Source organism: Papaver somniferum, chromosome 10, assembly GCF_003573695.1.
Source record: "Papaver somniferum cultivar HN1 chromosome 10, ASM357369v1, whole genome shotgun sequence".
NCBI classification, from domain to species: Eukaryota; Viridiplantae; Streptophyta; class Magnoliopsida; order Ranunculales; family Papaveraceae; genus Papaver; species Papaver somniferum.
In genome coordinates, this window is record NC_039367.1 from 53283499 (window position 1) to 53347943 (window position 64445).

At 36.4% G+C, this 64445-nt stretch overlaps 2 protein-coding genes across 2 annotated transcripts; one reads left to right on the forward strand and one right to left on the reverse strand.

The window, feature by feature from the left end:
* Window positions 1-41447: 41447 nt before the first annotated feature.
* LOC113315640 lies at window positions 41448-42326 on the reverse strand. Its single transcript, XM_026563904.1, has one exon. The coding sequence runs from the start codon at window positions 42324-42326 to the stop codon at window positions 41448-41450; it is 879 nt and encodes a 292-aa protein (XP_026419689.1).
* A 12042-nt stretch (window positions 42327-54368) lies between these two features.
* LOC113318801 (L-ascorbate oxidase homolog) lies at window positions 54369-60309 on the forward strand. Its single transcript, XM_026567050.1, has 8 exons — window positions 54369-54844; window positions 54952-55061; window positions 57971-58241; window positions 58381-58483; window positions 58612-58957; window positions 59081-59446; window positions 59548-59626; window positions 59791-60309. Exons 1-8 carry the CDS (start codon window positions 54704-54706, stop codon window positions 60001-60003), a joined length of 1629 nt encoding a protein of 542 aa, XP_026422835.1. The 5' UTR covers window positions 54369-54703; the 3' UTR covers window positions 60004-60309.
* The last annotated feature ends 4136 nt before the right edge of the window (window positions 60310-64445 follow it).

Sequence of the window (64445 nt, forward strand, 5' to 3'; positions counted from 1 at the left end):
AGCTATGATGCAGGAATGTAAGTGAACAATATGCAAATGAGTATGCAATGCAGGGAAAGATGCAAATGCAATGAACTATGATGCAAATATGAAGATGAAAGTGAATGCAACAAAACAGCAAAGAACAAATCAACACACAGCGCCAAGTCCCCGGCAGCGGCGCCAAAAACTTGGTAGGCTTCTAAAAATCCTACAAATGATAACTGCAAGTGCACGTTGTCGATTGAAGCTAATGTGCAAATACGGGTCGACCCACAGAGACTTGTGTGTGTAGTTGAAGTTTCCTAAGCTAAGCAGTGACAGTAAGTGACAGTGGCAGTGAGCCAAAGATGCAAAGATTGACAGTGGCAAAGAATCAAAGGCAATGAGCCTAAGGCAGTGAGAAATAAAGAACCAAGGAAGTAATGGCAGTGAAGCACTAGAACAAAGAAATAAAGAATTAGGGATTGAATCCACCACTAACTTAAGTTAAGTCATCCTAGTTCCATTATGTTCTTGTCCCTGGTGTAGATATCAGTGAGCTTCTAGGCTTGCTGACTATCTAGATGGCAGTGAAGGTTCAAGCCTGCTGCTCATCAAAGGGTTGTTTCAGGAGGATGGTTTAGTATCACTAAGATAATTATCTAATCCTAGTATTAGCTGTCCTCTCACAAAACAAACTAACCGCAGATCAATCACTTAGATGAGTAAGCAATCCTGAAGGATAATTTCAATCCTAGCATTCTTAGCACAACAAGACTATATCAAAACTTGAACTGAACTTAACAATGAATTAATGGTTTCATCTAACCCTAGCAGTGAACTCAGAACATAATTAACATTAAAATGGAACTAAACATGATCATGTGAAATAACATTGCATTTAAACAAATAAACAGTGAATGAAAATTGCAAATGAAGAACCCTAAAAATTAACAGTGAAATCAAATTGACATTGAGAATTAAATTAACCCAATTAGGGGGTTTCTCGGATGACCCAAGAACAGTTTTTGCATTCTCTACAGCTTCCCTTTTATAGTTTTTCAAAAATACAAAACCCTAATTCGAAACCCTAATTTTTTGGGGGAAATCAAATTCTCTCACCAATTTCCTGAATTGAGCTCGACCCATGCTTTGGGTATGTCCCCTCTGCTCTTCTGAAGCTTTTTCTGCCCTCAATTTTGTCTTCTCCTCGCTGTTGGTGAAACCCTAGCTCGAGCTTTCTTGTCAAACCCACACCCAGGGTTCAGAGATGTGAATTTGGAAAGAAGTCTAGGCTAGGGAGAGATGTCGTGGTGTTGTCGGGTGGTTGTGGTGGTGGTGTGGTTCGAGAAGAAGGTGTAGCTGGTGGAGGTGATGGAGTTGCAGAACTGTGGAGTTTTTGGGGAAGATGAGAAGAAGAACCCGATGGAGAAGAGGGGTCTGTTTGGTTGGGTAATAGGGTTCGGTGACTAGGGTGTTAGACGGACGTATCAAAGGTTGATGCTCAGCGAAGCGAAAGCGTAGGATGAAAAGATGATGGAATGATCCAACGGCGCGATAGGAACGACCGTTGGATGATGAGATACAACAAAACTGACGGCTTCAGATGGAGTTAGGTACTATAGTGTTTGACAGGAGCTTCGGATTTTGATGCACAATGATGAGGCGACCGTTGGATGACAAGATGGATCCAATCTGACGGCTCTCATGGAAATGGGTATGGATAATGGAAATGGATTTGGGTAAGGGTTTTGGGTCTTGGGTATGCCAAGCCCATATCTTCTTTAAGAACAATTCTTCCTCTTCAAGCCCACTTCTAGTTGATCCGGCTCTTGCAAACATCATTCTTCGCTTCCTCCTAGCGAGAGTCTTTGCCGTTCCTTTGCTCTTTTCGCTCCGTGAGATAACCAGGCTTTATTTAGTACCTAAAAATGCAAAATTAATTAATAAAAATATTTATTCTTGAAAACAATGAAAATACAGAATATGGGTTAAAATGGAGAATTAATGCACAAAAGATGAGTTAAATGCCAAGAAAAATATATAGAAATATGCACTTTTTAGCACTCATCAATCACCTAAGGTTCCGACGAGCATTATTTCAATAAATGATTAAGCCAGCATTTGATCATCTTTTCACCAACTGGTCTTCATGAGACTTTGATATTTTGCTCACTCGAGCATCTAGGAATTACATGGTCGACTCATCATCCCATGTAGCCGGTCCCTCCTTCACTCCGTGGTTGATTTTCAATGAATCACCAATTAATCAGCAATTGATCAAAATTAGGGTTTTGGATCCAAAGCTCTGCAAAACATAATTTGAGCAGATTCGAACACTAATAATTTTACGTTGATCCTGTGATCAACATTTTAGTTAATTATACTTGGTTCAGTTACCAGTATTTTGAATTGATATTTTAATTCATCAAACGAGCAATACTTGCTCAAATGAGCAATATTTGCTCAGACTAACGAATATTGGTTCAACTATCAATATTCAAAAATTCATCGAATGAACAATATTTTTTCACCTTAACTATTAACATTTATTCGACAATTATACCTCTGTCTCAACAGACACGTTCAATTCATGAATCCCTGAACATTTGTTCGACTCAGCAATGCAAGGACTCATCATCCCATGAAGTCAGCAACTGACTAACTAAATACACGTCTGCCTTGCAGACTCCACAATCACGAGACATCAATCGTGTCACATGGGGGATATTAACTAGGATTTTGGTCTGACGACCTACGACACGTGTGTTCACCCACGATGAGAATGTGAGCAAGTCGTGCAATCAGTTGGAGGAGTTAGCAAAGTAGTGGGTGGAAAATCAACCAAGTCTTCGCATGATGAGTAACTGGTTTTAACACGATTTCCATTTCCCCACTCTTTGACTCCAGTAACTGTCACACTTCATGGGATCAAGGTGTTTACAATTCTAGCAATAAAACAAGTCTCTAAATCATGATTGAAAAACAGACAGTTTTAACAGACAATTCTCGATAGACAATCTTTCGTCTACACGAAATCATCCTCTTAGAAATTGCTCTCAACTGAGTAAACTCAATCATTCAGAAACTATTTTCACGCAAAATACACAACACACCAACAATCCTTGATCACCATTGATCTCACATATTTCTCAGATTCCCTCCTACAGATCGACCCATCCTCTCTTGTGACCGAATTGACTCTAGAACGGTCATTGTATTGGTTTAGGCCGGAGTCCTACAGGTTGATTTCTCGAACTTAAAGCACTCCTTTCTTGCAGTGCATCTATGTGAGGTTAAACATTTCGCTCGGTTCAAGGAGTCTCCTCCTCACGGTCGTCTCCTCAATTCCGTAAAAACCAGCAAATCGTTTTTCCCCATCTACATTATCTATCACTCAAAAGTCTATCTACTCTATCTCCTATCTAGAGACAAAAGTCGTTTTGCTATATAGACTTTGATTATAAAAATTTGCTATTTCGAGCCGAGTTTATCTCGCCTATCTATTTCTCGAAATATGTGTTGTTAAGCTTTCGCTTTGGCCAAGTTCATCTTTACCTAGTGACGAAAGTCATGTTATGTTTCAATCACTTTGAAAATGGCTTTAACGAAAAATGGTTTGTGAATAACAACTATATAGCATCTTCTAAGAATGTTTCAATGATTGAAATGAGAGTTTAGATCATATAACAAATGATGGATATAAGCATTGTGTGGCAACACATATATGTATAAGTCCTTTTTTCCTTGAACTGAAGTTTGCGAACTTTATTGATCAAGAGAATCGGAACAAGAGCCGTGAACTCAGTCCGCGAACCCAATCCGCGAACTGGCGGAAGTTCTCGACCCGAGAAAATCTGCTGGAGTTTGAGAACTCCTTCCGGGAACTTAAGTCCACGAGCTAAGTCTGCGAACTTAAGTTGGTTATATCTAAAAACGATTGTTTGTGAACTTATCTATATTAACTAACGAATGCAAATTGCAAACCGTGGCTATAAAGTTCATGAACCGATTCGAGTGAATCCAATTGTTTTTTCTTAGATTGTGTCTTGTGTAGTTACATAAGATTTCCTTGCAATTGAACAACTCCCTAACTAGTTTATTTGAGTCATTTGAACTAGTTATGGTGAAGAAGAATATGGTTGATATGAAAGTGCTCATATGGATAACCATTTGGTTAACTATTGTTGAACCAACAAATGTTCATGTTTGGGTACGGTTACATAAACCCAAAATAGTACATTTCATTTGTGTGTAACAAGCTAAGTTTTCGATCCAACGGTTGAAAGATATTAGCTTGAATCTAATCAGGTTTTAATCTAACGGTGAATATTGAATGCTTTGTTACCAAGCTAACATTGATTGCAAATCCTGATTTGAAAGACTATATATGGGAGATCTCTAACAACTGGGAAACCTAATCCCCACACCTCATGTGTGATACTAGTTGTATTAGCTAGAGTCGATTCTCCTTAAACCTTTGGTTTCTTCTTAACAACCAGTTTAACGACTTAAAGACTTCATTGGGATTGTGAAGCCGGACCGATACTACTTTCTCGTAGTTGTGTGATCTGATTTTGCTGATTCTATCGTTTTGAGTACAATCGTAACGATTGGCTTGAGATTTATATCTCCGATAGGCAAGATAGAAAAGTAGTTACAAACATCTTCGTCTCATCGTTTGTGATTCCACAGAACAGTCTACAGAATAGATAAATCTGTTTCCCACAGATAAACCTACAAGTTTTGTTCCGTCCTTTGATAAATCAAGGTGAACAGGAACCAATTGATAATCCGGTCTTATATTCCCGACGAACATCCTAGATTAATCAATCACCTCTCAAAAATCCTTCTTGACTACACAAGAGGTTTGTCGAGGAATCACAAACAGTGAGACGAAGATGTTTGTGAATTCTTTATCTTGCCTATCAGAGAACTCTCACGATCTCAAGCCAATAAAATATTGTACTCGTACGATAGAAGATGCAAGATCAGATCACACAACTACGATAAAAGTAGTATCGGTATGGATTCACAATCCCAATGAAGTCTTTAAGTCGTTAACCTGGTTTTAGAGAAGAAAACCAAAGGTTAAAGGAGAATCGACTCTAGCGAGCGCACTAGTGTCACACAGACGTGTGGGGATTAGTTTTTCACAATGCTAGATGTCTCTTTTATATAGCCTTCAAATAAGGGTTTTGCCTTAGTTACAAAGCAATCCATATTCACCGTTAAATGAAAACCTGATTTAGATTCAAGATAATATTTCTCAACCGTTAGATCGAAAACTTAGCTTGTCACACACACTTGGGTATACGTTTACTGGGTTTTTGAAATCCATGCCCAAACGTGTACGTGTATGTTGGTTCAACATAGTAACCCAAAAGGTTAACCATATGAGTAATTCATATTAACCTAGTTCTTCTTCACCATAACTAGTTCAATTGACTCAAATGAACTAGTTAGAGAGTTGTTCAATTGCTATGTGATCTTATGTAACTACATAAGACACAATTGAAACAAAGATGATTTGATTCGATGAATCGTCTCATGAACTTTATAGCCACGGTTTGCATAAAGCATTCCTTAGTAATTTAAGTTTCATGTTCAGAGCACATTTTTAGATCATAACCACTTAAGCTCACAAACAAGTTCGCGGACTTAAGGAAACCGGCAGAGTTTTCCAAACTCAGCAGAAAATTCTCGCCAAAGAGACTTCCGCCAGTTCGCGGACTAAACAGGCAAACGAGTTTTTGGAAAATCCCAGCAGAAATTCTCGGCAAGAGAACTTCCGTCAGTTCTCGGACTAAGTTCGCAAACTGAGTTCGCGGACTTGGCAAAGCCAATTCCTCCAGTTTCTCTCAATCAACAAAGTTCTAAAATTTTGGATTAAGGAATACACGGTCATGTAATCTAAAATCTCATTCCAATCATTGAGACATTCTCAGAGGACATTATATAGCCGTTATTCACAGACCGTTTCACGTCAGAGCAATTCTCAAAGTAATTGAAACTTTTCATGACTTTCGTCACTAGGTGAAGATAAACTTGATCAAAGCGAAACGCTTTACCAACACATGATTTCGAGAAAAAGATAATTAGTGAATACTCAGCTCGAAATGTCAAATGTATATGATCCAGTCTATTTAGCGTACGACTTTTTGTCTCATAAGAAGTAGGAGATAGACTAGATAGACTTTTGATTGGTAGATAAGTTCAAGTCTCCACATACCTTTTTGTTGATGAAGTTCCACGGTTCCTTGAGTAGATCTTCGTCGTTGTATGATGAATTGCCATGAAGTCCTTGAGCTCAACTACACTTTTCTATCCTAGTCCGAGACTTAGCTATAATAGACTAGAAATCAAGACTCATAATTTTGATCACTAACATTTGAAAAAGCGGGGGTCTAACAACACCACCCAATATTTCGCTTAGCAATCTGTATGAACTAACTCCGAAATACTTTGCTAGAGAATCAACTAGACAGTCAGACTCAATCTAGATAAAAGTATCTCAAGGAGATAATCTCTCTCTCTTGATTTGATTTTTACTCAAGCTAAAAACAATAGCGAGTCTTTATCAAATACAAGGAATACTTGGACGGTACCAAAGACCAATGTCCAAGGATCAATCAATATCAATCAACAACCAAAGGTTGCATTTCCAATTGATGATCACGAACGCACATCCTGTATAATTTCAATTATATAAAATATAACGCGGAAAGAAATAACACAGACACCAGAAATTTTGTTAACGAGGAAACCGCAAATGCAGAAAAACCCCGGGACCTAGTCCAGATTAAATACACACTATATTAAGCCTCTACAAACACTAGCCTACTGCAAAATAACTTCAGACTGAACTATAGTTGAACCCCAATCAGTCTCCCACCGATCCAAGGTACAATTGTACTCCTACGCCTCTGATCCCAGCAAGATAAACCCTAGGTTTTGCTCCATCTTAAGATATGAAATCAAGGTGAACATGAACCAATTGATAATTCGGTCTTATATTCCCGAAGAACAACCTAGATTAATCAACCACCTCTCTATAATCCTTCCTGACTACACAAGCGGATTGTCGAGGAATCACAAACAGCGAGAAGAAGATGTTTGTGACTTCTTTATATTGCCTATCGGAGAACTCTCACGATCTCAAGCCAATCAATCGATTGTACTCGTACGATAGAAGATGCATGATCAGATCACACAACTACGATAAAGTAGTATCGGTCTGGCTTCACAATCCCAATGAAGTCTTTAAGTCGTTAACCTGATTTTAGAGAAGAAAATCAAAAGTTAATGGAGATCGACTCTAGCGGGCGTACTAGTAGCACACATACGTGTGGGGATTGATTTTTCACAATGCTAGATGTCTCCTTTATATAGCCTTCAAATCAGGGTTTTGCCTTAGGTACAAAGCAATCCTTATTCACCGTTAGATGAAAACCTGATTTAGATTCAAGCTAATATTTCTCAACCGTTAGATCGAAAACTTAGCTTGTCACACACACTTGGGTAGACGTTTACTGGTTTTGTGAAAACCATACGCAGACGTGTATGTGTATGTTGGTTCAACATAGTAACCCAGAAGGATAACCATATGAGCATTTCATACCAACCTTGTTCTTCTTCACCATAACTAGTTCAATTGACTCAAATGAACTAGTTAAGGAGTTGTTCAATTGCTATGAGATCTTATGTAACTACACAAGACACAATTGAAACAAAGATGATTCGATTCAATTGAATCGAATCCACGGTTTGCATAAAGCATTCCTTAGTAATTTAATGTTTCATTTCAGAGCACATCTTTAGATCATAACCTCTTAAGTTCACAAACAAGTTCGCGGACTTAAGTTAATAGGTTGAGTTTTCCAAACTCAGCAGAAATTCTCGGAAAGAGAACTTTCGCCAGTTCACGGATTGGGTTCGCTGACTGAGTTCGCGGACTTAGCACACAAACGAGTTTTGGAAAATCCAGCAGAAATTCTTGGTCGAGAACTTCCGACAGTTCGCGGACTGAGTCTGCGGACTGGGTTCGCGGACTTGGCAATCCAATTCCACAATCCTTACGATTTCTCTTGATCAACAAAATTCGAAAACTTCGGTTCAAGGAATACATGGTTATGTAATCAAAACTCTCATTTCAATCATTGAGACATTCTCGGAGGACACTATGTAGCCGTTATTCACAGACCGATTCACGTCAGAGCAATTCAAAGTGATTGAAACTTTTCATGACTTTCGTCACTAGGTGAAGATAAACTTGATCAAAGCGAAACGCTTTACCAACACACGATTTCGTGATAAAAGATAAGCAATGAATGCTCAGCTCGAAATGTCAAATGCGTATGATCTAGTCTATATAGCATACGACTTTTGTCTCATAAGAAGTAGGAGATAGAATAGATAGACTTTTGAGTGATAGATAAGTTCAAGTCTCCACATACCTTTTTGTTGATGAAATTCCACGGTTCCTTGTATAGATCTTCGTTGTTGTATGATGAATCGCCATGAAGTCCTTGAGCTCAACTACACTTTTCTATCCTAGTCCGAGACTTAGCTATGTAGGCTAGAAATCAAGACTTATGGTTTTGATCACTAACATTGACAAACATGCTTGAGATAGCAACGCATGCGAGGTCGACTGAGCTATGCTCTAACAACATTGACAAACATGCTTGATATAGCAACGCATGCGAGGTCGACCGAGCTATTCTCTAACAGTTTCAATGATTGAAATGTGAGTTTAGATTACATAGCCATTGGTAGGATATAAGCATTGTTGTGGAAACACATATATACATAAGTCATTATTCCTTGAACCAAAGTTTGCGAACTTTGTTGATCAAGAGAAACGGAATGTGGCGTGAGCCACGTCCGCGAACTCAGTCCGTGAATTGGCGGAAGTTCTCGCCCCGAGAATTTCTGCCGGAGTTTGTGAACTCCTTCCGTGAGCTTAAGTCCGCGAACCCAGTCCGCGAACTTGAGTAGGTTATATCTAAAATCGGTTGTTCTTGAACTCATGTTTATATAAACTAAGGAATGCTTTTGCAAACCGTGGCTATAAAGTTCATGAACCGATTCGAGTGAATCAAACCGTTTTTGCTTTGATTGTGTCTTGTGTAGTTACATAAGATCTAAGCAATTGAACAACTCTCTAACTAGTTCATTTGTGTCATTTGGACTAGTTATGGTGAAGAAAAATATGGTGGATATGAAAGTGATCATATGGCTAACAATTTGGTTAACTATTGTTGAACCAACAAATGTTAATGCTTGAGAACGGTTACATAAACCCAAAATTGGACATTTCATTTGTGTGTAACAAGCTAAGATTTCGATCCAACGTTGAGAAATATTAGCTTGAATCTAATTAGGTTCTCATCTAACGGTGAATATTGAATGCTTTGTTACCAAGCTAACATTGATTGCAAACCCTGATTTCAATGACTATATAAGGGAGAACTCTAGCAACTAGGAAACCTAATCCCCACACCTTACGTATGATACTAGTTGCATAAGCTAGAGTCGATTCTCCTTTAACCTTTGGTTTCTTCTTCTAAACCAGGTTAACGACTTAAAGACTTCATTGGGATTGTGAAGCCAGACCGATAATGCTTTTCTTGTAGTTGTGTGATATGATTTTGCATTTTATATTGTACGAGTAAAATTGTAATAATTGGATTGAGATCTCCGATAGGAAAGATAGCAAAGTAATCACAAACACTTCGTCTCATCGTTTGTGATTCCACAATATCTTTTTCCGCTGCGTCGATTAGGATTATTGTGTGGTGATTGATAATACTAGGCTGTTCTTCGGGAATATAAGTCTGGTTTATCAATTGGTTCATGTTCACCTTGATTTATCAAAAGACGGAATAAAACTCGTAGGTATATTCGTGGGAGACAGATTTATCTATTACCGCAGACTTTTCTGTGTGATACAGATTTGTTTATTAAAGTCTTCGACTTTGGGTTGTAGCAACTCTTAGTTGTGGGTGAGATCAGCTAAGGGAATCAAGTACGTAGCATCCTGCTGGGTTCAAAGACGTAGGAGCATAACTGTACCTTGGATCAGTGTGAGATTGATTGGGGTTCAACTACAGTCCAAACCGAAGTTAGTTTGGAGTAGGCTAGTATCTGTAGCGGCTTAATACGGTGTGTGTTCAATGTGGACTAGGTCCCGGGGTTTTTTGCATTTGCGGTTTCCTCGTTAACAAAATTCTGGTGTCTGTGTTATTTATTTTCCGCATTATATTTGTTTATATAATTGAAATATCACAGGTTGTGCGATGTTCAATCAATTAAAATATCCGACCTTTTGGTTGTTGATTTAAATTGATTGACACTTGTATATTGGTTTTTGGTACCATCCAAGTTATCTCTCTTTGATAAAGACTCGCAGATTTCTATTTGCTTGAGTAAAGATCAAATCGAGAGATTGAAATATAAACTCTTTGATATACTTTTTATCTAGATTGAGTCTGACTATCTAATTGATTCTCTAGAAAGTATATAGGATATCGTCCATACAGATTACTAAGCGAAATATTGGGTGTGGTTTTTGTACCCCCACTTTTTCAATTGGTATCAGAGCAGGCAAACACGTTTAAGACCTTACAAGTATGTGTTTGTAGCGATCTGACTCTATGGACAGAGGTGCTATCTCAATTAACGTACCACCAGTCTTCGATGGCTCTAATTACTTATGGTGGAAAATTGCTATGCGATATTTTCTTCAAGCACGTGATTTTAAATCATGGGTATATGTTGTTAATGTCTATAACGCTCCCGTCATGGCAGTTGGAGATGTAAACGTTCCCAGCCTATTGGTGAATACACCCCTTCCGAGATAAATGTTGCAAAGCAAAATTCCGACGGTTTGAATGCCATCATACATGTCATTACTCCATATCTTCAGCACCATGTGTCAAATTGCACGAGGTATAAAGATGCGTGGGATATCTTAGAAACCGTATTCGAAGGTAACTCCAGTGAAAAGGAAGCTAGGCTTCAAAACCTTAATTCCGATTGGTAAAACCTTCGTATGGCAGATGAAGAAACATTTGATGAGTTTAATCACAAAGTGTCTGAAATTGTTACTGCATCCTTTGCGTTGGGTAAGACTGTTCCTGAAAAGGACATTGTGATGAAAATTCTCAGATCGCTGTTGTTAGAGCATAGCTCGGTCGACCTTGCATTGCTATCTCAAGCATGTTTGTCAATGTTAGTGATCAAAACTATGAGTCTTGATTTCTAGCTTACATAGCTAAGTCTCGGACTAGGATAGAAAAGTGTAGTTGAGCTCAAGGACTTCATGGCGATTCATCATACAACAACGAAGATATATACAAGGAACCGTGGAACTTCATCAACAAAAAGGTATGTGGAGACTTGAACTTATCTATCACTCAAAAGTCTATCTCTTCTATCTCCTACTTCTTATGAGACAAAAGTCGTATGCTATATAAATTAGATAATACACATTTGACATTTCAAGATGAGCATTCATTGCTTATCTTTTATCTCTAAATCGTGTGTTGGTAAAGTGTTTCGCTTTGATCAAGTTTATCTTCATCTAGTGACGAAAGTCATGAAAAGTTTCAATCACTTTGAGAATTTCTCTGACGTAAATCGGTCTGTGAATAACGGCTACATAGCATCCTCTGAGAATATCTCAATGATTGAAATGAGAGTTTAGATTACATAACCATGTATTCCTTGAACCGAAGTTTTCGAACTTTGTTGATCAAGAGAAATCGGGAGAATTGTGGAATTGGCTTGCCAAGTCCGCGAACCCAGTCCGCAGACTCAGTCCGCGAACTGTAGGAAGTTCTCGACCGATAATTTCTGCCGGATTTCCAAAACTCGCTTGTGTGCTAAGTCCGCAAACTCAGTCCGCGAACCCAGCCGCGAACTGGCGGAAGTTCTCTTTCCGAGAATTTCGGCTAAGTTTGGAAAACTCAACCGATTAACTTAAGTCCGCGAACTTGTATGTGAACTTAAGAGGTTATGATCTAAAGATGTGCTCTGAGCATGAGACATTAAATTACTAAGGAATGCTTTATGAAAACCGTGGATATCAAGTTCGTGAGCCGATTCAATCGAATCGAATCATCTTTGTTTCAATTGTGTCTTGTGTAGTTACATAAGATCTCATAGAAATTGAACAACTCTTTAACTAGTTTATTTGAGTTAATTGAACTAGTTATGGTGAACAAGAACAAGGTTAATATGAAATGCTCATATATTTAACTTTTTTGGGATACTATGTTGAACCAATATACACGTACACGTTTGGGCATGGTTTTCACAAACCCAGTAAACGTATACCCAAGTGTGTGTGACTAGCTAAGTTTTCGATCTAACGGTTGAGAAATATTAGCTTGAATCTAAATCAGGTTTTCATCTAACGGTGAATATGGATTGCTTTGTACCAAAGGCAAAACCCTGATTTGAAGGCTATATAAAGGAGACATCTAGCATTGTGCAAAACTAATCCCCACACGTCTGTGTGCTACTGGTGCGCCCGCTAGAGTCGATCTCTATTAACCTTTGATTTTCTTCTCTAAAATCAGGTTAACGACTTAAAGACTTCATCGGGATTGTGAAGCCAGACCGATACTACTTTATCGTAGTTGTGTGATCTGATCTTGCATCTTCTATCGTACGAGTACAATCGATTGATTGACTTGAGATCGTGAGAGTTCTCCGATAGGCAAGATAAAGAAGTCACAAACATCTTCTTCTCGCTGTTTGTGATTCCTCGACAAACCGCCTGTGTAGTCAGGAAGGATTGTAGAGAGGTGATTGATTAATCTAGGCTGTACTTCGGGAATATAAGACCGGATTATCAATTGGTTCCTGTTCACCTTGATTTTATATCTTAAGACGGAACAAAACCTAGGGTTTATCTGTGGGAGACAGATTTATCCTTTGATAGACTTTTCAGTGTGAGACAGATCTGTTTATTATCAAGTCTATGATTTTGGGTTGCAACAACTCTTGGTTGTGGGTGAGATCAGCTAAGGGAATCAAGTGTGTAGTATCCAGCTGGGATCAGAGGCGTAAGAGTACAACTGTACCTTGGATCGGTAGAAGACTGATTGGGGTTCAACTATAGTCCAGTCCGAAGTTAGCTTGGAGTAGGATAGTGTCTGTAGCGGCTTAATACAGTGTGTATTCAATCTGGACTAGGTCCCGAGGTTTTTCTGCATTTGCGGTTTCCTCGTTAACAAAATTTCTGGTGTCTGTGTTATTTCTTTTCCGCATTATATTTTATATAATTGAAATAATACAGGTTGTGCGTTCGTGATCATCAATTGGAAATACAACCTTTGGTTGTTGATTGATATTGATTGATCCTTGGACATTGGTCTTCGGTACCGTCCAAGTATTCCTTGTATTTGATAAACACTCGCTATTGTTTTTAGCTTGAGTAAAAATCAAATCAATAGAGAGATATTAACTCCTTGAGATACTTTTATCTAGGTTGAGTCTGACTGTCTAGTTGATTCTCTAGCAAAGTATTTCGGAGGTAGTCCATACAGATTGGTAAGCGAAATATTGGGGGGTGTTGTTAGACCCCCGCTTTTTCAATTGGTATCAGAGCAGGAAAACACGGTAAACTTAATAAGTTCGTGTTTGTTCGTTCCATTTAAATTGCCCTATGAGAAATTTCTTTGGAAAACTTGCTCCTAGAATCTGTAACGCACGCTAGAATTCCTTAAAGATTGTTCAAAGATTGTTATGGTTAAAACCTCTGGGTTCTCATGATAATCTTACTTCATCTAAAAGGGGAGATTTAGATGTTAAGAAACAATCTGAAGAAAAAAATAAAAGGAAAGAAAAATTGGAAAAACGTTCAATACGCTCAAGGATATGGAACCTCACTAGATTAACTCTTAATCTCAATGAGGAATACTATCGTGATGGATCAATTGATAAAGATCTGTTTAAAGCGTTCGAAGGCGTTTTTAAATTCTTAGAAAAACTTAATTCTGTTAAGTCTAAGAATATTTCCGGAAAGGGTGCGGGTCGTGTTAAAACTATTAATACTGAACAACCCAGACATCGGAAATATCCTTCTTCTAGCCCGAACCAACGAAGGATAGAAAGCTCCAGCTGCCCTGACTATCATCATTATTTTGATGATACTACATGGACTGTTCACACCTATCAACCATATGTGTCGCATGATAATTCCTCTGCGCATTATGCCTCTTGGTAACAAAACTGGCTTTTCCCCATTTGTACATATCTTGATGTGGGGCAAGAAATGGCTTGAGTTGTGTACAGTTGTGCTGTTGTTTGGTTAACTTTCTATTACCTCTGTTTTCTTCCACTTTTTTGTTGGTTGTTTACCACTTATGTGGAAAGGGCTAAGATTTTTCCTTAAGTCTTGTGGATCACGGTTCGTGTACAGCCCAAGCCCATGAATGAGGGATATATATATGTTGGTGGTCCGCGAACCTTCTCATTTCTCATCTTCCGTCCGCGTACGTGAACTAGGGTTTGTGCTTCTCCACCATTAAAGCTTCTTTGAAGAAATCAAAAGGAAGGGTGTTTGAGGTTCTCTTCAAGTAAGTAATCTCCTCTTGAGTATCTCTTTATGATGATTTCTAGAAGCATGAAAAGGAGTTCTAAAAGCTCAAAATCCTCTAGCTTGAATCCTCCTTGTGATCAAAATTCTCTTAGAATTAGGTTTGTGAATGATTCTTGTGCTAGAACTTTTGATAGGATTGCTTCCAAAGGTTTTATTCTAGAAAAGAAATTGGAAACCTTTAGTGGATATCAAGAGGATTTAGCTTGCTTCAAAAAGTTCAATCTTGGGAATATCTTTAATGGCGTCGGTGAAAGTTTTGATTCTCTAACAAGGATTTTATATGCCAACATTCATGATGTTGATTTTAAGAAGATGGAATTCAAATCCATGATAAATAGAGAAAGGTTTCTTGTTAATAGAGAGTTAATTTCTAGGGTCACCAAAATACCGTTGGGCAACGTACGGTTACCTAGACCAAGTGATGAACGTCCTTCATATGATGATATCTCTATTGGACTTTGTGGAAATAAGGTTGTTTGGAGTCAAGGAAAGTTTCCTACTAATGATCTTGTATTGCTTTAATGGCGTTTGGAAAACTCGGTATCTCTAACCTTTGTCCCTCCACAATTGAGAATTCTTGGTGGAGTTATGAGTTTGCGGAATTGGCCTTCTTCCTTGCATCCGACAAACAGATCTTGATATTTGTGTCTTTATCATCTTTCAAATGATGACGACGACTTCTCACATCAAGATGTTAGGCTATCCTTGTTTGATTAGACAAATTTTCCGTGATCGTGGACTTGATTTTATTGGCAATTCTCTTGGGGTTCCCAAACTTGTTCGTCCATGTACTTTTCAGCGTATAAGGGAAAATGTTCGCAAGCGACAAAGAGTTACTCCTCTTGATGTTGAAGACACTACCACCTTGAGGCTTATTCAAAAAGTTTACAAGGGTGTATGCAAGGTAAATGCAAGAGTGAAGTACTTAAAAGATCAAGTGTCGTTAATTGGAACCAAGTGTCCCGAGCTTAAGGAAGAGTTGGATTCAATTCAAGCTACTTGGAAATTGTCCGATGATGAAGGTGATGAGTAATGCATCTTCTTATTTGCCTAGTATGTATTATCTTTGGATTAGTTGGAAGAATAACTAGTGCTTTGAATAGCGATGCTTGTGACTACACATAGCTATTTTTGTTTTCATCTTCTTATGTTATTTTTTAGATTTATTGGTTTTAAATTCTAAAAATATTTGGAGGATGATGTTATTGCAGTATTTTAATGGTTTGTGATATTGCAATATTTTTATGGGATATGTATTGTTTGCGACCGTGAACTTGAAGGTCCCATATTGCGGTCAAAAGTAAAGTCGTTCATGAATTCGTATTCGTATTGATGAAAGGACGAAAGAACTTTTGACAATTACAAAAGTTATGCCTATGCAATCATGTATTTGATGGAAAATAGGATAAAATCTTTTGTTTGACAAGGATAAAGTCTATTATAACGTTATGATGGAAAATAGAATAGATCCTTGTATGTTATCCACGGTATTGATATTCATTGATCTTGTTATGTTTTACCGTGAAGGCTCCATTGAGTGTCTTATGTTGAGCACGATACAACTAAGTCGATTATTCTTATTGGCTTGTTGGTTGTTCCATAAGATGCTATATGTCGAGCATTAGGAACTAAATTAATCAACCAGTTTGGTTATTTAGTTTGTACTCCATAAGTTTCTTTCTTATGTCGAGTACATGTACGGTTAAGGTTGTCATATTCTATGATGAACTTAGTCAGGATTCCATAAGTTCTCTTATGTTGAGCCCAAAATAATTAAATTGATTACTTAGGTGATTAGTTTGGTTATTTCTATTCCAATTAGATTAATTATAGGTTCTCTTGTAGTTAATCTAGTTGAGTTTTCATATATTCCACAAGTTCTTGTGTTGAGTATATGAAAGGCTACACTATCATGTTCTATTGGTTAATGTAGTCGTATATTCCGTAAGGTTTTCCTTATGTTGAGTATGTGAACGATTAAGTTAGTCATCTCCGTATGATTACCTTAGTCGTAGCTCTGTAAGTTTACTTATGTTGAGCACTTTCAATTAAATTGATCACTTTTGTGGTTTTATTTAGTTGTGTTTTCAATTGAATTAATCATGGGTTTACTTGTGATTAATTTGGTTGAGCTTTGGATATAGAAAATCATTCCTATGGTTTTTGGTGTCCAATTAAAAAATTCTTCTTTTCTTTCGAAATTAAGGTCGCTCTTGTTGTTCTTTCGGGAATGACATCTAATGGGGGAGAGTTCTTTTGAACTTGTGCTTAATGGTAATATCTTGCGGGGTGTGCGGCTGTGGAATTTTATAGGGGTTATCTTGTATCTAAAAACTCCTTGATGAATGCATTTATCTTCGGATTTATGATTGCATCTAAATTAAGTTGGTATGTATTTTTCTTTTAGTCTATGAAATGTCTCTTGTGGAAATTTCATTATGATCCCGTTCTTGTACCTTTGCCAATTTTATTGACAAAAAGGGGGAGAAATAATGTAGTTCACACTACAAATACATATGGTTTTCGGATCATTGTGTAAGGGGGAGTGGTTTCCATGATAGAGATGGAATATTGACTAAGGGGGAGTGATACATATCACCGTAATATTATTGTTAAAGTCGTGATAAATTAGACTTTGATATTACATAATAATACTATGACATTGTATTATAATGATTGAGAATCTCGATTTCTCTCATTGTTATAGCTACGGATCTTCAACAACGGTGATGCTAAACTTACAACCTTTGGGATCATTGGAGTACTTGGAAGGACGAAGATTTCAGGGAACGTTGAAGATTAGACTATGGAATAGGAGCCACTAAAGTTTATCTTTTTGTATTCCATATGTATTGATAGTTTTGTCACTAAAATTGACAAAGGGGGAGATTGTTAGAGCATAGATCGGTCGACCTTGGATGCGTTGCTATCTCAAGCATGTTTGTCAATGTTAGTGATCAAAACTATGAGTCTTGATTTCTAGCCTACATAGCTAAGTCTCGGACTAGGATAGAAAAGTGTAGTTGAGCTCAAGGACTTCATGGCGATTCATCATACAACGACGAAGATCTATACAAGGAACCATGGAACTTCATCAACAAAAAGGTATGTGGAGACTTGAACTTATATATCACTCAAAATTCTATCTCTTCTATCTCCTACTTCTTATGAGACAAAAGTCGTACGCTATGTAGACTAGATCATACACATTTGACATTTCGAGCTGAACATTCATTGCTTATATTTTATCTCGAAATCGTGTGTTGGTAAAGCGTTTCGCTTTGATCAAGTTTATCTTCATCTAGTGACGAAAGTCATGAAAAGTTTCAATCACCTTGAAAATTGCTCTGACGTGAATCGGTCCGTGAATAACGGCTACATAGCTTCCTCTGAGAATGTCTCAATGATTGAAATGAGAGTTTAGATTACATAACCATGTATTCCTTGAACCGAAGTTTTCTAACTTTGTTTATCAAGAGAAATCGGGAGGATTGTGGAATTGGCTTGCCAAGTCCGCGAACCCAGTCGCAGACTCAGTCCCCGAACTGTCAGAAGTTCTCGACCGAGAATTTCTACTAGATTTTCCAAAACTCGTTTGTGTGCTAAGTCCGAAAACTCAGTCCGCGAACCCAGTCCGCGAACTGGCGGAAGTTCTCTTTCCGATAATTTCGGCTAAGTTTGGAAAACTCAACCGATCAACTTAAGTCCGCGAACTTGTTTGAGAACTTAAGAGGTTATGATCTAAAGATGTGCTCTGAACATGAGACATTAAATTACTAAGGAATGTTTTATGCAAACCGTGGCTATAAAGTTCATGAGCCGATTCAATCGAATCGAATCATCTTTGTTTCAATTGTGTCTTGTGTAGTTATATAAGATCTCATAGCAATTGAAAAACTCCTTAACTAGTTCATTTGGGTCAATTGAACTAGTTATGGTGAAGAAGAACAAGGTTAATATGAAATGCTCATATGGTTAACCTTTTTGGGTTACTATGTTGAACCAACATACACGTACATGTTTGGGCATGGTTTTCACAAACCCAGTAAACGTCTACCCAAGTGTGTGTGACAAGCTAAGTTTTCGATCTAACGGTTGAGAAATATTAGGTTGAATCTAAATCAGGTTTCATCTAACGGTGAATATGGATTGCTTTGTACCTAAGGCAAAACCCTGATTTGAAGGCTACATAAAGGAGACATCTAGCATTGGGCAAAACTAATCCCCACACGTCTGTGTGCTACTGGTGCGCCCGCTAGAGTCGATCTCTATTAACCTTTGATTTTCTTCTCTAAAATCAGGTTAACGACTTAAAGACTTCATTGGGATTGTGAAGCCAGACCGATACTACTTTATCGTAGTTGTGTGATCTGATCTTGCATCTTCTATCGTACGAGTACAATCGATTGATTGACTTGAGATCGTGAGAGTTCTCCGATAGGCAATATAAAGAAGTCACAAACATCTTCTTCTCGCTGTTTGTGATTCCTCGACAATCCGCTTGTGTAGTCAGGAAGGATTGTAGAGAGGTGGTTGATTAATATAGGTTGTTCTTCGGGAATATAAGACCAGATTATCAATTGGTTCCTGTTCACCTTGATTTTATATCTTAAGACGGAACAAAACCTAGGGTTTATCTGTGGGAGACAGATTTATCCTTTGATAGACTTTTCAGTGTGAGACAGATCTGTTTATTATCAAGTCTGTGATTTTGGGTTGCAACAACTCTTGGTTGTGGGTGAGATCAGCTAAGGGAATCAAGTGTGTAGTATCCAGCTGGGATCAGAGGCGTAATAGTACAACTGTACCTTGGATCGGTGGAAGACTGATTGGGGTTCAACTATAGTCCAGTCCGAAGTTAGCTTGGAGTAGGATAGTGTCTGTAGCGGCTTAATACAGTGCGTATTCAATCTGGACTAGGTCCCGAGGTTTTTCTGCATTTGCGGTTTCCTCGTTAACAAAATTTCTGGTGTCTGTGTTATTTCTTTTCCGCATTATATTTTATATAATTGAAATAATACAGGTTGTGCGTTCGTGATCATCAATTGGAAATACAACCTTTGGTTGTTGATTGATATTGATTGATCCTTGGACATTGGTCTTTGGTACCTTCCAAGTTATTCCTTGTATTTGATAAAAACTCGCTATTGTTTTTAGCTTGAGTAAAAATCAAATCAATAGAGAGATATTAACTTCTTGAGATACTTTTATCTAGGTTGAGTCTGACTGTCTAGTTGATTCTCTAGCAAAGTATTTCGGAGTTAGTCCATACAGATTTCTAAGCGAAATATTGGGTGGTGTTGTTAGACCCCCGCTTTTTCAGCTGCCATCTAGATACGACTCTAAGAAGCATGCCATCATTGAGGGAAATGACCTTGATACTCTATCCAGAAGTTCCCTTACTGGAAAGTTGGAAATTTTCGATCTTGAACTTGAACAAAGAGAGAAATATCATCTGGCTAACAATCTTGTTGCTGCATCTGATTGTAAGTCTCGACATTCTAAATTGACTGACAATAGAAATGAGAATTGCTTTAATTCAATCATGGGACTGTTTATACAACAACTTAAGAAATCTCTTAGACAGGGGAAAAGAAAGTCTCAAAAGAAAGCTCAGTCAATCAATAAAAAGGTTCAAAAAACTATGTCAACAATTCTAGTTTCAAGTGCTATAGAAGTGTTCACAATGCTTCTATTCATCCTGATATGGAGAAAAGCGAGATAGCTAAAGCATGGATGGCTACTCTTGACTACTGTCCTGAGGATGAAATCTATGATGGTTCTCTTAATCTATTTGCTGATAATCACGTGTGTCCTCCTAACAGTCCTGATTATTCCATGATAAACAATCTTACTTCCTCAGAGATACTTCAACTTGAAAAGGAAGTCTTAATTAAAAGGATTGAAAATCTAGAATGCCAACTATACAACTAAAAATTGGAGATGAACAGTCGTGATTCTTATAAGACGACCTTGTACTGCCAGCAAATTTCTCCTGATTCTATATCATTCTTAAGTCACCTTGACTAAAAGAATGATACAAAAGATCAATGGGATTTATCTAATCTCAAGATTTCCTCATGTGATCATCAGGATCATCCTAAAACCCGTGACACCTTGAATCAAGAAAAGTACTCCTCTGTCAAACGTCGTTTGCAGAAAAAGAAAAAGAAATCTCGTACAAAACCCTCATCTTTTGTAAAAGAGATTTCAAAAAGAATGCATAGTTTACGAAATTCAACAATCAAGGTATTCAAATATGTGCTGAAAGAAAGAAAGGGTGAAGTACATAACTCTTCTTTCTTAAAAACAAGACAGAAACAAAGTATATCAAATACTTCATCCCCTCGAAAGAAGTTACCAAGTCCTGCAGAGGACTGGAACAATTACAGTTTGTAATATTGTTTTAATGATTCTTGTCTATCCCTCTTAGACAAAAATCATGATCTTCAATAGGGTTGTGATAAGTTGTTTCTGTTATTGTCTTAGCCTAGAAATGTTTTGTTTTCAAACGGATTTTCTTCTTAAGACTCGTTCTGAGGATAATCATTTAGGGTTTTGGTCAAAGGTTATTTTGGATATCTATCCCTTATCCTCATTTCCTCTTTAAATCAAGTTTTTCTCCTTTGCATAAACATTTCATCTATCTCTTCCATCATGTCCTCTTCAAGTCTTTCAAGCAAGGAAAGTGATGTTTGGACTGTTCTCTTTCCATCTAAGAAGATACGGTTTGATTTTTCTGATAATGCGATGAGACCTGATCTTCACGGCTATTCTCTGGACGGGAACGTCTCTGTTTATCATTTTGATAAGCTCTCTTTAACCATGAATCTCATTTTGGAACAAGTTTGTTCCCTAAAAAGTGAACTTGAAACTTCTTCCAAGAAACTTGAAGAAAAGATGGATCATCTGGAGTCGAGAATTGATCTGATCGAAGATGAGCTTGATGACCAGAAAATATGAGAAGAGTATTCAAAGTAAGTGAAATGCTTTATAGGAGTTTATTTGCCTAGTAAATCATCTATTTTTCTTGTTTTTGTTAGAAGAATAACTAGAGTTTGGAATAGCCATTATTGTGATTACACATAGTTATGTCCAACGTTTTCATCTTCTTGTTTTTAGATTTATTGGTTTAAACTCTAAATTTGTTTGGAAAGATGATTTTTGCAGTATTAATCTTTATGGTTTTATATATTGCAAATTTTTTATGGGATATGTGTGTTTACGTCCGTGAACTATGATTGTCCCATACCTTGTCAAAAGTAAAGTCTTTCGTATGTTGATATGCATGTATTGATAAAAGAATGAATAGACTTTTGACAAATACAAAAGTTAAGCCTATTATGTCAATTATTGATGGAAGATAGGTTAAAATCTTTTGTTTTTCAAGGATTATGTCTATTGTATGTCATTGTGCAAATGGTGATGGAAAAATAGAATGAATCCTTGTGTATTCCGCAGTATTGATCTTCTCTGATCCATATTTTATGTATTACCGTGAGGCTCCGTAAAGTATCTTATGTTGAGCATTGAACGACCAAGTTGATTATTTTTATGATTAGCTATGTTGTTGTTCCATGAGGTACTTTGTGTCGAGCATTTTCAACTAAATTAATCATCTTGTTTGGTTATTTAGTTGTTGCTCCGTAAGTTTTCTTATGTCGAGCATGACCAATTAAATTGATTACTTTTGTAATTAGTTTGATTGCGTATTTCGATTAGATTAATTATGGGTTCTCTTGTGATTAATCTAATTGTATATTTTGAGTCTCCATAAGTTCACTTATGTTGAGCATTTGTCGATTAAATTAATCATGGGTTCTCTTGTGGTTAGTTTAATTGGATATTTTGGATTTAAATTCATATGTGTATGTGATTTGTTATGTCCAAAGAAATCCTTATTTTCTTTCGAAATTAAGGTCGCTCGTGTTGTTCTTTCGGGAATGACATTTTATGGGGGAGAGTTATTTTGAACTTGCGCTTAATTTCCAAATCTTTGTGGGGAGTGCGGCTGTGGAATATTATAGGGGTTATCTTGTATCTTTAAACTCCTTGATGAATGCATTTATCTTCGGCTTTATGATTGTATCTAAATAAGATGATATACTTTTGCTTTCTTTTAGTCAAGAAATGTCTCTTTCGGAAATTTCATTAGGATCCTGTTCTTGTACCTTTGCCAATTTTATTGACAAAAAGGGGGAGAATTAATATGTAGTTCACACTACAAATACATATGGTTTTCGGATCATTATGTAAGGGGGAGTGGTTTCCATGTGAGATGGAGTATTGACTAAGAGAGAGTGATATATATCACCATAGTATTGTTGTTGAAGTTGTGATACAATTGAACTTTGACGCTGTGTAATGATACTATGACACTGTATAACAATGACTGAGAACTATTATTTTCTTGTTGTTATAGCTACGGATTTTCAACAACGATGATGCTAAACTTACAACCTTTGGGATCATTGGAGTACTTGGATGTGACGAAGATTTCGAGTAATGTTGAAGATTAGGCATGTGGAATAGGAGCTACAAAGTTAATTTATTTATTTTTTGTATTCCATATGTATTAATAGTTTCGTTAGTAAAATTGACAAAGGGGGAGATTGTTAGAGCATTGCTCGGTCGAACTCGCATGCGTTGTTATCTCAAGCATGTTTGTCAATGTTAATGATCAAAACTATAAGTCTTGATTACTAGCCTATTATAGCTAAAGGTCTAGGACTAGGATAGAAAGTGTAGTTGAGCTCAAGACTCCATGGAAATCATCATACAAGACGAAGGACTACTCAAGGAACTGGTGGAACTTCATAGACTAAAAGGTATGTGGAGACTTAAACTTATCTGTCACTCAAAAGTCTATTTACTCTATCTCCTTCTTGAGACAAAAGTCGTTTTGATATATAGACTTTTATTATACACATTTGCTATTTCGAGGCGAGTTAATATGTGTTGGTAAGATTTCGCTTTAGCCAAATTCATCTTTACCTAGTGACAAATGTCATGTTATGTTTCAATCACTTTGGAAATTGCTCTGACGAAAAATGGTCTGTGAATAACGGCTATATAACGTCCTCTGAGAATGTTTCAATGATTTAAATGAGAGTTTAGATTACATAACCATTGGTAGGATATAAGCATTGTTGTGGAAACACATATATGCATAAGTCCTTATTCCTTGAACTAAAGTTTGCGAACTTTGTTGATCAAGAGAAACGGAATGTGGCGTGAGCCAAGTCCGCGAATTCAGTCCGCGAATCGGCGGAAGTTCTCGACCCGAGAATTTTTGCTGGAGTTTATGAACTCCTTCTGTGAGCTTAAGTCCGCGAACCCAGTCCGCGAACTTGAGTAGGTTATATCTAACATCGGTTGTTCTTGAACTCATGTTTATATAAACTAAGGAATGCTTTTGCAAACTGTGGCTATAAAGTTCATGAACCGATTCGAGTGAATCAAACCGTTTTTGCTTCGATTGTGACTTGTGTAGTTACTTAAGATCTAAGCAATTGAACAACTCTCTAACTAGTTCATTTGAGTCATTTGGACTAGTTATGGTGAAGAAGAATATGGTGGATATGAAAGTGATCATATGGCTAACCATTTGGTTAACTATTGTTGAACCAATAAATGTTAATGTTTGGGAACGGTTACATAAACCCAAAATTGTACATTTCATTTGTGTGTAACAAGCTAAGGTTTTGATCCAACGGTTGAGAAATATTAGCTTGAATCTAATCATGTTTTCATCTAACAGTGAATATTGAATGCTTTGTTACCAAGCTAACATTGATTGCAAACCCTGATTTGAAAGACTATATAAGGGAGAACTCTAGCAACTGGGAAACCTAATCCCCACACCTTATGTGTGATACTAGTTGTGCTAAGCTAGAGTCGATTCTCCTTTAACCTTTGGTTTCTTCTTCTAAACCAAGTTAACGACTTAAAGACTTCATTGGGATTGTGAAGCCAAACCGATACTACTTTCTTGTAGTTGTGTGATCTGATCTTGCTGTTTCTATCGTACGAGTGCAATTGTAATAATTGTCTTGAGATTGATATCTCCGATAGGTAAGATATAAAAGTAATCACAAACACTTCGTCTCATCGTTTGTGATTCCGCAATATCTTTTTTAGTTGCGTCGATTAGGATTATTGTGAGGTGATTGATAATACTAGGCTGTTCTTCGGGAATATAAGTACAATTTATCAATTGGTTCATGTTCACCTTGATTTATCAAAAGACGGAGCAAAATCGTAGGTATATTCATGGGAGACGGATTTATCTATTACCGTAGACTTTTCTATGTGATATAGATTTGTTTATTAAAGTCTTCGACTTTGGGTTGTAGCAACTCTTAGTTGTGGGTGAGATCAACTAAGGGAATCAAGTACGTAGCATCCTGTTGGGTTCAGAACGTAAGAGCATAACTGTACCTTGGATCAGTGTGAGATTGATTGGGGTTCAACTAAAGTCCAGACCGAAGTTAGTTTGGAGTAGGCTAGTGTCTGTAGCGGCTTAATACAGTGTGTCTTCAATTTGGACTAGGTCCGGGTTTTCCTGCATTTGCGGTTTCCTCGTTAACGAAATTCTGGTGTCTGTGTTATTTCTTTTCCGCATTATATTTTGTTATATAATTGAAATATCACAGGTTGTGCGTTGTTCTATCAATTAGAATATCCGACCTTTTGGTTGTTGATTTGAATTTATTGACACTTGGATATTGGTCTTGGTACCATCCAAGTTATCTCTCTTTGATAAAGACTCGCAGATTTCTATTTGCTTGAGTAAAGATCAAATCGAGAGATTGAGATATAAACTCTTTGATATACTTTTTTATCTAGATTGAGTCTGACTGTCTAGTTGATTCTCTAGAAAATATATTGGAGTTTGTCCATACAGATTGCTAAGCGAAATATTGGGTGTGGTTGTTGTACCCCCACTTTTTCACTTTTGTATTCAATTAGAATCGCAGTTTCCTATTTGCTTGAGAAAGAATTGAATCAAGAAAGAGAGATATAACTCTTTGATATACTTTATTAAGATTGAGTCTAGTTGATTCTCTTGAAAGTATATTGGAGTTTTTCCATACAGATTGCTAATCGAAATATTGGGTGAGGTTGTTAGACCCCCGTTTTTCAGCAACAATGAAAAAACCTCGGGACCTCGTCCATTTTGAACATCGAGCTGTATTAAGCCGCTACAGACACCCTCCAAGCAATTAATTTACATCCATGCTCCTTATGTCTCTTGAACCTCATAAGGATCTACATAATTGATTCCCGTAGATGACATCCTTTAGATCCTAAGAGTTGCTTCAAACTCAGTGAAGACTTTTGGTACCAATCTGCCTATAACAAATAAGCCCATTTGATTTCACTATAGATCAAGTCTAGGAAATTTGTTTGGAATATACAAAGCTACCAAACCTCACAAATAAACAAATTTGTATAATTGTTCTTTTTGAAAAATATGCCTTGTGAATAATAAGCAATTTGATGTTCGTTTGAACAATTAAGAAATTAATCATGATACACATATACACGTGTTTTAGTGATCAATGATGAGGTGTTTAACAAAGTCATAGTAATGCTAAACATATTTAAAAATAAGTCATTGGGCATTTGCTAAATTCTACTGGAACCTTTGGTAAAACGGTTCGTAAACCGTAAGGCTAGTTCACGAGTCAGGGTACTACGGTTCATGTACCAGGTTCGCGAACCCTGGCTCTAAAACTCAGATGGACTCGTTTCATGAACCGGTTTCACCAACTATTATCCTTTTACACCAACATTAAAAATCTAGATTATCACCATTCGTGAACTATCCCCATATGAACTTGCGGTTTGCGAATTGGTTCGCCAACCTTCCATGTATTTCTAAAACTCAGACATCTATGGACTGCAAAGTGGTTCGCCAACCTACCCTGAGCAGAAATATCATAAGTTCCAAATTTCATTTTTTTAATGTTTGAAACATTCATAAATGATAAAATCATTTGCATGCGCAATTTTCAATTGATCCACAAATTAATTATTGGATAATAAATTTTTTTGAACTAATATTATTAAGGACCTTTGAACATCTATGCTTGAATCATATTTCGAGATTTTTAATAAGACAAGCTTAACTCGAAATTTATTCTGTATAAATATACTAGAAGTCATACAACATAGTCTCATAAGATAGTGAGTAAAATAGAATGGTTCAATCTTCACATACCTGATTAATAAAGTTCTTCAAATGTCTTTGTTGATCTTCAGACTTCGAGGGTGATGTCTGATACTCAACTAACAAATTTTAACCTAGTATGAGAGTTGACTTAGTAGACTAGAAATCAAGATATAGTTTTGGTCATCTAACATTGACAACTGAAAATGCAGGGATACCAAGTACACCACCAACTTTTTTACTCGGAAATCTGTATAGACAAAACCTAATACAATTGCAAGTATACCAACTGAATGATCCTTGATAATATGTGTATAGAGTTTATATCTTTAACCTCTGCTCAATCAATATGTATATAGACAAAAGTCAGTGAACCTGATTGTTAAGAAGAGTACTTGGACGATCTCAAAAATCAATATCCAAGATAAATCTAGTTGTATCCAAATAATCCAATCGGAATTCTGCAAATTAATTAAACTTGTTATCTATCTTTCAAGATCCGAATTCTACAAGAACGAGGATCGTAATCGATCATAATTAGATGGATGTATCTACTAAGATTGAATACATACAACTCATGTAAATCCAATGATAAAGATAAACAATATAATGCGAAAAAAAAACACAAGACACCACAAGTTTTATTAATGAGGAAGCCGAAACTGCACAAAAACCTTGGGATCTCGTCCAGATTTGAACACCAAACTGTATTAAGCCGCTACAGACGCTATCCTACTATCAGACTTCGTACTGGAATGCCATGGACCCCGAATCCACCCTCAACGCGATTCAGTTACAATCGTACTCCTTACGTCTCTTGAACCTCGTCAGGATCTACACAATTGATTCCGTTAGCTGACGCCCTTTCCAACCTAAGAGTTGATTTAATCTATGTGAAGACTTTTGGTACCAATCTGCCTCTAATAGATAAGCATATTTGATTTCCGTTTGTCTCAAAGATCAAGGTGAGAAAATCTGTTTGCAATAGACAAAGCTAGCAAATCTCACAAATCCGGAACTTACGACTCCCAAGGAGAAGCCTAGATTCTTAACCACCTCTCAAGAAAAATCTTCAAAAGATCAATTAAGATCAGTTTTCAGATATATATCTTGAGGAATCACAAAGTTTAAGACGGAGAGAATTTTAATTACAATTACTATCTATCTTTCCTGAAAGAGATTACGAAAAACTCGATAATAGAAAATCTTGATCAGGATACACGAACTATCAAGGTAAACATAGTCGGACCTGGATTCACAGATCTTCAAATCGAAGTCTTTTAGTCGTAGACCTAATTATGTTTCTTAGAGGAAACCTAAGTCAATAGAGGATGACTCTAGAATCAACCAGGACACAAAGTGTCAGGGATTGAATTTCCAAGTTGAAAAAGCATCTTTATTTTATAGGTTTCAAAGACCAGGGGTTTCTTAGAATTCAATCTAAGATAACTTGGTAATCAAGCAAACGCTTTTAGGTCTTGAAAATATAATAGAAAAATATACACTAGGAACCGGTTCTGCAAAAACCGTGTATAATGATTTTTCGGTTTGGAAAGTATGTCAAAGAACTAAAGCAATTTGATGTTCATTTAACCACCTAAGAATTTAATCATGATGCATACACATGAATTTTGGAGTGATCAATGAAGTCTTAGAAGTGTTTCAGAGAATTGTAGTAATGCTAAACATGTTTAAAAAACAAGTCTTTGAGCATCTGCTAAAAACTAATGGGAAAGTTGGTTCAACGGTTCCTGAGCCGTTAGATTTAGTCACGAGTTAGGGTGCAATGGTTTGTGAACCGGGTTCGCCAACCCTACAGGACTACCGAACTCAGTTTACTATGGTTTGTGAACCGGGTTCGCTAACTACTAGCCTATAATACCAACTTTAACAAATTAGGTCACAACGGTTCGTGAACTGTTCCCAACTGAACTCACGGTTTGCGAACTGTTTCGCCAACCCTCCTGTATTACTGAAACTCATATATCTATGGTTTTTGAACTAGTTCACCAACCTACCCTAAGCAGAAATATCAGATAGTTCAATATTTCTCTCTTATGATATTTGAATCATTCCCACGTGATAAAATCATTTGCATGGCAATTTCAACTGATCCACAAATTAATTCAAACAATAAATTGTTGTTAGAGCATTGCTCGGTAGAACTCATAGTGTTGCTATCTCAAGCTTGTTGTCAAATTTAGTTAATCAAAACTATATTTTGATTTCTAGTCTACATTTAGTCAAGTCTCGGATTAGGATAGAAGTGTGTAGTTGAGTACCAGACATCACTTTATTCTACCGTTTGAAGGCGACGATCAACGAAGATTTTGGAGAACTACATAAACGAAAGGTAAGTGACGACTGAACCAACTATTACTCAAGTTTTCACCTTCCTATATATGAGATAATGTCGCATGATTAAATTAGACTTTAAATGCACACAAAAATTTTGAGTCAAGTTTATCTTAATTAATTATTCTCGAAATATGTTGACTAAGCTTAAGAACATTTTTTCATACTTGATGAATTTGGTTAAAAACAATTTATTGTTTATGACCTAAATTATGATTCAAAATTATCATTTGAAAATATCATGGAACAGTGGTATGTGTCATTGATTTTATTCGGGAATGTTTCAAATTGATTACTAGAGTGATATAGAACTACTGTAAAGCTGGATACAGGACAATATACGTACCAACTTACATACTGGAAAAAATGTTATAGGTCCGGAGCCGCAGTACATGTACCCAATACATGTTCCGGTGTATCTATAGTTCGGCAATGACTTCCGGGTACACATACCCGGTATGCCAACCCAAAAATTTTTGTGACTCGTGAACTCAGAATGGTGCACATACCCGGTATACAAACCCAAAAAATTATGTGACTCGTGAACTCAGGTTGGTAAGCGTACCCAGTACACAAACCAACAAAGTTTTTTGAACTCCTAAACTCTTTTTTGTCTTTAGGGCATCCAAACCCGGTACATGTACCATGAAAAATAACTCACGAACCGTATGTAGGTACACGTACTTACCCTGTCCAATATTGTCAAATGCATCAAAATTATTTCTATGAGATAATCGGCATTTGAACAACTCTCTATAAAAACACATTCAGACATATTTGATGACATTAACATATTATTGTGACTCAAGATTAAAGTCTTAAAGTGTTATATGAAAATGATTTAGCTTATAGTTCGTCTGGATAATTTGGCTAACATTTCATGAAAAAGTCATTGTACATGGTTCGGTTATGGTCAATCCTAACCAGAGTATATATTTTGTTGTGTTAATCTCAAATCAAAGATTCATCTAATAGTGGATATTGATTGCTTGATTCCAAAGCTACCTTAGCTTAAATCTAAAACAACCTTTGTGTTGAAAGTCTATATAAGGAGAACCTCAGGCAACTAGGATCTTTGAATCCTCGACATTATTCTTGTGTGTCCTAGTTATAAACTAGAGTCGTCCTCTCCTATAAACCTTTTTTAGGTTTAGCAACTAAAAAGACTTCACCTAGGGGTTCGTGAAGACCGAACCAACTATTTTTTTATCTTGATAGTTCGTGTATCATGATCTTGCTACTGATTGTTGAGCCTTTAGCTCCAACATGCGAGATAGATAGAAATCGCAAAGTTTCTTCGTCTCAGAATTTGTGATTCCACATGTATATTTCTCTATAACGATTCTTTGTTGAAATCAGAGTAGAAATTACTTGTGAGGTGAATAATAATCTAGTCCGCTCTTCGGGAGTCGTAAGTACCAGATTTGAGGTTTGCTAGACTTTGTTTATTGCAATCGACTCCCTATCTCACCTTAATCTTTGATCAATACGGAAATCACATATAGGCTTATCTGTGGGAAGAAGATTGGTCTAAAGTCTTCAATTGAGTTGAATAAACTCTTAGGATGTAAAGGACACCAACTAAGGGAATCAATTGCGCAGAGTCTTGCGAGATTCAAGAGGTGTAATGAGCGCGACTGTAACCGGATCGCCATGACGGTAGATTCGGTCTCAACTACATTCCAGTTCGAAGTTTTGATAGTAGGCTAGAGTCTGTAGCGGCTTAATATAGTTGGGTGTTCAAATGTGGACAAGGTCCCGAGATTTTTCTGCATTTGCGGTTTCCTCGTTAACAAAATTTCTGGTGTCTGTGCTATTTATTTTTCCGCATTATATTGTTTATCTTTATAATTGAAATATCACAGGTTGTACGTACATCAATCAAAGTAGACACGTCTATCATAATTGCTGGATATGACTTGATTGATCTTGGATATTGATCTTTGGAATTGCCCAAGAACTCTCACGGTACAATCAGGCTCACGGACTTGTTTCCGGATATATATTAATTATGAGAGAAATAGATATAAACTTTCCTTATAATTCTTGATTGAGATTCATTAAGTTGTAACTCTCGGAATTGTAATTGTGTTTAGTCCATACAGGTTGCCTAAGAAAAAGTTGGTGGTGTATTTTGGTACCCCCGCATTGTCAATTGCTTAAAATTAATATTGTTAAGGATCGTTGAATATTTTTGCTAGAATCATATTTCGAGATTTTTAACAAGACAAGCTTGACTCACTATTCTTTGTAAATCTTCTAGAATCATACAAAATCGTCTCAAAAAGATAGAATGGTAAGATAGTAAGTAAAATAGAATGGTTCAGTCTTCACATACCTGATACAGAAGTTCTTCAAATGTATTCATTGATCTTCAGTCTTCAAGAGTGATGTTTGATACTCAACTACCAAATTCTAACCTAGTACGAGACTTGAGTTAGTGGACTAGAAATCAAGATATAGTTTTGATCATCTAAAATTGACAATATGCTTGAGATAGAAAAACTTTTGGGTTCAACCGAACGTTGCTCTAACAGCAACAATCTTGAGATAACGAAACTGGTGGGTTCAACCGAGCATTTCTCTAGTAAGAATAAATCGAATCCTGCTGATGATGAGAGCTAGACTGTTGATTGAATACATTAGTGAAAGTTGTTGTCAAACAATGATTATTAATAAGTGTAATTCGAGACTCTTCTGTTAATGTAAGCCAATAAGATTTGTAGAGGTAATATGATTAGAAGTCTTTAGTTGTTGAGGATTAAAAGAAGAGGTAGATGAATTGTACTCAACTAACAAACCATGAAGAATATGATAAACAAGATCTTCATCATGAATCTTTCTATCTGTCTAAGCAAGATGATGAGAAATAGATCTATATTTATTGAAGAAAACTTGCATTGAATCAAAATTTTTCTTGAGATTGTGAAGTTCATATTTTAAGCTGCATCGATCTTGACCTTGTAGAAAAATTATAATCACTTTCCAGAACTTTCAAAACCGCAATACATATGGTATAACTGACAACTTGAATTTGGTAATCTTCAGTTGCAGCACCATCACAACAGAGAAGAATGTGATTTGCAGGTGGGAGACGTAAATAAATTTTAATAATCTTTACAGATTTCACTCTTCTGCATTTCATTCCAAAAAAATTCAGGACCGGAAAATCATACGGATCATTCCACAGTTTGGCCTTCATCCTGACTTCACAATTTCTTATAAACTTTACTATGGTAGTCTTGAGAGCTTCAGATTTGAACTGATCATTATCATACACCATTATGTTCCTAATAATCTCATTCATAGTTATAAACATAGTTGTTCTCCATACGTCCTTTACAGCGGGACTTTTACATTTTGACAGATTCAAAATACATTCAAAAGAAATTCAATTAGTGAAACCAAATATTCTAGTTAGCCATTTCCAAATTGGTACACTACAAGAATTATACCATAATACATGATCTAGACTTTCCTCCTCTTGTTTATAAAAAGGGCATCTAGATGCAAGCTCAAAACCTCTCTGTTTCATATTCTCATTTGTAGCATGAATTCCTCTTACTATTTTCCAGATATTACTAGACATACTGCAATGAATACAAGAATGCCAATTTTTGTTAGTCCAATGAAGTATAGGAAAATATTGTCTAACACAATTAACAGCCGAAGAGACAGAGAATACACCTGAATGAGATCCAGTCCAAATTCTTCTATTAGTACCACCATCGACCACTGGAATCTTCTATCAGTACCACCATCATCCACTGAAAAATTATTAATATCCACTATATCCATCAATTGAGTAAGAATGAACCATTCATCATTTATAAGAAGATTTTCCACCATCATATCAGTGTTCTGCAATATATATTCATTTCCTGGATATATTCACTCAAAAGGTTTGTTTTTAATCCAAGTATCATGCCAAACTGAGATATATTTTCCTTTCCCTACTAGTCATCTAGAATTCTCACACACGACATTTAATACACATTTTGTTCCTTTCATATTGAAGATTTATTGTAATAACCAATCCATTAACCTTGTCTATTTTGAAATTTACCTTGAAAAATTTTGGACCATTCATCATCTCCATTAATCATTTTCCAAGCTAACTTCATAAGAAGAGCTTTTCTGATAACCTCCAGCTTCCTAAGACCTAGACCACCTCCTTCTACGGGAGCACCAATTTCATCCCATTTAAAAGTAACCATTTTCTGCACAGAAGGGTCTCCAGACCATAAAAAGTTTATTATAATTCTTTCGCACTCCTTCAAAACTCTTTTTGCTCATTTATAGATAGACATATCGTAAATGGGTATGCTGCAGAGAACAAACTTTACCAACCTGAAAACATAGGAATTTGCCAACCCAACCAGCAAGTTTACTCTGCAACATGTCTACACAGGTCCAAACATGAGAAGATTTAATGGATCCAGGTACCAGCATTATACCAAGATACTTATCAGGGAAAATTGATAGAATCATGTGACACAATTCTGCAACTTTTTGTATACATGTAACACTAGGACCCCCCCCCCCACCCCCCCCCCCCCCCCCCCACCCCCCACCATCCCACACACATACATACACAAAACATACTATTTTGAGCACTGCCCATCTGACCATAAGATCTTTGACAATCCCCTAAAATCTTCAATAACTTTATGATATTCCTCTTATCCTCACTACAAAATAAGAATATATCATCAACAAAGAAAATATGATAATGTTGAACACCATTTATACTAACTATTGGAATCAACCTCTCCTCCTTCACCATTGTATCAAAGAGAATGTTGTCTTCCTCAGTAATTATTGTGGGAATATTATCAAAAAAGCTGCAAACTCTACATCATGATATTTACATTTATTTTCAAAATGGGATACAAGAATATCAAATATACCTTGTTGAGAATAAGTCTTTTCGGAGACATAGCTCTTTGGTCACAGATAAAGATCTCTTCGGAGATCAAGGTCTCTTTTGAGACACAGATTAGTTTGTCGAACGTACCTCAATTAAGCCAGTTGTTCTCTTCAGAGATGTATCTCTTCGTAGATGTTAAATGTCTCGACATACATATCTCAATTGAGTCAGACGAATTTCTTAGGAGATGTTAATTGTCTCGACAAACATACCTCAATTGAGCAAGATGAATCTCTACAAAGATGTTAAATGTCTTGTCAGACATATCTCAGTTGAGCCAGATGTATACTTGTTATATTTTTCGAGGGAAACATGCCTCTTAATTGAGCAAGAGGTATACGTATCTCGACGGAGACGTATCTAGAAATCATATTGATTGCGGTAAGAGCATATAAAGTCGCGATAAAAGCTTATAAAGATTGGTCCAAATTTAAGTTTTTTGTTTTGAAAGATAAAGTTTAAAATGCAGTTTGGTTTTGCATAAGGTTATCCCATTTAAGGTGTCTTTTCCTCGAGTATAAATTGTCCGTCTAGTTTCCTGATTATAGAAATGGTGTATGCCTATTTTAAATGGTGTATAGGTCTTGTTAGAGCATTGCTCGGTCAAACTCGCATGCGTTGCTATCTCAAGCATGTTTGTCAATGTTAGTGATCAAAACAATGAGTCTTGATTTCTAGCCTATATAGCTAAAGGTCTCGGACTAGGATAAAAAGTGTAGTTGAGCTCAATACTCCATGACAATCATCATACAAGACGAAGGACTACTCAAGGAACTGGTGGATCTTCATCTACTAAAAGGTATGTGGAGACTTGAACTTATCAGTTACTCAAAAGTCTATGTACTCTATCTCCTACTCCTGAGACAAAAGTCGTTTTGATATATATACTTTCATTATACACATTTGCTATTTCGGGCCGAGTGTAACTCGCCTATCTATTTCTCGAAATATGTGTTGGTAAGCTTTCGCTTTTGCCAAATTCATCTTTACCTAGTGACGAATGTCATGTGATGTTTCAATCACTTTGGAAATTACTCTGACGAAAAATGGTATGTGAATAACGGCTATATGACGTCCTCTAAGAATGTTTCAATGATTGAAATGAGAGTTTAGATTACATAACCATTGGCAGGATATAAGCATTATTGTGGAAACACATATATGTATAAGTCCTTATTCCTTGAACCAAAGATTGCGAACTTTGTTGATCAAGAGAAACGGAATGTGGCGTGAGCCAAGTCGCGAACTCAGTCCGCGAACTGGCGAAAGTTCTCTACTCGAGAATTTCTGTTGGAGTTTGTGAACTCCTTCCGTGAGCTTAAGTCCGCGAACCCAGTCCGCGAACTTGAGCAGGTTATATCTAAAATCGGTTGTTCTTGAACTCATCTTTATATAAACTAAGGAATGCTTTTGCAAACCGTGGCTATAAAGTTCATGAACCGATTCGAGTGAATCAAACCGTTTTTGCTTCGATTGTGTCTTGTGTAGTTACATAAGATCTAAGCAATTGAAAAACTCTCTAACTAGTTCATTGAGTCATTTGAACTAGTTATGGTGAAGAAGAATATGGTGGATATGAAAGTAATCATATGGATAACCATTTGGTTAACTATTGTTGAACCAACAAATGTTAATGTTTAGGAACGATTCGTAAACCCAAAATTGGACATTTCATTTGTGTGTAACAAGTTAAATTTTCGATCCAACGGTTGAGAAATATTAGCTTGAATCTAATCAGGTTTTCATCTAACGGTGAATATTGAAAGATTTGTTACCAAGCTAACATTGATTGCATACCCTGATTTGAAAGACTCTATAAGGGAGAACTCTAGCAACTGGGAAACCTAATCCCCAAACCTTACGTGTGATACTAGTTGCATAGATAGAGTCGATTCTCCTTTAACCTTTGGTTTCTTCTACTAAAACTAGGTTAACGACTTAAAGACTTCATTAGGATTATGAAGCCAGACCGATACTACTTTTATTGTAGTTGTGTGATCTGATATTGCATCTTCTATCGTTACGAGTACAATTGTAATAATTGGCTCGAGATTTACATCTCCGATAGGCAAGATAGAAAAGTAATCACAAACACTTCGTCTCATCGTTTGTGATTCCACAATATCTTTTTTCGCTGCGTCGATTAGGATTATTGTGAGGTGATTGATAATACTAGGCTGTTATTCGGGAATATAAGTCCGGTTTATCAATTGGTTCCCGCTCAACTTGATTTATCAAAAGACGGAACAAAACTCGTAGGTATATTCGTGGGAGACGGATTTATCTATTACCGTATACTTTTCTGTGTGATACAGATTTGTTTATTAAAGTCTTCGACTTTGGGTCGTAGTAACTCTTAGTTGTGGGTGAGATCAACTAAGGGAATCAAGTACGTAGCATCCTGCTGGGATCAGAGACATAGGAGCATAATTGTACCTTGGATCAGTGTGAGATTGATTGGGGTTCAACTACAGTCCAGACCGAAGTTAGTTTGGAGTAGGCTAGTGTCTGTAGCGGCTTAATACAGTGTGTCTTCAATCTGGACTAGGTCCCGGGGTTTTCCTGCATTTGCGGTTTCCTCGTTAACAAAATTCTGGTGTCTGTGTTGTTTCTTTTCCGCATTATATTTTGTTATATAATTGAAATATCACAGGTTGTGCGTTGTTCAATCAATTAGAATACCCGACCTTTTGGTTGTTGATTTAAATTGATTGACACTTGGATATTGGTCTTTGGTACCATCCAAGTTATCTCTCTAGTATTTGATAAAGACTCACAGATTTCTATTTGCTTGAGTATATATCAAATCGAGAGACTGAGATATAAACTCTTTGATATATTTTTATCTAGATTGAGTCTGACTGTCTAGTTGATTCTCTAGAAAGTATATTGGAGTTTTTCCATACAGATTACTAAGCGAAATATTGGGTGTGGTTGTTGTACCCCCACTTTTTCAGGTCTCTATGGTCGAATCCTAGCGTACTTTTAGACTCGAGCATGCAATTTTGAATAAAGAATCTGTTGCTAACCAAAGTGGGAGATGTTAGACTTTATGTTGGTTTAGCAACCAATCAGTTTGGCTTAAGGTAATCATGTTTTGGTTAATCTGGGTTAATGCTAATTAAGATTACAGTTAGCAGATTAGGTGTCCAATGACTCACCTGGTGAGGTATCAACCAACTAATGATGGATAGGTTGGTTGACACACAGTTGTGGCTCAGCCTTATTCTAGCCTCTTATATATATATCTGTTTTCAGTAATTATTACATCTAAGAAATGAGAGGAAATAGAAGTACAAGCTAAGTCATATACTTATTTCTGTTTTGATATGTTTTACTTCTCTCTTGTTAACACGTTCTTGATGGGTATCATGCTGCTATGCTAATGTTAAAGATTACGTTCAGCTAATAAAGTGGTTACTTATTGTTCTGCATAGTTTTTCAGATGTTGTAGAGTATGTTAAAAGTAGGGTTAATGAATATTTCAGTATATGGGTTACACATAATCATGTTTAAGTATAAAGTATGTTGATTATGACGCAGAAATTCCAACATAGCATTTTGAGCTTGTCTGATTTTAATAGAAGTATGAAAAAAAATTTGAGTTAGAAGCACCATCCTTTAGTTGTTTAGTTTTTGCTTTTTGTTGAGAAATTTTCTTACTTTGTTATATCAAAACTTCTTGTACTCCTCTTACAGTAACAAGATTGTTCGGATAAGTAATATTGGATGGGTCTCTATCAGATATTAAAGCAGCATGAGTAACATCTTCTTCAACTTTTTGTAAATTTATTCTAACATCCAAAAAATTCAAGTTCCATATCTTGATTATATTCTTCAACCTTTTTAGTTTAGAAATAAATATGAAAGAAGGATTTCCAATTATTGATTCATTCCAAGATTCAACAATTATTTTCCTAAATTCAGGATGCTCCATCCAAATTTTCAAAGCTCTAAAGAGAGCATTTAAATATTTTAGAATAATAGTATTTGGAAGAGCACTATGATCTGAAGTCCCTCTAGTGTCCACTTTATAACTCCACCCAAAGATACAACTCAAGCCACTAAATATTGTACACAACCCTGGCTAAATTGCAGACAATCCTTTTGGACCAACTCTATTATTTCACCATGAAAATCCAATACCAGATTTGAGGGCTTGTATCAATCCACAACCATGTAAATAATCAATAAAATCTCTTAAAGGTGACCTCCTCCAATTTTCTCTTCTACATTCAAAATTTTGTTAAAATCACCAAGAACCAACCAGTGTTTATTTAAGGAATGATTATATTCCAACTCTTCCTACAGGTCTCTTTTATCCATTATTAAACAAGCAGCATAAACTTCAGTAACCAAACAACCACCTACCTCCACAGTTATGGATTGAGCAATAATAGAAATAATAGTTGGAATATTAATATCAGCATTCGATAACATCTAAATGTTAACCTTCCTACAATCAATTGAATTATCAACCAAGTTATGATGCATATTCTGAAGCTTGATATTTTTGCAAGAATCAAAAGAGACCCTCAGTTTAGGCTCAGCAATAAAAACTAAAAAAGGAAATAAAGATTTAAATAAATTCCTAAGTTTGTCTTTGGCTTGAGGTCTCTTCAAACCTCTGACATTCCAGAAGAAAACTTTCATTTAACATTGTGTGTTGAGAAGAGCTAGAACTTCTTCTCCCTTGTAAATTTTTACTAGATTTTCCACTTAATATAGCTGCTTTCTTCATAGTAGTAATTATACTAGACTTTTTTGTAGCTCCCTGAACATTTTTTTGATTACTATTTAAGGACTGAGAGATATTTGCCACATTATTTACTAAAGGAGTACCTGCAACAGCTTCCACAATTTTTGGTACTTCCAAAACAAGAAAGTATTTATAAGAGTGTAGGTTTCCTTATTCATATCTGGCAAAATTTGAAATCTCCCAGAAGCAACATTTTCTTGTTGATTTACTCTCATATCATCAGGTTGCTGGACTGGTAGAACTATAACATCAACTATTTCATTATCATTATCTACTATCTGTTCAATTGTTGGAGAAATTTTTCTTTGGGTCTGAAAAAAACATCTACACCACCAAGATTTGGTTGCTTTACCTTTTTTGTGTAATTCTCCTTCATGTCTTTCTAGGTTCATTCAAGAGCATTTGGGGCCTCTTCTTGTCGAGTTTGTTCTATTCTCTTTATTATGCATTCATCTTCAACTCACTACTTTGCAATGATTGCAAAAGTTTGGCAACTGGGAATATAGATAGGTTGTTGAAATCACCATATTTGGATTTAACCCAGACATTGCTTGGAATAGATTTAGCCAAATTAAATTCCACCAGCACACTAGCATAATATCCCACATCACGCTTTAAAGTTGTATCATCAACCTGAATTAGTCTACCTATTGACTTACTAATCTGTAAAATAATGTTCTCCTTCCAATACTCTATGCTCAATCCAGGAAACTGAGCCCAAACAAAAGTTGTAGATGATTTTTGAGATTCAGGATCAAAGTTTGGCTCCCATTATCTGTTTTTCAATATCTTAGACTCAACAATCCAATAACCACTCCAGATATGTTTCTTGTCTTCCTCATTATCTTATTTAATTATGAAGAAGAAACTTTTACCTGAGGGGATGGGTTGAAAATTACCTGTAATTTTCCACTGTTTCCTCAAAATCGATTCAGCCACCTCAAAATTCAGTTTAATCAAAATTTAGTCAACCAATCAAACTAAATCTCCATTCGTTTAAACTCTCATCCATAACATTATCAGGAATAAACGGAGAAGGTTCATCACCATTTTACCACATTCAGGTAGTTGAGAGATATCTATAGAAGAAATCCTAAACTCAGATTTAATTTTTTCTTTTTGATTTTATCCAGAAAATGATCCATCTTTCGACTGATTTTTGTTGATTTCCAACATGATTATTAGCAGTTAACACTCAGGATCAACATGATTTTTATCATAGATCATTGAATTTATCTGAGAAACAACTGAATTAATGACGAAAACACGCACAAAAAGAAAAAGATTTAGGGAAATTAATTTAGCAATTGATGAGCCTCTGTTATTACCTCATTAGCTGCAGCATTGCCCCAAGCGCAAATATCATTTTCTTTTCTTTTTTGCCTCGAAACCCTCTCTTATCCGTATTAGCGGTATTCTATTAGACCAAGCACTATGGTGCCCCTTTTCCTTACCCTATCCCTCATATGTAGGGAAAAAACCAAAGTAGCAAGCACTATGGTCTTCCACATCCCTACATGTGTAGGGATATTCCTCCCTTTCTCTACAAGGAGGATCACATCTGATCCGGGTAATAGGGAAGAGAAATCACACGGCTACTCAGTTGCCGTATGAATTTACGCTTTACGGCTACTGAGCATTTTACACGACAACTGAGTAGTTGTTTCTGGTTTTTAAAGTTTTACCTTAAAATATTCCTTTTTCACTCTTTTTTTTTTACTAAACCTTTTTTTTACCTATTATATCTCCTTTTTTACTTTCTAGACTCATTTGCAGATGTTTTTGAGGGACCAACCACATTGCCACGTTCTCGTTCCTTGGCTCATAGAATGCCCCCTTAAAACAAATTCATGACTTAAATCCCAGAGACCTTATCGATGTCCTTTTATTCAATAGCCCATTGCAGATGACTTGGCGAAAAAGAGGCTCACACCTAGCTTAATCCAAAATAGTCATAGTCATTTTTCTTTGTGTTAGATTATAGGCCACTGAATGGGTCGGTTGTTTCCAATTCCGTGAAACCGCATGTATAGTACCGGGAAAGGATAATAAATTGGTACTCGATGAGGGCGAGCTTAAGTTCATGGAAAACACAATTAAATTATCAAAAAAGCTTAACAAACCGCCGAAACATACTACATAGAAACCACCTCCTCACAATTCTTCAAGTGGTGGGGCCCAAAAGTGGTCCCCTGCTAACCCTAATGGGTGGGTCCCATGTTTATGTGTGGAGGCGGTTTTCACCTGGTTTTTCTGGGCGGTTCATGTATAATTACTCTTAAATTATACTACTACCATTTCCGCAAATCACAAGATATTCCTTTTACTTCCCTAATATTAAATTGTTAGCTAGCTTTCATCAGAAAAGGAGTACTTAAATTTTTTTTTTTGATAAGAAGACATTTATTTATATATAAGCTGAAGTTTGCAAAATATACAAGATAAAAGTTAATCCAATATTAACTCTTTCTAGGATGTTTGACATTACATTTCCATTTTCATTCTCCGTAGAGAAATAACTGATTTTCCTAGATTTTACTTCTTTAGCTAATTTGTCTTCGAAATTAACATAGGTTCTAGATTTATACATAAAGGAAACCGAAACACAATGCATAAGAGAAAATTTGCATCTATTGATGCTTGTCTGAGACCTCTAAGGTTGGTTTTCAGGATCTGCTTCACCTTTCAAAATTTTCATCAAGATTTGACAATCACTGATTATGCAGCAATTTTGTAGCTTTAGTTCCTCCATCCACCTTATCGCCTCAATTCCGGCTTTTGCTTCAGCTTCTAAGGGGATGGAAGCCCAGCTGCATCCTGCTCGACAATGTTTTCTGGTCCATGTTTTATCAAGAATAGAGATTGCATATCCCATAGTGTAATCAGCTTCAATAAAAGAGGCGTCAAAGTGTATAAACCAATCATAATTGTCACTGTCAGAGTTGTGACCGTTGTAATGAGACTTCTTAGCATTGGTAGAAACATGACCATCTTTACTGTCCCTATCTAGACTTAACTTCAGGTGGGATGCTCTAATATTATCAATCAGTTTTTGCACATCAGGCACTACATTATCAAAATGCACACTGTTCCTATATTTCCAGATGGACCACAAGATAAAAGAAATCAAATTGTGGTTTTCATTAAGAGATTTAACATTCATCCAGGTTTTAAACCATTGCAAGATATTAGTATTTCCACTGTTAAGGTGGATGTTATTCAGATTAAAAGCTTTCCAGACCTTCCTAGAAAAGCTACAATTCACAAATAAATTCAATCCATCCTTAACATTATGATTATCACACATCATGCAATATGGTTCAGTATCCTTAACATATTTAGACATGTTTTTCCCAAGAGCAAGAGCATTATTCACAACTTTCCAACAGAACATATTCACTTTAGGGGTAATATTAAGTTTCCAAATCCGTTTCCATAAATTAGCTTCATCTTTGTCAAAGTGAAGATTAGTCAGATACTGACTTAGTCGTGAGATTCCCAGAAGTCGTAGATTTCCATCTGATTCTATCATGTTCATATGTATTAGTAGCAACAGCTTTAATAGCATTATGATAAGCAATATCAATGTAGTAACTAATAATGCACATATCCCAATCTCTATTTGAATTTATAAGATCACAGACATAATTAGGCATATTACAGTCATAAATCATAGGAGTTAAAAGCTGTGTTTGGTTGGGGAGCCAGAAATCAGTCCAAATGTTAATTGTCTCACCATTATTAACTTGCCAGACATAATTGGACTTAATAACATCAAGTCCTTTTTTGATACTATTCCAGATCCACGAGTTCTTATGCTTTCTAGTTTTCTTTAAAGGGTGGTGTCTTCTGAAATATTTATGCTTAAGAATTTTTCCCACAATTGTTCCTGATTGTGAAGTAACCGCCAAGCCAGTTTAGTGATTAAAGCTAGATTATGTTTATGCGGGTTTCTAATCCCTAGTCCACCTTGCCGAATATCTTTAGTAATACTAGGCCAGGCTTTAGGATAGTAACATTTTTTTATTCTTTTTCTTCCACCAGAAATCTCTCTGAATCTTATCAAGATTATCTAAAGTTTTTTTTAGGAAAAGCGAGGCACTACATTTGATGATTAGGGTAAGCATTAAGAACATGTTTTATTAAAACAGTGCGACCAGCTTGGTTAAACATTTTTCCAATCCATCCTTGAAGAACGGTGTAATATTTGTTAAGCAGAGGTTCAAAATTATTCACTTTATTTTTATCAAAGAAAAGCGGAGTTCCTAAATATTTATCATTCTTAGAGATTTTTCTAATTTTTAAGATTTTAGAGATAATTTTACAATGTTTTTTATGCATCTTAGGTGTGAAGTAAACACCCGATTTGTTAAAGTTTACTACTTGACCAGTCATTTCACCAAAAGTGTTAAGAATATTAACTAAATTTTTAGCTTCAGTAAGGCTAGCTTTAACAAATAAAAAACATTCATCAGCAAAAAAAAGGTGCGAAACAGTAGGGGCAGTTCTAGCTACTTTAACACCAGTTATAAGTTTATCTTCCTCAGCTTTAAAGAGCATTTTCTAAAGCACTTCCATGCAGATAATAAACAGGTAAGGGGACAAAGGATCCCCTTGCCTGATTCCTCTAGAAACAGTGAACCTTTCACCAGGAACACCATTCAAAAGAACATAAAAAGAAGTTGTAGTAACACATTGCAGAATAAAATGGCAAACATCTTCACAGAACCAAAAGAGAGGAGAGTTTGATTCAGAAAATCCCATTCGATTCTATCAAATGCTTTATAAAGACCAATATTTAGAGCCATGTGGCCATTTTTTTTTTTGAATTCTTCATAGTGTGTAAGATTTCATGCGCAACTATGATATTATCAGTAATTTGATGACCAGGAATGAAAGAAGACTGGTTTTGAGAAATGATCTTAGTAAGCATAGGTTTTATTCTGTTTGTTAAGATTTTAGCTATCAATTTATAGGTAGTATTACTAAGGCTGATAGGTCTAAAGTCACTAGGGGTGGAGGGGTTTTGAACTTTGGGAATAAGTGTTATGTAAGAATAATTCAATTCTTTAAGTAAAAACTTCTTCCTAAAAAAAATCTTGAACAAAGTTAGTGATATCCGATTTCACTAAATTCCAGTTTTCTTTAAAGAAACCGGAAGGATAACCATCAGGGCCAGGAGCACCCCATTGGTTCATGTTGAAAAGAGTATTTTTTATCTCAAGCTCATCAGGAATCTTAATAAGACCATTGTTATCAGCTTCACTAATACAAGATTTAATAAGACTGTTTAGTAAGTTAAGGTGTTGCGTATTGCTAGTGGTGCTAGTTGTTTTAAAATGTTTGATAAGCATATTATATAATTGAGTGTTGTCATCAATCCAGAGACCAGTATCATCTCTAAGAGTGTGAATATGATTAATTCTTCTTATGTTGTTAGCGTATTGATGGAAGAAAGATGTATTACGATCAAAGTCTTTAATAAATTTATCTTTCGAGAGGAGATTCCAGTAATCATATTCTCTGTTGTACCATACTTCTAAGCTGTTCTGAGTATCTTTTATTTCTAACATAGGTAAAGGATCCATAGAGTGGAGAAGTTCTATTTTTTTATTAAGATTTTCGATATTTTGAAAAATGTTACCAAAAACAGATTTGTTCCATTCAGAGAGAGTGTAAGAAAGATTTTTAAGATTTCTTTGCAAACTAAAGGCAAAGGAGCCTCTGATATTACAGTCCGAATTATCAGCAACATGCTTTTTAAAATTATCATGACTAAACCAAGTTCTAATAACTCTAAAAGGTTTGCGAATATTAATCAACAGGCTTACAATTTAGCAAAATCGGAGTGTGATCAGAACCTACTCTAGAAAAGTGACTAACTAAAGCATCAGGATACATGGAAAACCAAACAGGGGAAGTGAGCACTCTATCTATTCTTTCTTTAATGTTTTCGTGACCTTCTCTGTTATTGGACCATGTGAAAGAGATTCCTTGAAATCTAAGATCCATTAGTCCAAGACTCTGGATGTTGTCATGAATGAATTTATTAATATGAGTGATGTCTTTCCCACCTTGCTTATCATTAACATGAAACACAAAGTTTAAGTCACCTATAATGATCCAGGGAGTATTAGGATTTAAACTACAAAAATAGTTAATTTTTTCCCATTGCATTTTCTTTCCTAAATCTTTTAAGGACCCATGCATACAAATAACATTCCAACAGTTATTATGGCAATCATGCAGTTCAAAAAAACAGATGTCAAAAAATTCAGCAATGCATCTTACAGATATGTTATTGTACCAAGCTATGATCATCCCACCAGAAAGGCATATTCTAGGGACAGCTAACCAGCTATGAAACTTAAGATTTCTATCTAAGATGTTCATATTGTCTTCCGTGGCTTTAGTTTCAGCAAGGAATAAGAAATCAGGGTTATGTTTCCTTAGGATAAATTTTAAGTGGTTTCTAGCAAGGGGTTTTCCTATCCCCTGCACATTCCAAGATATTAACTTCATCTCAAAATTTAGGAAAGACTTTATTTTAATAAAAACTAAAAGATAATACTTCAAACAGATATAAAAACTAAACAAGAATAGGGCTAAATTTTGGTTGCAAAGATTAAAAAAGGAGAAGATGTGGAAACTTAAATGGCTAAAGCAGAAATCAAGAGCAGATTTTTTTTTTAAAATAGTGATAAAAAGGAACCTGGTTTATTGAGAGGTTTTGATTTCCAGCATCTGCAGCAGAAGAAGTATCAGACCCACCAAGACCATATACATTGTCCACACCTTCAATGTCATTCATAATTTCTTATCTAGATGAAGATTCACCCAACTCCATTCTTCTATAAGATCCATCATTCACAACTTCATCAGCAAGAACATGAAGAGCTCTATCAATTTCTTGGATGTAACCCTCCATTTCCATAGCTTCCAAGATAACATCTTCAGTCCTCCTTCTCTTATTGGTTCTTAAGTCAAATATGTTGATTTCTGACACATAAGTTCCATTTGCTGAGTTATCAACCCCTATATCAATAATAATTTCTTTATTAACCTCTTCATTCCCTTCATCATTTTGGTTCTTTGAAACCTCAGTATCATTCTCAGCCACATTAAGAGCTATGTTGTCTGCTCCAGCTTCATTTACTTCCTCAAAATTATTCTCAGCCTCAATAACTGCTGAATTTGTAACCTCGGTGGAAGGAATAGAGGATGATTGCTAAAAAGAGTGTAGACCTGGATTACTTGCACGAGTGAATGAAGTAAACTAGGTGCTTCTGTATTCATAAACAATTCCAAAGTTTAAAATTGGAGAGATTCGCTTCCACTGCCAAAACTTGTAGAATTAGAATAATTTGATAGTATATAGAAAGTGGGTCTTCACTTCGACCACTACTTCCGCCGAAAACCCTAATCCTCCCAATCAGGTTTGGGAAAGGAGAGAAGGGATGAAATCTGAAAAAGGAGAATGAAATCACAAGAAATCAAGTTAGATTAGCTCGAGGTAATCATGACAAACATTGATTATAAGAACCTATGAAACTAGGGTTTGCAGCTTCAAAAAGAAGACGAAAGATTAAGACAACAGCGTAAAAACTAGGGCTGCACATGGGTCGGGTTGGGTCGGGTTTGGCCTCACCCACCACCCGACCCACTGCTGGTGGGTAATTGAACTTTTCACCCGCAACCGACCCACAATAACAATGGGTCTCTTTTCACCCGACCCACAATAAGACGGGTTGGGTCGGGTCGGGTGGTGGGTTACCCGTCATATTTTATATCTTGCGGGAAATTGAAATCAATTTCAAATAAATCCCTAGATTTATTTAGAAAGTCAAGAACAATCAACAGTACATAGAGTTCAACTAGTTGGGAACAAGTTTTAAGTTGATTCATACCTTCAGTTCACTAATCAAGATTCAAGAACAACGAATTGGCGAAGGAAGAAGAGTCTCCGTGACTCTGTCTCTGAGAAGGAGAGAAGAAGAGGCCGAAGTGATAGGTGTGGGCTGCGAGTGCGATGCTTAGTTAGGGTTAGGTATTTTATTTTTTCAATCCAATGGCTGAGATTCATTTTAGGATAGAAAATCTAAGGGGTAGCATGCTAGGGAATATTGGGCGGGTTGGTGGGTCGGGTCAGGTGAAGGAAGTTCCTACCCGCAACCGACCCAACATACGGTGGGTTTTCACGTGCCTCACCCATAGTCGACCCATACCTAGGTGGGTCGGTTAGGGTACGGGTATTTTTAGACGGGTGTGGGTCGGGTCGGCGGGTCGAGTCGGTTATGTGCAGCCCTAGTAAAAACAATTGGTAACTAATAATAAAATCAGAAGTGAGGAAGGTTGATGATAACAAGAAAACATAATCAAATTTGTGCAGGGGAAGAGGTTTATGAAGAATCAGAAAAGATAAATTTTTGGTGAGTTGTGAATCGGCATCGCTGGAGTTTTCGAAAGAACCCACTCTGTTGACGAGGCAAGAAACTCCCAGGAGTACTTAGTTAGTATAGATACAATTGCAGGCATTCTTATTTTCATTGAAGATTACAGAAACTAAATGATAGAATAATTCAGGAGCAAAGTGAATATGATTCGCGTATTAATGCTAGTCAAGTAGTCCATTTGAGGTGCTTGACGACTGCTGGTAGGAGTAGACACTGAGAAGTATCTATGGAACCTGCTGTCGGCGTTATTAATATGTGAGTGGATGTATTTGTTTTGGATCCATTGCATGTTGGTTGAAATTATTGAAAGCAGAATCAAAAAGGGGGACATTGTTATAAGGCTGGATATACATGTGTGATCATGTGATGAACATATATCTATATTTCTTCGACATGGGACAGAAAGAGTAATGGAGAAGACCCATCCAAAAATCCAAGACACTGTTTAGTAAACGATGTTAGACTTATGTTCCTCCAATTTGTCATTTGCCGTTATTATATAGGAGAATTTTAACAAGTTGTCGGTTACACATGCGTTTCATGGTATGCGAAAAAGGGAGGGAGGGGATTATCCGTTATCGGAGGACTAAAGTAGGTCATCCGTCCCACAATGACACCCGAATAAATTTTGAATAACACCCAAATATTAAACACAAAATTGGTTAAAAAGACCAAAATCAACAATTCCAGGGTGAAATGGACGGTTAGATTTTGATACTATTTAAATGGACAAAAATGTAAAAATAGGCAGGATGTAACCAGTTTCATCGTGCCCATTTTCAAATATTTTTCTTATTTTTAATTTACACAGGATGTATCCAGTGTCATCCTTGCTATTTTTTAAATTTAAGCTAGGATGAAACCAGTTTCATCCTTACTATTTTTTTTTGACCATTTCACCCAAACTATTTTTTGCTCGTCCATTTGAACCGTGATTTAAAAATATTTGGACAAATGACCAATTTTCCGAATATTAAACATAGTCTGCTCATACAAACGAAAGTGTAAAATTTATACCTTGAGCGACAACTAGGTTGGATTCAAAAAATGGCACGTAAAATTTGTAGACGAAAATAATCATGCAGAGAAAACTTTTAGAGTGCAAATTAGTTTAGAGGATGTTTGGATACATATGTGGGAGTAGCTTTTGGACTTGTAGAAGTAAAAAACAGTAATAGAAAACTTACGGCTAAGCGCTTGGTCTTCACTCTCTCCTTCTCCAACAAAATCATCAAAAATAACCCTTCTCAGCTCAGATCTAGTGATTTCTTCGTTATTCCTTGCTTTCTAGGTTAGTTAGTAGATTAGTTTAGTTTTTATTATGTTTTATACTTATCTACACCGTTTTGGTGGTTTTATCTACTCTTTTGAGGTTTATCTTCGTTTTAATGGCGGTTCTTGGTTATTGAGTTGGGTTTTAAGATCAATAGTGATGCTCTCAAACGACGAAATCTCCATCTTTGTTGTCTCCGGCGACGAACTCTTCATCGGAATTTCCATCATCAACTTATCCGGCGACGAAATCTTCATCCGTGGTCTTTTTGACGACGAAATTTTCATCACTAGTTACAAGAGATTTGAGCAAATCACTTCTACTTTGGGATCACTTCTTTCTAAAGAAGAAAAACAAACTAAATGGTTGGAATTTGATTCTGAGAAAAACCATCCTTCTTTCGATTTAATCAGATATTATTCATACTTGTATTTGTCTTACTCCGGTAATCCTTCTCTTTCTCTTGTCGGATTTCTCGGTATTGTACTCTTACGATATGTTCTTGTTACTTTATATTCTCTTATTTTCGATCTTAAACTCATTGTAACCTTGAAATCCCATTAATGAAAAGGTTTCTTGTTTATCAAAAAATAAAAAACAAAAAATAATTTTTTGTTTAATAAAACTGATTTCTACGAGCAAAATGGTCAACAAGCAAAATATTTTTACTTATAGCTTCCATTTCCAATATCCAAACTCGCTATTAACCAACTTTTTCCTTCTTTTTTTTTTCTTGATAACAAAGGAACGTTTTCACTAATAGAAGTTGAACGTCACATTGGGTTTAAAACGGCAAATTAGAGAATACAAAGTAACAAGAACATGTCATACAAGTACAACACCGACAAATCCGACAAGACAAAGAAAAGGATTAACAAAACTTGACAAAATAAGCATGAATAAGAACCGATCAAATGGGTAGAATAATGGTTTTTCTCGGAATTTAATTCCAAACATTTTGTTTGTTTTTCTTCTTCATAAAAAAATGCTCCTAAAATGGAGTGAGTTGCTCAAATCTCTTAAAACTTGTGATGAAGATTCCATGGTCAAAATCATTTTTGATGAAGACTCCGATGAAGATCTCGTCGCCGGATAATTCAAAGATGAAGATTCTGGTGAAGATTCCATCACGGGAGACAAAAAAGATGAAGATTTCGTCAATGGAGAACACCACTAGTGACTTTAAAATCCATAGTAACCAAGAACGACCATTAAAGTCGAGATGAACCTCTCTAATATGAAGATAAAATCACCATAAAGGTGCACAAAACTTACCAAATGACAAGAGATAAACATAAATAAAACTAGCCAAAACAAAGAACTAATTAAAAGTAAAGAAAGGTGATGAAAATCCTGCTCAGATCCGGCCCAAACCAGATCTGAGCACGAGAGTTTACGGTGGATTGGTGTTTTTTTATCTGTTTGAGGGGAGTGAGGGAGGAGAGACAGTCTGTGTTCTAGTTTTCCCCTAAAATACCATTTTTTTAATTATCTTTTTTAAATAAGATGCCAATTGTCGGTCACCAACTTTCTATTTCTCTGATGCTAAAAATTAGAGACTTATATCACTTTAATTTTTCCGTCTCCAACTACAATATGTCTCTTAAGCACAATTTGGATACCAATTTGCCCCCATAAGGTTGTACGACTCGTAACGTAACCCATCATTCAAAACTTTGGTAACTCTATGCTTTAATAGGCGTATACATCCATAAATGTCAAATTCGAGTCTATTTTTTGCAACTTAAGGTTTTTTTTTAGGGTTTGTATGACTACTTGAAGGTGATTCAGTTTCTCGATCATGCAAAAAATGTTTGAACTCTCTACAAATAGACTTTGTTCTTGTACTGCCACCATGTTTTTCAGGCTGTTTAGCAATGCATTCAGGTCACCAAGTAAGCACCAGGGGTTGTTGATAGAAGTCTTTAGAAATTACAGACCAAAACACATTTCTAAAATTTTGCTCGGGGGACCGTAGACACAAAGCAATTCCCATTACGGAAAAGAAAGGTGCTGATGAATAAGGCATCTGATCAGATTTGGAGATGAGGAGGAGATAACTAGGTCAATATTGTCTTGCCAAAACAAAGCCAGACCACCGCTTTTACCAATTGAGGGGACAAAGAAAAAATGATGAAAGTTGAGGGAATTGAAAAACCTAATACTATTCTCCCTGTTGAGTTTGGTTTCAGAAAGAAAAAGGATGGAGGGTTTACAAGCTCGGAGGAATGAACTCAAGGTAGAAACTGTCATGTCATTCCCCATACCACGACAGTTCCATGAGAGCACTAACATGACCCTTGCGACTTTTTGAGGATAGTCGCCACATCCTTTTCTTGAGATGGAGGAAACTGGTGAGGTATTTTTGTTGGAGCATCACAATCCATGGGGGTAGGATATCTTTTAGCACCTGAGAGTTGAGAGATATCATTGTTCTTGCTAGAGCTTAGTATATATCATTGCTGTTCTTTTCCAACCTTTCTTAACTAGAAGGCTCGGGGTGATTGAGTTAGATATGGTAACTGAAGAAAGATGTGAAGATGAGAGAGTAGTGGTATTGTTATTCAAGGAAGAATTGACATCAAGAGGGGGTGTGGTGGTTAACTGAATCTCGGGGCATGAATTTTGAGTGATTTTTTGGATGATTTTTTTCTCAGAAATCTCCAAGGCTAGGTTATTTGGTGGACTTTTCTGAATGATGGGTACGGGCTGATGATTTGATGGGTGCAGAAGTGGGTTAGGATATCGAGCTTGATCATGTCCAACAAATGAGTAATGAATGCTGGCGCCGTTACAGCCTTCAGACACAGTATTGATTTATGGTCCATGAGGGGAAGGTACGAGATTATTGGGTAGTGGGGTATTAATGACCTCTGCCATTTCTTTTTCATTCGAAATTCTCGTATCATCATTGATGGAGGAGTCAATGCTGAGACTGCTGGGGTTGGGACAACTTGGAGGCAGTAACGGAGATCTAGTTGAAGATGGATGGTTGAACTTCCCGGTGAGTCTTCAGAGGTCTGTAGTCTAGCTCCAGTTACAGACGAGATGAAACTTAAGCAACTGGTCTGACATTAGCTTGGATGTCCTCTGAAAATCTGGCTAGATTGAGTTCTTTAATTTTCTGCTCAAAACCTTGATCCAAATCAATCTTCAAGTTTTCTTGACAGTATGGGACATTGTTTCATCAAATGACCAAATAAACCACAGTAGAAACAAAGTCTAGGGAGTTTCTCATACTTCAAATCCACCTTAACAACTTTTTTAGATGGAAATATAACTTTGATATGTTGTTTGATAGATTTTGTAATATCGAGGTTGACTCTAACCCTAGCATACTTCCCCCACTTAGCAGACTCTCCTTGTTTGAAAAGGAGAGGGGTTCCAAGTCTTTCTGTGATGTGAGAAACTGTTTTTTTTTGTGTAGCTCATCGGGAGTCCATGAATTTGGATGGTAAAAACAACATGTTGAAAAGTATATTCAGATGGGGGTTTATCAGGTTCACATAATTCAAACAAGAGAAGATCATTATTAACAGACCACGGTGACCCCTCTATGACAGCAAAATAATCGCATCTAAGAGAAAATTTTATCATGTAAATACTCTAAGCTCTTGGGAAAATGTTATGAAGAATTCCAAGTCCATATTGTCGACCAGAAATGACCTTAACAACTATTCAATTCTTTGATTCCTCTTTTTCTGGAGTGAAGTCTTGGGGTAGGTTAATTGATAAAGTATCTTCATCTTCATCAAAATCCACGAGATTTGACATTTTATGAACTAGTTCATCAAAAGGTTGATTAGAAGATGACGCCATTAAATAAAAAAGATGAGACAATGGGATATGAGTAAAAGATATGGAGAGAGAATGGAGACCTAGAATCAAATCAGAGTGGAAAACTAGTAGAGGTATGATCTTGAGCGATACTTAACAGAAAAAAGCATGAGCATGAACAGAGAGTCGTCCTAATAACGAAGAGAGAATCGTCCCGAAGACGAAAAGATACAAAAATTTAGGTGATTCAGTTTCTTGATTTTTGGTAGACAGAGTTTTATCTTTGATCTTCTCCGCCTTTTTTCTTTTCTTTTTTCTTAAGCATTGGTCGGTTGTTTCTTTGCTTATTCCATATAAGGCTATTCTAAAAAAAAAAATTGCCGCCGAAATTTTGTGTTTGGCGGTAAATGTTCTTAAATTTCAAATTCTTGATACTGAGGGGCCATCCGCCATGGAAGGCTGACAAGTCCATTCCAACAAAAAGATTTACCAATTCTGAGGGCTTGTGGTGGTATCCATTATTTGTATAAAGAAAAAGTAAAAGAGAAAATAAAATAAAAAACGAATGAAGACAAGACCCTTACTGCTGCTTTAACCGTGAAGTTTCGCAGACAAAATCTCACTGCTTTTTATCAAGAAGTTTTACTGCACGTGAACTTGACAGACCAATCATACTACATGTGAAAGGGTTACTTTTTAGAAATTACAATGCCGTTAAACTGGGTACGATTGTTCTGTATAGATTCATCTTCGGTGACTTCGCCTGTCTCGACATGAATCTACAAAGATAAAATCAAATGTTGCCTATACTGCTGTCTTCTGTATAGATTATTGAATTTCTACACTTTTACAAGAATCACAAGGACCATTACCTACTTGTATCTGGCGTTAAAACATTGTATGATGTGCATGATAAGATTTCTTAACTTGAACTTTTCAATATGGTTGATAGTCTTGCGGATAATCATAAATATCTTAACATGGTGGGCGTAAAATGTGAGTCTTCCATTTCAATAATTCGTGCTAGATGCTGGATTACAGATCGCTTTTAATTTATGTTAGTGGCCGCACAAGTTGTATCTTCCTTTGCGGATATTTTTGTGAAAACTTGTCTTTCTCTTTATTTTTAGCATTGGCAACCCTACTTTTGCTTTGGGTTATATGCTTTCCTTGAGTTGTAATTACTTGCACATAACCCGATCGCTTTCTATATTGTCATTTTGGCCGATAAATAAAAAAAGAAAAGGCTTAAAGTTTTTTTTTTCATCATTTTACAGTGGGCAATGGGAAAGAGACGGTAAGTTTACAAAGTAAAAAGTAAAAATGGTAAAGTTTGTGTTTGGATGGACCTGACATGGAAATGAACAGATCGATCCAAACATGAGAGCAAGTCTTATGGTGGAAGAGTTCCATCTTCCACGCCACCTCAGCATTTGGAATTGTGGATGGAAGCGCAAGTACAGTGGTGGAACAACAAAACCGTTAATCTTAACAGCGTTGAGCGCTAATCAGAATAAAGCTAAAAAAACGCTATTCAGAATAGCACAAAACGTTATCAAGATTAACGTTTTTTTTCCTTGGCCATTAGACTTTCAATGGCTCGTTTTAAATCTACGGATAAAAAAAAAACGTTATTCTGAATAGCGTTTTGTGCTATTCTGATTAGCGTTTTGTGCTATTCTGATTAGCGTTGAGCGCTATTCTGATTGGCGTTTTCCGTCTTCTAGTGCGCTATTCTGAATAGCGTTTCCATGGATTCCACGGACCCTTCCATCAATTCATGGAACCCTACTTGGATTTTCTGTGAAAGACCCCAACTTGGAAGTCACTAGACTTGACATTCCATGATTTTTTCATACATAGAATGACTTGGATTCCACCGTAAGACTTGCTCTCGGACGATTGCGGCATTCTGCAACAAACAGATTACAATTATACGACGTACAAGGCACCACATGTCACATAAAGATACCCAAAGCTAGACACTTGAGATATAAAAAAGTAGAATATCAAAACTTGCAAGTGCCATCCTCTCCCTCCCTCTGACCGTCTTTCTTCTCACTCTCTAGCTAGTGACAGTTCATTTAACTCTACCACTACCACTAGCTGCTGCAGCTCACAGACACATCACACCATTCCCTCTTTCTCCTTTTAAATTACAGAAAGGCAACAGCAAAAGATTTCATTACTCTATTTTGGTTTTATCCTTTCTTCTTCTCTTTTTTCTGTCTCTCACTCACTACAGGAGAAGAAGATTAAAGGTAGAACAGAATATACCTTTAATGGCGCCGTGAGTTTGTTTCAGCAGATCTCTCCTCCCATTATTTCTTCACAGAGAACGAAGAGATTAAATAGAACCTGAAAAAGTGAGATTGAGAGAGAGGTTGGACTGAAATCAAGAAAGAGATGAGGCAAACAAAGATACTCTGTTCTTTGGTCTTCTCATTGTTCTTATTTGTTACATTTGTTTACGGTGAAGATCCTTATCGATTCTTCACATGGAAGGTCACATTTGGTGATATCTATCCTCTTGGTATTAAACAACGGGTAACTAATTTTTCATTCAAATCTTTGATTGATTTAAACATGACAGATAATGTACTAGTAGTTTTGAATGTTAAAATTTGTTTTACTAATTAGGAAGAGTGTTGCAGGGTATCTTGATAAATGGGCAATTTCCTGGTCCAAGAATCGAGTGTGTGACAAATGACAACCTGATTATTAGTGTTCATAATGAGCTCAATGAACCTTTCCTCCTCTCCTGGTAAGTAATTACTTCTTCTTTCGAATATTTTTCGAAAGATGATTATCAGTGTTTTTTGCCTTATCTTTTTATGGAAATGACCAATTTCTTTGTTACGGTCTTGGATTCAATTCTACTTGCAGTTGTAGAATATCCAAGGTTAGGCTGTGTTTGGTTTGTGATACAAAAATGAGTCCTCATCATTTCTCTTTTTCAATCATATTGCATGATGATACTGTACATTCAGATGTGCAATAATAATGTACTCAAAATGCATTTTCTTTTAGTGTTTTTTTTTTATTTTTTGTTGGGTATCCTGTGAGTTTTATTCTTGGATCAGAACCCAGTCATAAAAGATTAGAGGGTACGGATCTAAGTGTCAGACAGCTTTAAACTCTCAACCCCCCCTCTGTTTTTCAGTCCAAGACCATCATAACTCAATACAACAAGTCTAACCACAGTCCACATACTGAATAGATCTAATGACTTGCCCGTTACCATTAGAAAATAGCTTGAACCGTTTGTAGATGGGGGTAAGGGGGAAAAGGAATATGAATGGAGACAATGCATGCCCATTTCTCATTTAATACATTTCTTTTGAGAGTATTGGTGGAAAATAAATTGGTTGTACCAATATTTCTTCTTCTTCTTCTAACCATTAACAATTGACGTGTGCCATCAGTAAGAGAAAATGCACAAGTAAATAAGTAATGATGACGGAGGTGGAATTATTGAATCACGAAATTTTGATACCATTTTCAGAGAATAAAATTTATAATATTGAACAAGTCAGTAGTTCCTGACTGACGACAAAAGATGTTGGTCTGTCAACATGTCCAATCACAAAGCATTACATTACACTTGATTGTGCTGACCGACCAACGTGCTACTGCTGTAGCACACATGTTCTTTAGACCTATGTTTTCATGGTGGTGGAATGAAAGGTAGATTTCATTGATTTTTTTAGGCATAAGGTGAGTTGGAACTGGAAGTGTAAATTGTGTAATGTAGGTGTAAGTTGGGATGCAAGTGACACAAGGTGGAGGTGTAATAAAAAAGTAGTTAGACTTTGTTATTTGTATTTTCTTAAAAAAAAGTAAAATGAAAGTTATTTAGAGAATAAACAAAATTTTGACAGTTACCTTTCAATTTCGAAAAAAAGAAAAACTCCAAATGTAATTTTGATTTATCTTCTAAGTTGTGTGTTCTTACCCTTTATATAGTAGGACTAAAGCAGAGGTCCTGTAGTATTATTTTTCAGAATATGTGTGCATGCAGTACATGTGTGTGTGAAATTGGACTGAAAAGAGGAAATGGTTAAAATTAACATTTGTGGAATAGGAATAACAGTGGGTTGTCTTTTCCAACCAGCGGCGAAGTAAATTTTCCTTAGATTGTATTTAAATGGTTGTAGTTAGAATGTTGAATTTATTAGGATTGAAAATTTACAATATCATCACCCGAAAATCAGTGTCTCGGTCATCTCCACATGAATTCTTTTGGAGTTGGAAAACTATAAACTGGTTGCAGAGTAAACAGGTATTAGTAACCATTCTATATAAAAAGCAAGCTGTTGTATTCACGATAACCTCGAAATGAATTTATTTATAGGTTGAAGTTTAGACCTTTGTTAGCGCAGTGACAAAGAGGAAAAACGGCTGAAATCACGCGGCCATTAGAATGAGTATGATACAAGAAACTTTCATTCTTGTTATGAAAGCGAAGGCTGACAAGGCTTGTCAATTCAGGAAAATCACACACAAGATATTTGTTGGATATCTTTCACAAGAAATTTTTCTTAAAGATTTAACTATAGAATGAAAAGTAGTTCACAACTTAACACTAAGGTGTATGTATATACATATTACAACAGATTTTTTTTAGCTTGCGCGTTTCTCAAGCATTTTTTATCTAGTAGCATTATAATCAACAAATTCATTATATTGGTTGGTTGTGATGCTGCTAGATCAAAAATGTTCGAGCACCATGTGAGCAAAATAATTTCCTGGTCATCTTGAGTTTGGATATTTCCGCTCTCAAGTTCGAAAGGTGATTCTACTAAGTGAAATCACATTGAGCTTGAATGTTTCCCTCTTAGTCCTTGGACTTAATAATCAAACGTGTTTCATGGAAATACGTGGTTGGTTCTTTAATTCCATGACTTTGACATCCTTGCATCAAAATCTCAACTCCCCAAACAGAAAACACGAATGACTTCAACTAGTCAAGGGTTGTGCACACTAGTAAAGACTGATCAAAAAACTTTTGGCCTGGCCATAACTGATTATTTTATCACTGTTTGGTAAAACCTCAGTAAAGATTGTTGAGGGGAAACCACTTCTATTTTCTCAAATACATTAGGTACTCACATTTTGAACCGAAAATGCTATATAACCCCCGACCCCTTCCACCACTCCCTTCCACCACCTACATGTCATGTAGGTATTGGCCAAATCCAATAATAATGGAACCCCCATTATCAATGAGGATCAAAGTTGGTGAAGTCAAGGGCCTGGATAGCGCCACCTAATGGCAGAAGGGAGTGGTGGAAGGGGTTGGGGATGTGTAGCATCTTCGATCTTGAACTATCATCATTTTTTTTTACCAAATGTTAGTGGTTCTATAATAAGCCTTGTTATCGACCTTCAAGCTAATTGTCTGTGAGAGTCGAATGTATTGTTGCCATTTTTCTCTATAGAAAAAGTGATCGGTCCCATAATCAGTTTGAGACCCTAAACCAGTTAATAATCTCGACTTAAAGACATACAGTTGGATCTTTGTGGTACTGGATAGGCTCAAATGGTGGTTTAAGCAATTGCAACCAAGCAGGAATTTTCTCTAAATTAAATGGTGGTTTAAGCAATTTTGACTAATTCTTGAGGTTTTTGTTAATAAATCCTTAACATTCGAATTTTTGGATTCTCGAGCAGGAACGGTATACAGCACAGAAGAAACTCATGGCAGGATGGGCTTTCAGGTACTAATTGTCCCATTCCACCAGGAAAAAACTTCACTTATGTTCTCCAAGTGAAGGATCAAATTGGTAGCTTCTTCTACTTCCCATCACTTGCTATGCACAAGGCTGCAGGAGGTTTTGGTGGTATTGCCATCTGGAGTCGCCCAAGAATTCCTGTTCCTTTTCCTCCTCCTGCTGGTGATTTTACTTTACTGGCAGGTGATTGGTTCAAGAGAAATCACACTGTAAGTGCATTGGAATTTATTGTTAGTTCAAAAAGGGACTAAAGATGTTGTATACTTGATTTATTCCAAGAAGACTGTCATTGTTTATATCTTCCCATATTGCACAAAAATGATATGCAACTCTTCTTGATATTTACAGTATTTGAGGGCTATTTTGAATAGAGGACACAAATTTCCTGCTCCTGATGGACTCCTCATCAATGGTCGTGGATGGAATGGTTACACCGTCACAGTTGATCAAGGTACCCATCTAAAAGGAGCCTAAGTCATAATCAGATCAGTTATTTTAACAGTTAATGCTTCATAATTCAGATGGTGTCTTCGTGATACTTATGCTATCAATTTGTTTGCAAATTTTGATATATAATAGGGAAGACATACCGGTTAAGGATATCGAATGTGGGGCTCACCACATCCATCAACTTCAGAATCCAAGGGCACAAAATGAAATTAGTTGAGGTGGAAGGATCTCACACTCTACAGAATACCTATACTGCACTTGACATTCATGTTGGCCAGTCATATTCTGTCTTGGTCACAGCCGATCAACCTGCCATGGATTACTACATGGTTGTTTCATCACGCTTCACCAAACCAGTTCTCACAACCACAGCCGTTCTTCACTATAGTAATTCATTTAAAGGAGTTTCTGGTGCCCTCCCTTGGGGTCCTACCGATCAGATTGCTTGGTCACTCAGCCAAGCCAGATCTATCAGGTACAATTTCTTCGTCCAAAAGCTATAGGTTTTATTGCTAATGCTAAATGCCCAGACCGTTTTCATACAGTTCACATTTCAAAACTTCACTGAAAATAAATTCCAATTCTCTTTGACAATCAGGTGGAACCTGACAGCGAGTGGGCCAAGACCCAATCCTCAAGGTTCCTACCATTATGGGTTGATAAAACCTGCCCGTACAATCAGGCTCGCAAACAGTGCACCTATAATTAATCGCATGCAGAGGTATGCTGTCAACAGGGTGTCCTATGTCCCAACTAGCACACCTTTAAAGCTTGCGGATTACTTTAAGATTGGAGGCATCTTCAGTGTCGGATCCATTTCTGATTACCCCACTGGTGGTGGTGCTTACCTCCAGACTTCTGTCATGGGAGCCGATTTCCGGTCATTCGTTGAGATTGTGTTTGAGAATTATGAAACTACTGTTCAGTCGTGGCATATCGATGGTCATTCATTCTTCGTCGTGGGGTAAGATTTATTGGCTCAATTAGTCAAGTACGAAAATGACCGTACTGAACTTCTCTGCCTTCTTAATTTGTCAAATAACTGAAATTATGTGCAATGATCAGGATGGATGGAGGTCAATGGGCGCCAGCCAGTAGAAAAGGTTACAATTTGAGAGACACGGTTTCCAGATGCACAACTCAGGTGGGAAAATGAATAATGCATAGTTGCTTCAGTATAATACTGCTTATGATACAGATAACAAGGGATTATGAACCCAATATGGAACACATTGATAACAAAGTTGAATAGAAAATAGCTAGATGATTGTATGGCATAACTGCTTTGTTTGTTTTGGTTTGGCGCAGGTTTATCCCAAGTCATGGACTGCAATTTATATGGCCTTGGACAATGTAGGGATGTGGAACATAAGATCTGAGGACTGGGCTAGACAATATTTAGGTCAACAATTTTATCTCCGCGTCTTCTCTCCAGCGAATTCATGGAGGGATGAGTACCCAATCCCAAAGAATGCTCTTCTTTGTGGTAAAGCTGCTGGTCGGCACACTAGGCCTTTCTAATCTTGTTTAGACAACATGTAGCAAGGAATTCTGTCACGAAAGGGTGTCAGGTTCTTTATATAGGAGGCAATGTTACATTGCATTATTTCTTACTTCAGTGCACGCGGCTCAACTTGAGCACCTATTACATACATTATTTCTCTGCAATAATTTTTATAGGCTTACATTGCATTATTACTTGATGCATTTTGTAGTGCCTATTCATATTCTTTTGCTCTAGGCATTATTTTATACTTAGTCGCATTCTTCATTCTTGTAACTGGATTCTAATGTGATAAATATTGAGCCGCTTGACATTTCAATTTAGCTTCATACTTTTAAACAGGGTTTTACTGAACTAGACTAGTTCTAGATTAGCAAATCGATATCAAGCTTTGTTGACAGTGATCTGAATAAGACTGAGAAGAAAAGCATATTGCATAATTTACAAGTATGAGATGTCAGGATTAAGAAGGCATCAAAGGAAACTGAGTCTCAATTAAAGCCTTAATCGAAGAAAAAAATAAATCCTAGAGTACAATGCAGTTTTAGGACAACTGATTCCTCTTCATAAATATAGGATCAAGAAGAAGATAATTCTTATTATGATAATCTTATCAATTCTGGTTACACAGCACATGAATATATAGAGCCCAATATTATGGTAAAGCAAAGATCCTATATACTAGGAAACAATATATTATCTTTAAATAAGGATATATATTAACACTCCCCCTCAAGTTGGTGCATAGATATCACACATGCGCAACTTGTCCAGAAAACTCAAGTAGTTTTTGCATGACACTCCATGTGTGAGAATATCTGCAAGTTGTTCTTCAGACCGAACCGGTGGCAACTCAATAATGTTGTTGTCCAGCTTCTCTTTGATGAAGAACTTGTCAACCTCCACATGTTTAGTACGATCATGCTGAAAAGGATTATGAGCAATATCACGCGCAGCTTTGTTATCACAATACAGAGTAATAGGATCCTTGAGAGGAACCCCCCAAATCCTTAAGGAGAAGCCTCAACCACAAAGTTTCACAAATGCCATCTGTCATACCTCTGAATTCAGCCTCTGCACTTGATCGTGTAACAATATTTTGTTTCTTACTTCTCCAAGTAACTAATTTACTCCCACAAAGGAAAAGTAGCCTGCAGTAGAACGTCTGCCATCTATTTCTCCTGCATGGTCAGAATCTGTATATGCCACAACCTTTCTATAATCTTCATTTTTAGAGAATAAAATTCCTTTTCCAGGAGCAGACTTCAAATACCTCAAAATACGTAAAATTGCATCCATGTGTTGTTCATCTGGAATGTGCATGAATTGACTAACAACACTGAGTGCATAAGCAAGATCTGGCCTTGTGTGAGATAGATACATCGATCTCCCCACAAGTCTTTGATATCTCCTTTTATTAACAAGAACTTGATCAGGTTCAATACACATATTTACCTTTTCTTCTAAAGGTGTATGGATTGGCTGGCATGCTGACATGCCCACTTCTTTTAGCAGATCAAGAACATATTTCCTTTGTGATAAGAAAATTCCTTCACTGGATCGAGAAACTTCAATCCTAAGGAAGTATTTCAATGAACCAAGATCTTTCATTTGAAATTCCTTTGATAAGTATCTTTGCAAAGATTTTCTCTCCTCTAGATCATTTCCTGTCACTACCATAGCATATACATATATGATAAGAGCAGTAATTTTATCCTTCCTTTTCTTTATGAACAAAGTATGATCAGAATTACTCTGACGATATCCAAAGTTCCTCATAGATTTGGTGAATCTGTCAAACCAGGCCCTTGGAGATTGTTTTAGTCCTTACAATGACTTGTTTAGCTTACATACCTTCTTACCATGAGATCCTGGAACTGAAATACCAGGTGGGAGCTCCATGTAAACTTCTTCATTTAATTCACCATGCAAGAAGGCATTCTTTACATCAAACTGTTGCAAAGGCCAATCCAAGTTTGCAGCAAGCGATAAAAATACTCTTACTGTGTTGATTTTCGCTACTGGAGCAAAATTTTCTGTATAGTCGATACCATAAGTTTGGTTGTACCCTTTAGCAACTAATCTTGCTTTATAACGTTCAATTTCACCATTTTCCTTGTATTTAATGGTGAAAATCCAACGACACCCCCACAATCTTTCTTCCTTCTGGACAATCAACATAATCCCAAGTATCATTTTGAAAAAGGGACCTCATTTCTTCTTCTATAGCTGCTCTCCATTTTGGATCAGCTAATGCTTCCTGCACATTGTTAGGAATAAAAATAGTAGATAGTTGGTTCACGAATGCCTTATTAGCTTTAGACAAACGATGGTGAGAGACATAATGACTCATAGGGTACTTAACCTTACTAGAAATTTCAGGTTCATATCTGGGTTTAGGAATACTTCTGTTTACACGTTGTGGAAGTTGTCTCCTAGATTCTTCAAGAACATCTGTAACAGACGATTGGTTTGGTGTTTCATCTTCTTGAGGTAACGTAGACTCTGGAATCTCTTCTTCATAACCTCATCTTGAATCTCTATATCACGATCTAATATTGTACTTTCTGTTTCTTCTCGTGAAGAACTTTCTTCAACAAATTCTCTTACCATATCATCAGAGTTGACAATAACAAATACTTCAATTTCCGATATATCTTCATCATAGTTAAGAGTCTGAATTTCCTTATGGTATATCATCAGAGTTGACAATAACAGATACTTCAATTTCCGATATATCTTCATCATAGTTAAGAGTCTGAATTTCCTTATGGTACTCCCCCTGAAGTTCAGACTCACATGAAAAATACATAGTATCTTCATGAAATACAACATCCAAAGTAACAAACATTCTTTTGGTTGGAGGATGATAGAAACGGTATCCCTTTTTAGTTGTTGCATATCCCACAAATACACACTTCAGAGCTCTAGGAGCCAACTTATCACGTTTGTTCTTGTGCATATGAACATAATCTACACAACCAAACACATGAGGCGGCAAATTAGGAACAGTTGGAGCTAGAACTGCTTCAGCAAGAGCTTGATGGGGTGTTTGAAACACAATAGTACTAGATGGCACTCGATTGATAAGATATGTTGCAGAAGTAAGTGCCTCTCCCCAATACATCAGTGTCATATGTGCTTCTATCAATGAAGCACGGACCGCTTCCAGTAAGTGACGATTCTTTCTCTCTGCTACTCCATTCTGCTGAGGCGTATTAGAGCAAGTAGTTTGATGAATAGTCCCGTGTCCCTCAAAATAATGTTGAAGGTCAGAATCCATATATTCACCACCATTATCACTACGAAGTACTTGAATCTGTTTGTTGTACTGAGTGTTAATCATCTTATGGAACTTTTGAAACAAGGCGGTAACTTCACTTTTGTTTTTCATGAGACACACCCACGTCATTCTAGTACAATCATCAATAAAAGTAACAAACCATCTTGAACCACCCAGGGTAGTAGTTTTAGATGGCCCCCAAACATCAGAGTGTATGATCATAAAAGGAACTGGACTCTTATTGAATGATAAAGGAAAAGAAGCACGATGGCTTTTTGCAAGTTCACGTACTTCACAATGAAAACTAGAAATATGAAGTTTTGCAAACAAACTAGGAAATAATTTTTTTAAATAACCAAACGACGCATGTCCCAATCGTCGATGCCATAACAAAATTTGACATTTTTGTCTCTCCCCCTCAGAACCATCAGCAAGAAGGGTTGACGCAGCTTATCCGAACTACTTGACACCAAATCTAGATAATACAGCTTCCCACGCTTAATACCATAACCAATCGTTTGCTTCATTGTGATGTCCTTAAAAACACTAACAGTCAGGCCAAAATATCACTACACAATGTAAAGTATTAGTTATTTGGGAAACTGATAGGAGATTACAGTCTAATGTAGGAACTACTAAGACAGAATCTAAGTTTAAAGTTTCAGTGAGAGATATTGACCCTTCACCAGTAATTGGAGCTTGTGAGCCATTTGCAGTAGAGACTGTTTTTTGTAAGAATGGTTTAAGGGGAGAGATTTGTTTAGAATCACATGTCATATGGTCTGTGGCACCGGAATCAACTATCCATGAATTATTCGAAATAAGTGAAGAAACATTTAAAAACTTACCATCGTTACCTGTCCTTGCTACTGATGCAGATATTACCATGGAATCCTTTCCTTTCTTTGTTGAAGCCATTGGAGCACCAGAATTTTTCTTTGTCTCCTTCTTCCTCTCCATATGTTGATCCCACCAATCTGGATATCCAACCAACTCGAAACACATGTCAATTGTATGTCCAGATTGATTACAGTGGGTACACTTAAGTGATGACTTGTCCACCTCAGTCTTTGAGTATCTCTGAAAAGACCCTTCTTGATTGTACCGGTTTCGAGTTGCCATAGCAGCAGGTTCAACTTCTTCCGATTCTTTTTCCATCGTTGTAGGTCGAACAGA

Bases quoted from the DNA above. Each gene is read 5' to 3' on its own strand.
- LOC113318801 (XM_026567050.1), top strand. From the start codon at position 54,704: ATGAGGCAAACAAAGATACTCTGTTCTTTGGTCTTCTCATTGTTCTTA. The intron at 54,845-54,951 runs GTAACTAATTTT...AGAGTGTTGCAG, and splicing joins CTCTTGGTATTAAACAACGG to GGTATCTTGATAAATGGGCA. The intron at 58,958-59,080 runs GTACAATTTCTT...TTTGACAATCAG, and splicing joins AGCCAAGCCAGATCTATCAG to GTGGAACCTGACAGCGAGTG.
- LOC113315640 (XM_026563904.1), bottom strand. From the start codon at position 42,326: ATGATAGAATCAGATGGAAATCTACGACTTCTGGGAATCTCACGACTA.